The sequence below is a fragment of the Perca flavescens genome, chromosome 8 (genome assembly GCF_004354835.1).
Source record: "Perca flavescens isolate YP-PL-M2 chromosome 8, PFLA_1.0, whole genome shotgun sequence".
Taxonomy (NCBI): Eukaryota; Metazoa; Chordata; class Actinopteri; order Perciformes; family Percidae; genus Perca; species Perca flavescens.
Window position 1 is genome coordinate 31,624,551 of NC_041338.1, and position 72,089 is coordinate 31,696,639.

Here is a 72,089-nt window from a genome sequence, read left to right on the forward strand (position 1 = left end):
CTCATTTATCCAGACAGCTAGCTAGACTACCTGCCCAATCTGAGTTTTCTGTTGCACGACTAAAACAACTTTTGAACGTACAAATGTTCCACCAAAACAAGTTCTTTCCCGAGGCTATTTTGCAGAGGGGCCGGTGCTCCGTACGGTGCTTAGCACCGCCCAACGCGATTGTGGTTGGTTTATAGAAATGCCAATAACACAGAGCACCTTTTTCTCCCATCCCGGAATGCTGTGTGGACTTGCCAGACCCTCCTCCGCAGCGCTTTGGAGGAAGGTCTGGCAATGTAAGACTATTCTTGAACACAACAAACTAGCTGTGCAAATGGCTCACTTGCCAAAGTAATAAAGCTAACCCCATGGATGTGATAACTTGTAAATTCAAACAGTTATTTGCTACTTTATGTAACATTGGAAGACCAACAATTTCCAGGTTGTGGGCCAATGTCACCGGTACCCCAACTGTCTCACTGTGAGCCTGTTTGCCTCACCAGATATCCCATCATACCATATAGTTACTCGTTTATCATTACCAATGAAGGGAGGCCAACTGTTCTGTGCCTCATGAAATCACATCTGTCTTGCTACTTGCCTCCAGTGAAGAGAGTCAAGGTATTAACACACAGAGCCGGTCCGGGCTTCTGTCCTTTTCATTATCTTCTGATTTACACACGTCTCTCTGCATTAGCAGTGCATAACAAGCATAGTATACATAGCATAGTTACTGACTACCAAACAGCATAAGGATGAGAGCAGTGTGTGTGTGTATGTGTGTCTGCGCACGCACATTTGTTATTAAAGAGCAATGTCACAGCCCCTGGCTATTGTGGATAGCATGACTGTAAAGGTAGATGTTGCAGAAGGCGATTTGAGGTGCTTAATGACCCAGGAGTTGCATGATTAATGGAAGGGTTTACACGTGGGCATGTCATCTTTTAAGAGCCCCCCGCTCAAGGTCGGCCGAGCCTCGAAGAGAGCCCACAGAGACGACAGGGCTATTAGTGAAGTTTCTTTTCCATTCTGGACCACTCACACACACACACACAAACACACACACACACACACATATACGCAGTGAGGTGTGTGCACATACTGTACATAAACACACACACACACACACACACACACACATGTGCGCATGCACAGTTTAATACTCACATCCCTGCACGCACACATTTACACCAGGGACCACCCCAGCATTGCAGGGACCTCTGGGATTCCTGTAACCTGCTTTGTGGAAGCAGAACTCATATCCCTCGTTAGGCGCCACAGCCATAGGATGATCGAGTGCAGGCACGATCAGATTGAGCAGTATCCAAGCCTTCCTGCTCATTTACCTTCAAACTATGAAACGCCCCATATAGCGTGAACACAACCACACAGGCACACACTTGCACCCCCAGACTTTTTTTCCGTTCCTTCAGTCCTTACAACAGCAATCAAAGCTGGTGCTTTTAAGGGATGTTTCAAATGCTGCATTTTACAAAGTTAGACAACGGCTTTGTAAAAGCCCATTAAATGACATTGATCAGTGACTTTTTGTGAAGCATTAGGCAAGGAAAATGAAATAATCAGAGCGATTTGTATTGCTCCTCCCCCGAGCAAACTGTTGTATATATTTTGTCAGTTTCTTTCTCTTTCAGGTCTCTCTGTGACTGACTTAGTTTCACACCTTTTCTGGAACTACTGGAGCAGTGACTACGATGGTGCAAGAATGGTGATTATGAATTCAAATTCCCAATAAATGTCTGGTAGGTTTGTTGAAAGGTTCTTCACGGGAATAATAAAGAAAAATAAAGCCTAGTGTACCATGATTTAATTTTAAAGCAGTCAGGAATGAAAAATTAAAAAAGTATTCAAGCAAACAAAAATAACCTCAGAATGTGAGCCCACAGGGTTTTGGTCTGTGAAGAAATTTGCAGAAATTAATCGTAGGCAATTTCAAGTCTAGTCTTATTGCATTGTTCTGGCACCATTATTCTGGTTTGCTCTATGTAGGTTAATATGTATAGACATTTATAAATAAGTGACTCATACTAAGTGAGTTTACATTTAAAAAAAGTGTGGTTTCATGTGTCCTTTCTTCATGAGTTTGGGTTTAAAGGTCTAGTGTGTAGGATTTAGGGCGATCTATTGGCAGAAATGGAATACAATCTTAATGATTATGCTTTCATCAATGTACAATCTCCTGAAACTAACAATTGTGATTTTTGTGAGCTTAGAATGGGCCCGTCATATCTATGCATACATTTACAGAGCAGGTTCTCTTCCACAAAGTCGCCCTTGTTGCACTTCCATGTTTCTACAGTAGCCCAGAGCAGACAAACCAAACACTGATACTAGATAGAGCCAGTTGCGAGGTGTTTTGCATCGGCCGTTGTAGTTCTCCTACTCCAGAGATCTTCAATAGGGTGTCCAGGACCCCTAGGGGTTCCTTTAGAGTTACTGCAGGGGGGCCACCAAATTAACTATTTGATATTTTATATGATACATTTTTTTGAAAGTATTTAAAAATTTAAATGTCTTAATATGAGTCCAACATATTATTAGCAAATATAAATCAGCCTATTTTTGAAAAAACAAAAAAACACTGGTGATAGGCTTACTGGCCTATAGGTAAGGTAGTCACTACGGTAGCCATCCACACATGCCACATGTTTAATATTATACCATGATTTATACAGTCATGCCAACAATTATTATTTCATTAGCGTAGAATTGTATGCACTAAAAAGACATGCATAAAGGCTTTAGGCCGCCCACATGGTATTGTAGGCCCAGTTTAATATGCAACTTAATTTTATACAATATATGTAGTAGCGGGGATCTGCTCCGTCTCTTTTTCAGTTTTTGGCTGTGAAGACCCTGTTCTACACTATTGGCACACGGGAGAAATTTGAGTTGGTTGCAATCTTTACTTCACTGCTAGATGCCACTAAATCCTTCACGCTGAACCTTTGAGTTAAGAATATTCAATAGGTGATATCTGCATAACGTATAATGCGTCTGTTAATGTATTTCCAAAATGAAATGCTGTGACGAGTGAGATTTTTTTTGTAATAGGTCTGTCCAGAAGACTTATGCAAACAGAACTTTTCAGAAGAGGATGTTCAAAGTGAGATGAAAAAATGGATCTGACTTGGTAAGCCATTTGGTAAACAGCGTGTGTTTGTGTGTGTGTGTGTGTGTGTGTGTGTGTGTGTGTGTGTGTGTGTGTGTGTGTGTGTGTGTGTGTGTGTGTGTGTGTGTGTGTGTGTGTGTGTGTGTGTGTGTACACAAAAAAGTTTGACCTTTGGGATTATGGTAGGAATGAAGATAATGATCCTCAGCAGGGAGCCCCGGGTGTTTATCAAGACTTCCTCTCACTTTGCTACGGAGGGTAATCACACCGCCGCTCACATGGAAATGAGCTGGAATGAGGCAGTGAACTGTGACAAGCCGATATAATTGACAAGCTGAATTCTGGAGTGAGCAAAAGTGAAGTAAACTAAGTGTCACTAACAACATGAACTGCTGTCAAAAAACAGGGCATCTCCCCCTGCCCACTGAGAAGAGGTCCTGCCGGGCAGAGCCCCCACAGAGGGGGAGCTCGTCACGGCTCCTGCTATGCAACTATTGAAGGCCTTCCTGATGTGCAAACTTGCTGAAATGTTAAGATGTTTCAACATGTTGAACACGCTGTCAACACAACTTGTTTTTGCTCTTACTCCGAAAAAGACAATATTCCAACTTAGCTGTTTACATGGCTAATGAAATATTCTACTAATATTCTAAAGTTTAGATCTGGGCGTGCAAAATATGATTTTTTTCAAAGTTTACAAGCAGTGGTGGACTTGTTGGACCTTGCGAACATGGTGTCCCTCTTTCATTCCTTCAACTAGCTTCTTGAAGGTTGGCTGGTAGGCTTGTGTATAGCAACCATAGCAACGCTGAAGCTGACAATAAGCCTTAAACGGGCAAGAGGCCATAAACTGGGCGTAAACTGCGGTAAAAACCCAGATTGTGACACATTTTCCGAATGCGCTGCATACATGTCCAAAGAATGCGTCTTAAACACGAATAATACCAGAATATCCCACATGTCTTAATCAGAAAATGCTATATTCGAAAAAGGGCCTAATTTGGAATGTCCAACCGGAAAATGCCTGTTTACATGACCTGTTTCAAATTCAGAATATTGTCATATTCGGAATAATAGTGGAATATTAGTGTGCATGTAAAGTAGCCACTGAGGTAAACGAAGGCTGCAGTAAATCAAAGACAAGCATCAGTCAGGCAGGAAGAGCTACATTTTGTTTATGTATGTAACTGGATGATGTGGCTCCCAAACTACTCTTCAAACTACTTTTCTCTCTGAAGAGAACTGGATGTCAGAGGTCTGTTGGTTAGCACTCCACCTCCTCGCAGTCTGAATGGACAAGTCTGCACGAAGAGAGAAGAAGGAGGGCGATCGCTCGGAGGAACAGATCTCTTTTGTCTTCTGTATATCTCTTTAAATTATGTGTGTGTGTGTGTGTGTGTGTGTGTGTGTGTGTGTGAGTGTGCGCTAAAATAGAGCTGCCTTGTCTTGCCTTACCACCTCTACTACAGTACTCCTTCTAATGATCACCTATCCTGAATGTTTTTGGACTGTGGGAGGAAACAGGCATCCGGAGAAAACCCACATAGATATACAGGGAAAACATACAAACTCCAAGCAGAAAGGCTCCAGGCAGCTGGCAGGTTTGAACAGTGCTGACCAATAACACTAAACCAGAGTGCCACTTTTTTCTAAATTAGAAGCATGCAAGCTATATATATATTTTATTTTATTTTTAATTTTTTTCACAGCACCATATTAACATAACTTTAAACGTCCCCTTTGGCATCAATAACATTTCATTTTACACCTTAAATCCAAGTGCAGAGCTTAGCGCATTACCAGGTGCCAGGTATATTTTTAGAATTTACCTTGTACCAAAAAAATCAGTCTTCAGTTTCTCTGCCAGGAAAAAGACCTCTCCTGTGGCAATCTTTCTTGTAGACGGCTGTGAGAATCATGCATGGCTGTCTACACTGTGGCAGTAGTCAGCCATGCTGGAGGCATATCCTGTTCATTTTAATGCACGCCAGCCCGCAAACCAGCGGCTCAATCTACTCAGGAGAAAATTACAAAGCCCAATCAATACAAATGTGTCCTACAAAGTTAAATACCAGCTTGTCTGATAAACAGCCACTTCTCCCTGTCATACTGCACAGAGGCAATCTGGCACTACAAATTGCTTTAGAGGGACAGCAGACGGAAGGATGGCTTTATGGGAGGAAAATTAATATTTGTCCCCTTTTTTGAGAATGTCGCACTTCATTCATCCCATGTTGTAGCAGTGGGTCATTTAGTCTTTTTGGTGACTGGTGACATACAAATCTTTCACATTACATTGTAAAAAAAAAAAAAAAACTGCAGAGCCGAGGATGTCTGTTATTTTCTGACAGTGTGCCAGTTTAAGAAGGTGTGATGATGCTACTTTTGTCACCTCATGTGCCACAGAAGGAACCTGATTGGTGGGCTTGATGTTTGTTAATAGTGATAATCCCTTTTTGACATTAAAGCAGAGAAGCTGCTGTTTAAGTGCCATGACAGTCTACTCAAAGTCACAAGTGACACACATTGTAATTTGGTTGAACCTACCCTTTAACCTTAAAGGGGATATATGCTCATGTTCAGGATCATACTTGCATTTGGGGTTTCTACTAGAACATTATTTACATGCTTTAATGTTAAAAAAACACATAATTTTTCTGAATATACCTGTATTCACCCTCACCTAATAATAGTATAGTTGTGACATTACAACCTTACCAAAGTCCTAACGGCTCTTTTAAAGGCACAGTTTCTGAATATGAGCTGTGTGTATTTCTTTGTGGATTGAGCATTTTAAAACATTCACAGTATTTATATAGCACCTCAAATTTCTTTATAATAAATAAATAAAAAGACAGAAATCTCACTTTTTACAATACGGAACCTTTAATTTCATTTAGCTCATTGTTTTAGTCCTCCAGTTAAGTCTTAAGGCTCTCATCAGCCACACATATTTAATCATGGAAAGCTGTTCCTAGCAAACAAGTACAGACAAGCTGACTGCACGCTGTCTTGTTCGCAGCTCCAAACAGCAGAGCTGAAGTTACAAATGGCTGCTAGGGAAAGTGGAGCATCTGGCAGCTAAAGCTCCAAACTTTTTTTGTTTTTAATTTTTCAATCATTTAGGAGTCGGTGTAGAACAAAACAAAGCTAAAAGAAAAGTAAAATTGGAATACATTCATCAGATGAATGGAAACACAACTCAAATTCGATGTTCATGTTGCTCTTTGTTTACTGACAGGCAACTGATTGCTAACGCCAGAAGAAACAAAGTATGGCCATTGAAAGAACATTAGGTTCCCCACAGGAAGTAACCTAATGGTTTATTTCCAATGTGACCTCCATCGACTCTCAATTCTGCCTCTGAAAGATGCTTAACGGAAGGCATTTAGCTCAGTTACTCTTAATCCTGATCGGAGGGACCCAGGATTCTGCTAGGGCTGTCTCCTAACAGGAAGTTAATTGCATCTTTGTAGGGCATTAACACAGCAAGCCGTTAAGTGCCCCTGGAATCTCAGGTGTAAATCAAACCCTTATTCAAATATAAAATATAAAAAACAGCAGGGATCTGAGTCCTCAGGACCAGGAATGATAGCTAGATTGTAACAAAATAGCCAAAGCAAAATGCTCAATATTGAGGAGTTGTGGGTTAAAAGGAAGGTCCTCACAAAAGAACATGACAGAAGTCTTGCAAACTAGTGTCAGTCATGTTTGAGAACTGCTCCTTTATTGTTTTAGCAATTAATTTTTTCTGCCTGTGGTGCTAGTTAAAACCCAATCCACAGCTATACAACCGTCACCAGCTATTCTACTCGCCTAATTAAAACAACTTTTGAGCGTACATTTTCCACCAAAGCAAGTTCCTTCCCGAGGCTATTTTGCAGCGGCTCTGTGCGGAGCTTAGTTCCGCCCATGACGATTGTGATTGGTTTAAAGAAATGCCAAGAAACCACAGCATATTTTTCTCCCATCGTCCCAAGGTCTGGCAAAGCAAGACTAGGTTTGTCAGACCTATGTCCACAGCACTGTGGAGTAAGATCTGGCTACACCACACATTCTAGGATAGGAGGAAAAAAACACTCTGGGTTGTTTACATTTCTTTAAACCAATCCCAATCCGCTATGCTCTTGAAGCAGCGACGGTGGCTCTGCAAAATTGTCTCGGAAAGGAATTTGTTTTGGTGGAACATTTGCACCCCTGCAAAAGAAAATGCCACGTACAATATTAAATGAAGTTAACTGTTCACACAATACAGTAACATAAGCTATTTAAATTAGCTGGATACAAGGTTAAAGGTAATTTGCTCTTACCAGTGTATCGTCATCTGTACTTTGTCCATAGCAAATCCCAACCAATTGATCCCAAAATGTCCCAGTTAGATAGTAAATGCCATAAACATATTATTTTTAAATCTTTACAATCATACACCGAAAGAACAAAGCCGGAGTGCCTTATTGCATCTAAATTATTAATTAAATTATCTAAATTTTCTTCAAAACTTGCCATTTTCAGGGTGTAGCTTGCTAGCTCAAAGTTTGTTGTTTCTCGTAGCGAAGGGATTTTGAGAACGGCAACACACAGAGAGATGAAACGGAGGGTCAGGCAATTTTCCTGGAAATGTACTTCCGTTGATCCAGACTATGTCCAGGTTGGCCCAATCTAGTTCACCATGAGTAGGGGCAGCAATAAGAGAGTATCGACAATGGATTGATGGCTCTATACAGTATTTCCAACATTTGTCCAGCTAAAAGCAGAGAGCAGTGTGGATAGTTGAAAGGTATGTGTGTTGGCATCCGCTCAGCTGCACTAATGTATCACCAGTGCTTTATGAATCCACACATTAACCTTAATCCCAATAGTCTGAATTAGCTTTTTTTGCTTTTGAGAAAATCAGTCACCAGTGGAACAGAAGACAAGGTACACTGTATGGCCAAAAGTATGTGAACAGACATCACACCAAAATGTGATTGTTCACATTGTTATGGGAGAGCCTAGTACCATGAAAAGCAGCCTCAATATTACACAAAATAATGTGGACAGGCTTGTTCAGATGCTTTTGGTCAAATACTGTACCTATTTTGTGGGCGTAGATGGGCTGAACAGCAGTGCTTTTTTATGTAACACTGAGATGTGTTTGTTTCTGCTGTACTGTTTCTCTGTAGATGTGTGTGGGATCGTGGTTGTGCGAGGATGTGTGACAGGATATGATTTTATTGAAGGTGCATTGATTCCACCCCCCAACACACACACACACACACACACACACACACACACACACACACACACACACTCTTGGGTTTTTTATTGATGTTGAAATATATCATTAAAGAACATCAAAAGATGAAGAATAAAAACGTATCTATTCAGTGCTTTCTTATGTGAGTGCATATCTTGTCATTCCTCGCTGCACCCACACCCGCCCCCTCACAAATAGCCCTTAAACTTCTCTCTCGATAAATGTAGACTCTTTGCTCAGATAAAGGCAGAAGATAAATGAAGAGGCCTCACTTTGTGAGCAGAACTAAAATTTGTTCTGGTGTTTGTGTATTGCTAAACTTGTCAGTATTGAGTCAAAGATTGTTTAAAAGTGAAGTAATTTCCAAGAGAATCATAAGCCTTCAGCTGAAAAATAAATGGTATCTCCACAGTGTTTGGGACTTTTTAGTGTTGATTCCTGAGGGGCAGAAGGAGGCGCTGAGGGGTTTAATGTGCACCGGGCCCCAACTGTGGAAGCATCAATAAGTGCCAGTGCAGTAAAGCCCTCCTGGGTGTGAGATTGGCTCTATTGATTAGTTTCTCTGAAGATAACATCCTCACTTGTGGACCTGTCTCTTTAAAAAAAAAATCTTAAATTTAGATAGTCAAACCTCTCGTTTTGTTCTGTAATCTTTCCTGCGGGAAAGATGCATGCAGAGAAACATTGACATCCTGGACACGACACCAAAAAGCACCTCTCTGCATGTCAGTGAAGTTAAATGTTTAATTTGCAAAGGAGGTAAAAGCGCTCCATAAATCTCATTGAAACAGCTTTTAGGGCAGATGTGTGTGTGTGTGTGTGAGTGTGTGTGTTCCAGACCATGGTGGGCAAGTGTCTTAACGGAGGTGAAATACACTGCTGAGTATTGATCGGAGACCATGTGATTCAACTTCTCTCTGCTCCCTCGTCGTCTGCATCGATTGGCTGGTGCAGGCAGGCTGGACCTACAAAACAACGTGGTCAACCAGTCTGCAGCAGAGAAGCCTTTCCACTTAGCTTTTAACCCTAATTGATATGCCTTTGAGTTTTTCCTTGTCAGGCCTCAGTGTTTTGATTGGATATCCCTGAGTGCAGACATGCAATTTATCAAATGCGGTTTTGCAAGTGTTGCTGATATGAGTACAATGAATGTGAAACTATAATTTTGCTCTGAAAAAAACTAAGAAAATAATACTCTAAGAGCTATGAATATGATCTAATAACTTGTTTTCTTTCAGGGACAAGTGGTTTGGGGTGGCAGTAGCTCAGTCAGTAGGGAGTTGGGTTGGGAACTGGTTACTGAGGGTTACTGGTTCAAGTCCCCATACAGACCAAAGTATGGTGGTGGACTGGTAGCTGGAGAGGTGCCAGTTCACCTGCCAGTTGAGCAAGGCACCGAACCCCCAACTGCTCGGGGTGCCTTTCCATGGGCAGCGCTCCATTAGTGCATGTATAGGTACTGAGCATGTGTGTGTAATTCAGGCCTATATGTAATGTGGGTAATAACAAAAGAGTGAAAACATTGTTATTTCTCCTTGCAGGATTAATAAAGTATATATTATTATTATTATTATTATTATTATTATTTACAGTATGAAAATTACAAGAGTTCTACATTTGTCTACAAATGCCTGTGACAATCTACAGTTTGTAGCTGTGTAATCATCAGTGGCCATTAGCATTTCATCTGATGGCCATCCAAGTGCTGATCCTCGTTTAATTTGCTTCCCAGCTTTATCTACATCAGCAGAGATAATGCAAACATTTTCGCTTTGTTAATTGAAATCCTGATTAATTAACAGACTGCCTTACGCAGTGTGATCTAAATGTATTCCTAAAGTTCATTTCAGGCAATTCAAATCATGCATTTAGCAGCATAAAGCAAATTCTGAAACCATCTTGTGTTGCCTTTTCATCTTTCAGAACCCGACAGGCTTCACTGAAATGCGGATTGTCTCGCTTTTTAAAACATTTCATGTGTTCTATGTTGAACTTGTAAAAGGAAAAGTAAAAAAAAAAAGAAACAACAGATCTGTTGTATTCACATACCCGGAGGGAAAGGTAAAGCTTGTCTGACTAATATTGCGTCTAAAGGGTATCAGGCTCTCTGAGTCGGACTACCAACAAAGTTAGTTGCTGCAGGATACTTTTTCATGTGTCATTATTTCCTTGGACCAGTGAAACTAAATGTGAACCTATTTTCTCCAAGATTGTAGAACCTCCTGGATGTTCCAGTTGGGAGGAACTGTCCACTTCATTTACTCCTTCCATTTGTTAAAGGTTCTTATGGAAGTCCCGCACCATCTGCATGGTGAAAACACTGGAAACTTCTCTTAGGAGTGTGTTTGCTCGCTGTGTGACCTCTGTTGGGTTTTTTCCATGGTGCAGGAAGTTAAGTTGTGTTCTCGGTCAAATTAAAATGCATGAAGTATGTACGTAGGTTGGCACAACCTGCAGTTTCTTTCCTGTGTAAGAGTACAGTCAAAATCTATGGTCCAACTCTCAGTAAGGCATCAGCTGTCAGCACTAGAGGCCTTCATCCGCTCCCTCTGGACTCAATTTGTGCATTGTTTTGTTTTTACACACAGAGAAACAAACACACACACACATACACCTCTAAAAATATGAGCAACCTCAGAAGACAGATGTACCTAGTTATTCAAATATTGTCATCTCTTCAGCATATGCCCTGAGGTCACTGTCAAAGACTGAGAGTAATGAAAGAAATTAAGGGACAGACTCATGAATCAATTACCTGTGGTATTGGTGTTTGAGAGCAGTGTAAAGAAATAACAATTAAAAGGTGAGATAACTTGTGTTGGAAATTATATATCAGCAAATTGGTGCAAATGTATGTTTTGTTACTTCAATATCTCGTTTGGCTTTCTCTTTAAGAAAACAAGTGATCATATTATATTGACTTTAAGGTGTTACTCACCAAAACAAATTGAGTGTATCCTTGACATCTAACAGATGTGCTTAATGCAATTCCTGAATGGGGAGGGGTATTAAATACATTTTATAAACATGAAATATAATGCTGTAAAAATATACTTTCACAGAATAAGGAACTCAGCTTGAGTGTCAGTTGTATGTTAAAGGCAAATGCATGACTTTTTTACTGACTGACGAAGAGTCTCGGGCATTTAAAGCCCGGGACACACGGGGCCGATTATCGGCCGTTGGACAGTCTGGCGAGCGCAATGAGGTGACTAGAGTCTCTCAAAATCTGACGAAAATCTTTTAAACTGACCTTTGTTGAGCTGAAATGAAGACCGATTCAGCAACTGCACGGCCTATTTCTTGCTTAAAATGTTTTCAGAAACACGTTTCAGTGAACTATTTTAGAGATCGTATTCTGAACGGCCGCCTTGACAGTCTGGCTTTGAATTTCCGGAGAAAACAAACCCATGTGACGCGTTCGACCAATCAGCTGCCGGTTTTCATTTCTTGGGCAACAATACAGAGTAGCGCCGCCTGCTGCAATGAAGACGTGTTACGTTTCTCAAGTCGGTGTCGCCTCAGTGTGTCCCGAGGCAGTTTTTTTGGACCTCGGGGAGAACGACTGATCATTTCCACTAGCTTTTCTGCCCGAGGGTTGGCCGTCTGGTTGGTGTGTAACCACTTTTAGTCTCTGTCGACCCATCTGTGATGTCTCGTATGTGAAGAGTCAGAGTCACATGAAGGTGTGAATTGTTGTGAAGCAGCCAGGGTCCTGACATCCCTCCCTCGGCAGTTTCTGAGCAATTCACACTCTAATTCGTATGACTCTGGCAATTCTAATATATCACACAATGTCCTGCAACCTCACAGGTGACATTAAGGTGTGAAGGAAAGGTACTCCTATATCCTGTGACTGCAAAGACTGGAAAAAGTGCAGTACCTCAAAACTCAGTGACTAAACATATTGTGTTTTGTTTATGCCAAAGAGGTTGTGACTTAGTAGCCACCCTTTGCTTTTTTATTAACAAGAGAACAAATTCCACTAATTAACCCTGACAAGGCACACCTGTGAAGTGAAAACCATTTCAGGTGACTACCTCATGAAGCTCATTGAGAGAACACCAAGGGTTTAAAGAGTTAACCAAAAAAGCAAGGGTGGCTACTTTGAGGAATCTGTTTTCAGTTATTTCACACTTTTTTGTTAAGTACATAATTCCACATGTGTTCAGTGAGAATATACAATGTAAATAGTCATGAAAATAAAGAAACACATTGAATGAGAAGGTGTGTCCAAACTTTTGGCCTGTACTGTATATGCCAACAAGAAAATAAAGTGGACATGTAAAATCGAATTTCCACACCAGGGTTATTATAGTGCTACAAAACAGATTAATTAATGAATTAATTAATTAATTGTTATTAATGTGTTTGCTTTTCTGTCATTAATAAATATTTCATTTTCTTTTTTGTAATGGTAAAAAGAGCAGGAGAGACAGAGAAATCCCCACAGACTCCCTGCAATGATGCTAACAGGCATGTCATTGAACACAATGTTGCTCACCTTCTTCACTGGGACAGGGAGGGGCACAGTTAGGGGGAGACTGGGCTGCTGCTGACTCATCTGTTGTTAAGTCTGCTAAAGGGGCAGGGACAATGATTTAATATGAATATCTTGCTAAACGTTTCCCTGCACTGATTAAATTTGGTGATTAAATGTAGGCTAACACTAGTCTGTAGCTAGCTAGCTTATTTCATTATGGACATTAAGCCAACAGGTTAATACCACTCACAGACTAGAGGCTACCCACCTTTCTTGGTGAAAAACTGGGTTACAGTTTGACACCCTTTTCTTTGTCTTTCCTCTCTCTTTTCTGTCTTTCCTTTTCTGAAAACCAGATTTTAATTTAAGGTTACTTGGCAACATTGTGGTCACTGTAGTTCTGGCGCATCTACTGACTGCAGTAGACTGAGTGCGCTAAGGCAGGACCAAACCATTTCATGCAGATACAGGGGGGTGGTCGGTCAATATGGATTTTTACTTTTTGGTCAATGGGGATATTTAACTTTTACTGCCAAAAACAAGTAAAAACAAAGAGATCAATAATTATATTATTATATTGGAAATATATATACTGAATGATGATGGTTTAATAATTGTATATTAGTTTTTTGCCCGACTCTCTGTACTTCAGAGACGGCTATTTTTTTGTAGCTGGATATATATCATTTGTTGCGTCTAAATATCAATGAGGATAAATTGAATTGTTATTGATGTTCTTATTATTATTTAAGGGGGCTTAGGGACATTTTGGGGTAGCTTCAGCCCCCTTAAAATAGGCCTAACAACGTCCATGGTTCTGAGTTTGAAGTCAGAACTCTGAGGAAAAAAAGTCAGAAGTCTGACTTTACATTTTTTGTAAGTCAAAAAAGTCCCAATTTTTATTTATTTTTCAAACATAGTTTTTTACTTTATTCTCAGAATTCAGATTTGTTTTCTTACAATTCTGTCTTTATTTTCATAATTCTGACTTTAAACTCAGAACTCAATAGATTTTTTTTTCACATTTGGCCCTAATCCTCTTCCGTACATTCTCCTGTAATCTTATGCCAAATTCTTCTAGGTGTAGACCATTTGGGCGTGACTTCATTGAGCAGTTACAACCTAGATGACAGCTGTAGATTTTTACTCTGAAAGTGATCCTGCAAAATTGGATGGTATTTTGCCTACAGATGTCGCTACAGCAATGCAATGAATATAAAGGGCCACACCTCGGTGGTCCCAGTCAGGACTTTCAGGTATTCTCTAAAAACAAAAACATGGTTATCTACCAACATCGGGAATCTTAATGCAGATCCAGACTAAAAACATGTTTCTTATTCTCAAGTTGTTTCTGCATTATGGTCTTCATGTGATTCATCTTTTTGTCTTTTTTTCTGTGCACACGGGGACCTCTTGACCTTTCCTTAAAGGAGACATCAGGAAGTCCTTGACATTATTCTTAAAGCCATCGCTAATACCTACAAAGGTAATAATATATTGTGGCATGCCTGTGCCTTGACTTAACAGCAGGGCTCAGCGTTGAAACTAACAAAGCCTTAGTCTTAGTCAGAGTTGTCAACCTTTGTCATGTCTCCTCCTACCATACCATTTCTCACGACATACTCCTTATATGTTATGCTTGGGCTTAGCAGAAACTCAGGTTTGTGATCTATCATTTGAGGCTGGAGGTCTCTCTGCAACATTGCTGCAGAGCTGCCACGTTGCGTTGACGACACAGCGTGATGCAAGAGGGCCTGAGAGGCACTACTACTGAGTAGAGAAAGGTGAAATGAAAATCAGGTGTTAACGAAAGAAGTCAGGGGTAATCACTCTTGTTTGGGAGCAAACAACCTGATCCCCATGCTGAGATATGGAGGCTAAAATGTCACAAGTCATAAGTTGCAGCCCACTGTTATATATAGTTGGTCTATATTCCTGTGGCAAGTGGGATACAGTGAGTCAAGTAAGTGGTTTGACAGGGCTTTTGATTCGGACAGGCATGCTGTGCTTTGCAGTATGAGAAGGGCACGGGCCTGGTGTTCTAACAAGAGAGCAACAGATAGCACCCCCTTCCCCACTAACTAACTATCAAATGATTAATTGCAACAGCAAAAGAAAATACAATGGTGCATCGCGTTTCATTAACCGAGGAGTGCCCCATCATAACGAGTAATTAATGCAAACAGCAGCCAGCACTGATTGGCTGCCCACTAAGCCTCCATGCATCACAGCGCATGGCAGCAGACATTTAGATGTAATGAGTCAAACTCACCCGTCATAATGTATTTTTTGACAGCAGCGGCAGATTTTATTTACGTATTCCCCGCGTGCAATTTGCTATGTGTCTGTGTACTGCGTGACACCACAGTCTTTCACCCGTGCTGTTCCCAGTTGGGTTGATGGTATGGAAACACGCAATATTTCAACGACGAAGGATGATAACGCTGGCAGGGCAAAAAAAGCATACAAGCTGAATTGCTGATGTTGTGGAAAACAGTAAAGCTGCATTTTTTGTGTGTTTCTTTTATCATGAGTCACATTAATGTGTGCAGTAGGTTTCTTGGCTGTTTGTCTTTGGCCACACCATTAGACAGAATATATTGTTTTAATAATAATATTTTATTGCAGTTTTAAACACATCGTTTAATGTTGACAAATGGTCGCAGTTTGGTTATGTTTAGGCACCAAAACTACTTAGTTAAGTTTAGAAAAACACTGTGGTTTGGGTTCAGACTTTACTTCCAGTTACGCACGTGACTCTGTCTGTTCTGTAAAGGGAACGGGACACCAACCCCGGTCTCCTGGGTGAAGTCCTGTGTTTGTTTGACCCATCCCCAAACTACCCCCATATTGGCACGGAGCACAGTGGACCCAAAAGCACGACTCAGAGGGTAAAAAGGTAATGGAGCTTTATTTTACAACACAATCAGGGCTTAATTTGAACATGTTCCGGCACCTCCAACGTTGGATCCGGAACCTTTTTTATTGGATCCGGCACCTCCTGTCTCACCAGGAAAAATGAATCGCCTAAATGAAAAAATAAACTACTGTTTGTGTAGTGTTCTATGTTGTTATCTGTCTTGTTAGTCTTTATTCCCCTTTGAAGTTCCACAAAAATCTTGTGTTTGCATTTTCGATGCGTTTAGAGGTGAATTTTCAGGGTAAGAAGGAGGGGGGAGAGGGACAGAGGGAGGGGAGGCACTTCAACAGCGCGGCGCTGCACTTCTAGTGACGCAAGTGCTTATGCTGCTTGAGATTGCTGTTATAGCCTCGTTTCAGTCAAAGGAAAAATGTCAAAAAGACAACAAAGTTTGCTTAACTTTTTGAAATACGCTGGCCAGTCGGATTCCAAACAAGCAAAAACCGTTTCTGCCGATCAAGAATGTGGAGACCACGGTGGGTTTTTTGGTTAATTTAATAGTCCGATGGATAATTGCTGCTTGTGAAAACGATTGTTGCAGTGTATGTTTTTTTTTTTTTTACATTTCGCACCGATGCAGTGCACGTTCTGAAATAAAAATAAACTGCCCTAAATTGCCCTGATGTACACACAGCGTTGTTTAGGTTTTTTTAGTCAGAGAAGCTAGGCAGTGTGATTCATTTTTTTTTGTTCCGTTACCTCCAACACCCGTTTTGAGTGGCTGGATCCACCCCCCCTCTGCGCTCCGGGACCTCCCACTTTATAAATGAACCACTGAGTACAATCACAGGCGAAGGTAACAAAATCGGCAGGCAAAAGACGTGGTCAAAATACGGGCTAGAGATCAACGAAAACACTGGGAAGGTAAAACGAGGGATGATGCTGGAAAGTGAGACACACAAGGTACTACAACAATCTGGCAAATGACAAAGGACACACAGTGAGTATATATGCACTGGTACAGGGGAAGACGATTACACACAGGTGACACACATTAGGGAAGGGAGGTTAATGACACAGGTGGGAAGGCAGACAAAGACGGAAGACAAGTGACCTGAAACAGAGACGAAGAGCGAGTTAACAAAATAAAACAGGAAGTCAGGGAAACAAACAAAACATGAACTAAGAGCGGGAAGTGGATGTGACACATACAGGATGAGGAAGTTGGCGCTCTTATACTTTGTCAAATTACTTCCTGCTTTGTTCACATAATAATTGCACTCGGCCACTAGAGGGCGATGCCACTATAAACGTACAGATAAGTAGACAAACAATACGGGGACCCACACATAAAAAAAACTGCTCTATGGTGCTACTTGAGGACAAAAATCCCACAGGGATACAAAATATTGATTAGTGCAGCTTTAAGGTCTTCAATTTGAAGACCGCTGGGCCTCTCTACAAGACAGGGTCACAAGATTATTTAGCAATGTGTGACCCACCTTACTTAGTATTGTACTTGAGTGGAGCAAATTCCCTTACAAATTATCAAAACCAAGTGACATGCAATACGATTTTAAGGGGCACTTAGTTATACTTTAAAGGTCAAATGTTACGTCAATTGATTGCAAAAAAAAAGGAAAGAAAAGAGTTTTTTAGGAACTGCATATTTTTTTGTGATGCAATAAGATAGACCTGAGTATCCTGTATTTGTTTTTGAGTGACAGAACATAATGACTGAACTATAACAACTCAAACTTTATTCATACAGCACAAACAAAAACAAGCCCTTAGTGGCCTCACCAGTGATGATCTGCTACATTCAACATTTCATTCCTCACAATCCCTCTGGACTCTATTATGTTGGCTTCTATTCTGTCAAGTTTGTGGGTACAGAATTGAAAGGCTTCTTGCCCAGGCTAACAATAGAAAACACAGAAAAAGTCATTAATTTGCTGTTCTGTATGCAGGTGAAAAACTCTGACAGCTGAAAAATATTGATTTGTTGTTGACAGTGTGTATTAATCGGGAGATGTTTACCAATGACCACCAAGATATAAACTAGACCCAGAAATACACAGATGCACACTTATTAGAATTGCTCAGATAAAATACACTGTACATGTCCTAGATTGTTTGAATAATAACACAGCCTAAAGTTCTGCAATGTTCCAATCAACAAACGCAATAACAAATCAGCACTTGCTTATCAGACATCACCTAATCATGGCTAATCGCCAACGAGATTTAACTACACCGATTCCCCCGTGGCAGACGGTGTGTCATTGTACCAGTTAAGCTAATCTTCCATCCTTATCAGAATCTTTTCATGCTGAATACAGACATTTAATTTCCCTTGTTGTTGTAAGAGATCATTCTATTTGAATTAAAACACATCTCTCTATGTTTCCACAGCAGACGGGTTCTGTTTGAGCAGTGAACTGGCCGCTGTCTGACAGTATGAGCCGGATAACTGTTGGAACAGAATAATACTCTTTGCATAGACAAACTAGGCAACAACGAAGAAGAAAGGGGCACATTTGTTCAGACGTTGGAATAATCGGAGTGTCTGGTTCTGTGTGATATGTGGTGATCCAAGAGACTAGCATATTTGTTTGTGTTTGTCTTCTCATTTGCATGGAAATATGTGTTTTTGTCTCCCTAAAGAACATCTGAGGACATCATTAAATGTTGAAAGGCAGAGGCATAAATTAAACATTACCGTTTCATGTTGCCTCAGTTTGTTAACTTTCTGAGAGATTTCTTATCATATGCGCACATCTTAATTACACCCATGTACAAGCCACTCGGGTATGTCTTTTCTCCATGAGGACTGAACACAGAGAGGATGGAAGTGAAAGTCACACAAACGTTTGCCAAAACGTCATTTGATAACATTATGTGTGCACTGATAATGCAAAATAGCACGCAACTTCAATGGAGAACATTTATCAAGCGGCCTGATAACTTATTTATTGCTGATGGTGAAAAAAAAGCATCCTTGAATGCTTCTTCACTGCAAACCATGATGCTCATTCCAGGACATATTTTGTGGGAAAGTGCTGTTTTTGTTTTTGTTTTTTTATCTTTAGTCTTCCTTTCCGCTTTCTTTGTGTTGGCATTTTAAACTCTGGTGGATTTCTGAGGACTCTGGTTAACTGCTCCTCAGATCTCTGCAGGGTAAATCCAGACAGCTAGCTAGACTATCTGTCCAATCTGAGGTTTCTGTTGCACGACTAAAACAACTTTTGAACATACACATCACCACTAAAACAAGTTCCTTCCCGAGGCTATTTTGCAGTGGCACCGTTGCTTCGTCCGAAGCTTAGCGCCACCCAAAATGATTGTGATTGGTTTAAAGAAATGCCAATAAACCAGAGCTCTTTTTTCCCCCATTTATGGCAATCCAACCTGTGAAGTTCTGGTTACAGGATAATTGTTACAAAAAATACTGTGTCCATGGGTCTCCAGGGCTAATTGAGGCTGTTCCAGGAAGTTCCAAGAATAGTTCAATTCATTAGAAGAAACCATGATGGGGAGAAAGTATAAAATGACAACACATTCACAGCTGGAGTTACTGTGGACAAACCTTATTCATATTTACAAATAAAGTTCTGCTGTTGCCATTTGAATACATGGGAACCACCGAGGTGCCCAATTAGATATCCATCAAACTCCTGGCTCTATTTATATCTCTAATTTATACACTGTTGAAGGCCATATGCATCATACAATACCATCATCATGTGTTATTTTTTTCCTTATAGTGCAATTATCGTTGATCTCATCATTAGTAGATTGAGTTCACATTGCCAGGAAATATAAAATTATATTTTGCTCAGTGGATCATTCCTCATCCACTTTTGCCCTTTACCACTTTGAAGTTCAATGCTGAAAACATCATCATCATTCATCAGAAAGAGAGAAAGAAGTTGTCTTTCAAGTGTAAATTTGAAAAGTGCCAGGTGGTAATTTGTTAGTTAAAAAAATCACAAACAAAAAGGGAAGGCGGGCTTCCACTTAGACGGTGGAGTCAATGTTAATTTCTGCTTGTGCTCTGTTGTTGACGTACCTTTGTTCAGATGGCGCTGCAAAATGAGGAATCACCTCTAATCCACTTGTTGGAATATTAACATAAAAAATCCCTTGGGAGATGACACAAAATCCAATTTCTCGTGCATGTCTCATCTGAATATAAATCAAAGCAAGGCATGTTTATGTCTCCCTTCTTACGCATCATCCATTGTGCCATGGCAGTTGTTCAACCAAAATTCAACAAATCAATTTATTTGCCTAATGAGAATAATATGTGGTCACAAATCCAACAACGCGCAACCCAGAACTGCCACAATTTGTCAATCAAAGCATTTACAGAAACCCTCGAAAATGCAAACCAGACGCACCTCACACATATTAACTATAATTTCCTTCCCGAAAATGTCAGGCTGTTTCATTGTCAGTGAAGGGCCAGTTATAGGGCTGATGCGCTGACAGAGTATGACACTAACTCTGCAGCTCGCAGTGTTTTTTCCTGCCTGTTAGCCGCATGTCTGCTGGAGGCCTGACGCTGTGAGGACTTGACAGGCCCGCTGCAGAACCTCAAATTAACTTAATTTGGGCTTGGATGTCAATCCTCCACAAAGCCGCCTCGGTTGTTGTTAGTCCTAACCTCTGACTACTTCTCTTGATGCCCGCTCGGTCTAGGAACATAAAGCGTTTCTCCGAGCCTGGGAGGACTGGAGGCTTTAATGAGGGGGAGGATCGACCCAAGCAGTGGCTTTTTAATTAGCAGCAATGCCAGTTTCCTTCTCAGTGGTCTCCTCTATTTCTATAGCAAGACATTATTTACGGATGCTTTTGCTGTAATGTTAGGCTGCCCATTACTGTTTGGATGGCTCAAATGACGGGGCATGGTAATTGGCATGGTGCAATATGAGGTCTAGAGTAATGGTGTGTTTTAGTACCATTTTGTGCCGCTACGGTCCTTCCTTCACAATTTGAGAGATATTTTGCACAATGAGTGTTTTCATACTTAGGCTCCGTTTTTAATGTCAGCAGGGAGTAACCATTTTAAAGGCACAGCAAGAAAGAACACAAATCTTCATTTTGTTCATTTAAGAAAAAAAGCTTCCCATGAATATAGTGGTGCTCTGCATTCAATGGCAAAGTTTTACCTGGCTAGCTTTATCTGATGGATTCTTTGTTTCTAAAATCAGCCCCACTGTGAGCTGATGATATAAGACTTGTCTATATGTTCCACTGCCAGCATCAAGGGCCGGACCACTTCAGCCCCTTGGCATCTACTGTATAGAAAGTGACATTCCCTGTGTACAAAAACATTTTTTTGCAGGGACCAATTACACGCCGGAGCCAGGAGTCATTCTTTGACATTCACACACAGACATATGGATCATTAATACTTAATAGAAAACTATCAAAATGGATTATCCCACACTTTTTTGCACACACGGAACAATCTTGATCAACAAAAAAGGCTTTAGCTTCAAGTGAACCTCTTTAAAATGTCAATCCAAAGGCAGTCTTTTATTGTGTCAGAGGGGTATACAGTATATCCTCAAGTCTAACATACACCAGAATACTCACAGAGAGCGACCCCACCCTTGGGACTGGGTTTCTTTGAACATTTTCACATAATGGAGCTCATATTGATTTTTGTTTTGAACTAGAGGGAAGAGTTTGAATAAGAAGTGCTAATATTTTAATCCTGCATTCCCAAGACGGAAAGACACTCAGCGAAGAGAAAAACACAAACAAACAGGATTTTGTTTCTTTAATAAGAAAAAAAAAGTTGCAGAAAAGTTTTTCATACAAAACAGCAGATATATTTCCACAGAGGAAACGTGTTCATCTGCAGTGCAAGGAGTATAGTGGAGTAATTCTCTTTCACTTCATCCTGGAAATGCACTCTGAAATTTGATATGAAGTAATTTTCTTTCTGCACTCTAATTCATACAAGCAGCCAGAAACCCTTTTCTTATACAGAGAGCGATACCCTTTGCCACGGGCCACTCAAACAGTAATGCATTCTTTTAGATTAGCCTGTCAGGTACAATGTAATTGACTGGGGAGATTAAAAAGAAGATATCACAGTGCATTATTGATTCGCATGTGAAGAGGGTCACATGTACCACAGTTTATCAGCGACTCGGCAGACAGCCTGGGAATGGGAGACTTTATAAAACCCTCTGGGGACAAGGGGGATGGATTAAAGGGTTGCACGCAGTCAATTGTTTTCAAGTTTGCAACTTTGGCCTATTCCCATTCTCATACCTGATCCTGTTTTGAAAAAAGGATGTCTAACATAATACATCAGGCACTTCTCGACATCAATTACAGCAGAGAGAAGATGCGCGTGGCAGTGGCCTCAAATTTACATAAGAGGGTTTGTGGGTGAAAGGTAGCCAGCTCGAATGCCGAAACTATCTGTTATGATATTATTCAGCAAGGCACTCAGATACAAACTCTACTACAGCCATGCTAGCAGCTCTGATGGACTACTTAGGCACAGAAGTGCTTTGAGCTGGATGACGGAACAGAAGAACCGGCAGCGTCAGATGGCCACCAAGAGTCGGGGTCAGTCCAAGTTTCTTGCCTGTTAAAAGGAAGTTTATCTTTGCCTCTGTGGCACCAAATGCTTGCTCTTGGGGGAATTGTTGGGTCTTTGTCAATCATAGATTGTGGTCTAGACCTACTCCACCTGTAAAGTGTCCCAATATAAATTAAGCTTAGCGTTAGTTCATGCAGGACAAGGAAGTCATACGCCCGCAGATTGAATTATCATTCCTATCAGATACACACCAATCACAGCCATTCTCACATCAAGGCGGTCCTTTTAAATGTGACTCCCTCCTCACTGATCCCTGCTACACTGATACTGCTTAACTCACTGCTGCTGCAGCTGGCAACGCTTTGCCTCCACCACCCCAGCCTCCACCTTCCTTGTTCAGAGTCCTAACATGACTCAAAGTTTAAAGCTATAGTGCGTAGTTCCTGTCTCCCCCATGAGGAATTCTAAGTAATGACGTAATGCATTCTCATGAACGGGCCCGTATGATATTGTACAAACATGTATGCACACAAAATAAGGAGACCGCCGGCTGGTCACCTGATGCTGGGTGGTCATGTGACTCCGGGTGGTCACGTGACGCTGGCTGGCTACGAGCTCCATGACGCCGAGCGGTAGTTGCTAGTTGTTTAAGCCGCTACGGACCTCCCTCACAGCTCGGCCGTATCAGCGGTAGTTAGTAGATGTCTTTAGCCGAAAATTGGTAACTTTGAGCTGGGAACAGAGCACTGTGAGCTGCCGCTTTTTTTGGCGGAGATTACAGTTAAATTAAGTCCACAAAATATGATAATTTTGCCGCGACGAAAGTTAAGATTATGAACCAAAATGACTAGCTAAGATTAGGAAAAAGATTCTGGTTTGGATTAAAACACTCCCAAGGAACACACATTTCCTGGGTGAAACTCTTTCATTGGAAGCGAACTCTGCTCCCTGGCTTGAAAGTCCTGTAGTAGTACAACTAGCAGGAGAAAAGTTATAATTGAGGTAAGTTTGGAGACATTACCTTAATTAATAAATATTTTTGTATCTCTTTTCGGTGTTGTACTTTGTAGATGGTCCCGAAGCACTCGTCTTGCCTCTCAACACCGGAACTAAACAGAGCTGAATTAGCACACATTTTATGCATTTCTTTCACATCTACTGCAGTCACATTCACTGTGTTCACTCAGAAGGAATCACTTCACATGGGTAGGCACTTGTAATGACATTTTGAACACGTTAAGAGGCACATTTAAAACTTGCTCGGTTTCAGCCTCCTGGGTGCTAATGCTAGTAGGAGGATAACACGATTGTTTTCGTTTTTCTCTCTACTGACAGCACTCCAAATTAACAAACAACAGAGCTACATGTTGAAATCGACCGGAATTCTCCTTTAATACCCAGGGGGTTTCCGCATGGTGCTCCCTGTTTCAGCTTAGCATGCTGCTTGGCTGGTCCAGGGAGCATTATCAAGAGCAGAGCCATCAGTGCCAAGCATAACTGTATTTCCATTTGTTGCAATAAATGGTTAAATGTGGAGAGTGTTCCTGACTGAACTTCTTTTATGATTTGACACTATAAATAAAATTGAATTGGAAATTGTATTACAGGTAGAAAGACTTAACATGCCAACATTTCCTAATTAGTACTAAACACAAAGTGCAGCTGGGGCTGATGGGAACATCACTAGTTTTGCAGGTATTAGTATTGGACAAATATGTATTTGACCTGATGATGATACTAGGTGTTGAGATTAACTGTATGTACACACCGCCGCCGACTTCAGCTTCTAAAGTTACCGGAAGTCATTCATTTTCAATGGAAGCTGGCTTCTTTCAGCTGCAAGGAGTCACGTTTTGGGCGACCGGAGCGTCAATCAGAAAGTTGAAAATATGTCAACTTTATGGTAATGATGACGCGGTTCAGTGGCAAGCAGCGGCAAACGCCAGCAACCAATCGGAATATAGACGTCCTTCGCACTGGCTGATTCCGAAGAAACATACGATGTAAACTTTCATTCCTACCAAAACATTAGTTCCGAGAAAATGGAGGAAAAGCTCATAATCGCCGTTGCTGGGTTTTGTATCATTTATGATATGACGTTGTTTGCGTATAGGGACCATTTAACGTTACCTGCCAGTCACATGGTCTCTAAACAGTCCACTCACAGTGAAGTCCGGCACGGATCAACAGCTGGTGGCTGCTCATTCTGCCTGCATTCTGCTACGGTTCAGCGGCTAACGAGCAAGTTAACTGCTAACAGACACCGCTGCGGCCAACAAACAATACAAATTATGTCATTATATATGTAATTTATAAAAGGTTTCTAGTGTCAATGTATTGGCCATGCAGTGGCTGCTTGTGCTTTTTCTTCAATCATGTGTTGAACGGGTTCCGCCATCCATTCCGACTTACCCCCACTCCGACATTGACGTCTAAATTGTCGGAGTGGTGGCACTCCCATTGTTTTCAAACGTCCCACCACTCCGACAATTTTTGTTTCCGTTAGGGTTAGGGAATAGCGGCATGTCGGAATAGCGGCATGTCTGAATAGAAGCATGTCGGAGTGGCAGCATGTCGGACTGGCACCATGTTGAACATGATCGAACATATAATGCTGCCACGTCAGAGCGGCCAAAGCGCCAAAAAGCTTCCCCGTACTTTTTGAAAAGCGTCCTTGACAGGGCAGCCAGAGCTTCTTTGCAGCTCAAGTCGGCGGCGGTGTGTACGTACAGTTAGGGATCAACAAGGTTAGTACAATTCATCCTCAGGGGGACATCAAATTTCATGGCCATCTATCTAATAGTTGCCGAGACGGTGGCGCTATCGCTGAAGTCACAGGATCACCAAAATCATTAGGCTTCATGAATGTCTTTACAAAATTCCATAGCAATCTGTATTGAGGTATTTTTGGATGAGCTGCTTTAGTGTTACGTCTGTTCCAGTTAGCCATCTCCTAGACTACCTTTCAACAAATCTTAGGTATGTGGTGTGAAGTTGTGAAGGCAGTTGGAGATACCAGACCCAGAATATGATCCCAGTAAACACACAAGAGTCACTCAAAATAAATGTTAAATGCTTTACTCCTGCGACCTCCTTCAATATGATGAGTTTCTTCTTGTATAATGATTGAATGTCATTCAGAAAGGTGGATTCTTAGAAACCTGATGATTACCTTACCATTTTCTGCAATTACCCTACATTTACCGGCTGCAAATATCTTATATCTTTGTTGTATGTGATTGGTCAGAGATCAGAATTATACACCACAAAACAACTAAATGAAATGTACATTACCAGTATCTGTCTTGGTATGTTGAAATGCTTTGGTGTGGATTTTTTTCCCTGCTGATCCTGGTGCCCATCGGCAGACAGTAGAAGACTGTGGCTACGCCAGTCATCTCTCAGGTGTCAATTTTGTATAAACGCAGAGCTTGTGGAGCTGAAAATAACAGTGGGCAGCATGCTGAGAGAAGCCTTCCATGGATAAATAGAGGCTCTGAAATGTGTGAGAAAGGTCACATGTTTCATTCATATTTTCTATGTTCTCTGAAGGTTATGGATGAATGGACATAGGAGCAGGTTAAAGGTGAACTTGGTATAAATAGCCGGTGTGGGAAGGTACGAAGCATAACCTTGTCAAGATTTGTATGCTACTAAAATTAATTAAACTGCTCTGACCCAGGTTCACATATTGGCAGCATTGCTAATATTTTATAATAACCATTGCTAACAAATGGTAAATTGATAGTTAATTAAACTTAAGTTATAGTTAAATAGTTATTTTACTGTTAACTAACAAATTAGAATTAATAATGTTTACTAATTATTAGTTATGCTATAATTTATGTTTTATTGTGGCTCACATCATAACATTTTATATATTTTATAAGGATGTGTTAATGATTAAGAAATTGTTAATTTCTTAATCATTAATACTCTACATCCACAACGTTCCACTTCCAGGATTGCTCTGTCAGAAATTCTTTCATTTCTTTCACTCATTTAGGCTGGATATCTTTTACCTTGGACTTTCTATGTGTTGACATTTTAAAATCCGGTGGATTTCTGAGGACTATGGTTAACTGCTCCTCAGATCTCTGCAGGGTAAATCCAGACAGCTAGCTAGACTATCTGTCCAATCTGAGATTTCTGTTGCACGACTAAAACAACTTTTGAACGTACAAATGTTCCACCAAAACAAGTTCCTTCCGAGCCTATTTTGTAGCGTCACCGCAGCTTGTCTCCGATACTTAGCACCGCCCAAGACGATTGTGATTGGTTTAAAGAAATGACAATAAACCAGAGCGCATTTTTCTCCCATCCCGGAATGCTGTGTGGACTAGCCAGACCCTCCTTTGCAGCGCTGTGGAGGAAGGTCTGGCAATGTGAGACTAATAAGCCGTTAATAAACATTATTTGGATGGCTATTATAAAGTTGCATCTGATGAATACAATACCTTGTTAATAGTTATTTTAGACTTTGTAAAGCATCTATAAACAGTTTACAAATAATCAAATGATCATCTCTTTTATAGATGGCCAAAAAAAGATTTAATGGGGCCAAATGAATGTTACTTGATGCTTTATAAACCTTCTTAATATTACATTAAACTAATGATAAAATAACATACATTACAATATTACTAATAATTATTAACCATTACAAAGCATTTAATTGTTAGGTCCCATGGCATGAAAATTTCACTTTATGAGGTTTTTTTTAACATTAATATACGTTCCCCCAGCCTGCCTATGGTCCCCCAGTGGCTAGAAATGGTGATAGGTGTAAACTGAGCCCTGGGTATCCTGCTCTGCCTTTGAGAAAATGAAAGCTCAGATGGACCAATCAGGAATCTTCTCCTTATGAGGTCATAAGGAGCAAGGTTACCTCCCCTTTCTCTGCTTTGCCCGCCCAGAGAATTTGGCCCACCCATGAGAGAGAGAGACATCATGGCTTTCAAACGAGCAAAGTGGCAGTTGGTCAAGTCCAAACCCCCACCCTCCACCTTGCCCCCTCCCCCTCCCTCCCCCTCTCTCCTCCTCAATAGCTACAGACACAGAAATGGCACACCCTAAGGAAAGCTCATTGTGGGACTGGCTCTGGGCTGTAATTCTGCACCAAGGCTGAATTTCGGGAAAGAGACTTCAGATACAGTATTAGGGGACCACTAAGGCTTATATAAAAGCATCCAAAGAGCACCATGTCATGGGACCTTTAACAATAAAATAACTATTAACTAAAGTTGAATGAACTATCTATTATAAAGTGTTACCGCAGTAGTTTATCAGATGATTCCCACTGTTCAGTGGCTTTCAGTAAACATATCAGAAGATCTTTTGGTATACAGCTACAAGAAATGATGAAGGAATTACAACAAAATAACTTCCTTTTCCGTGCAAAGAAAAAACTACAATGAGAGTTTGTATTTCACTCTTCTCTCTTTAAAACTGTCAGATATTTCTCATCCCTCATTCACCTTTGCAGCGCAGACAGACCTGTTCACTCAACAAAAAAACGGCAGCAAAAAAAACTCATGTGGCTGTCACCGAGCGATAAATGTGTCTTTGGAAAAGGTCACGCTGGTTGTTTTTTTAAGCATCAGCCCCCCTCGCAGGTCTTTGACTGTACCTGGTCCTTTCAAAGGCTCCTTTTAGAATGCAAGTAAAAGCTGAGTTTGACGCTTAAGGTATGTGACAGCTTTACTCAGCGTTTAGACTGAAGACATAACCCCATTTGTCTGCTTTGTCTTCTTAATCATTCACCTTTATTTATGGCAGCAGAAACCTTTCTATAATGGCAGCAAATGTTTTCTTAAGTAGAAAGTATAAAAGAATGATTGCTGCCATGCCTGTGCATAATGCCTATGCATACAGTGGAAAGATTACCACCTGGGTGGAAAGTCAAACAGTGTGTATTTATCTATGAGGTCAGTATCCCCGTACAGTATAGAGCTGTGGTTCCGAATCTAATTTCTGGGGGTCGACAGATGGTTGGGGAGAGAAAAATGAAATAACATATTTTAGATTGGGGAATGGTTTTTACATTACTGTGTGAGTTTGGTACATTTGCACATCAGGAGGTCCTGGAACACAGAAAGGGGTCTGAAGGCAGGTCGGGGTGAGAGAAAAAGTCACAAATGCAGCAGAAATCCACAGAGCCTGGAGCACATTCGACAATGCTAGGGACTAGCTGCTAAAACTAAACTAAACTGAACTAAACTGTTTACATGTATTAATCAGAGAATTCAGAATCATCACTCAATATCAGCAGGCAAGAGGCGTGTAGAAACAACACACCGGTTTGCAGCTCTTTCTCTCATCATCTAACCCTAACCCGGACATTAAACAGACTTTACCCTTCCAGCTCCCTAGTACAATGTTTGTGTAATGTCCAATTGAGCCCATGTGCGACTAGAGCCGCTCATTGTGCCGAGAATTCACAGCGAGTGAGTGGGCATATTAATGATGTTTTATCATGTGGCTGGCTTAAAACAGAAAGGAAACAAACAAATATCAGTGTGAAGAAGAAGGGCCATTTAAACGAAGACGGCAACAGAAATGTCTAACTGGCGAAGCAACGAGATTCGGGAACTTCTGTAGGGAAGGGCTGACGGCTGTATCGCCAGACAAATTCAAGGAACTGCAAGAGACTCGTTTATGACCAAATTACGAAACGGCTACATGACCGCGATGTAATCCCCGCCATGCCCTGCCTCATGCATACTCTACCCAGGCTAAACCCTTCACCTAAACCAAACAGAGTATATCCAGTAGGTGAGAATGTGTCTGACAACTGAAAGAGAAAACTATATAAAAGAAAAGAGCTAAATCAATAAGTTTAGCTATATTAAAATGCTGCATAGGTGGTGATGGGGGGAGGGGACAAAGAGGATAAAGAGCAGTGTTGTAGTACTCAAGATCGGTCTTGAGGTTACTTTTTGAAGGTCTCGGTCTTGTCTCGAAATTGACCGCGTTTTTGTCTTGTCTCGGTCTCAGATAAAGAGGACTCGCAGGGATACAGTGATTCACAAGATTACAGTGACATCATTACTGCGATTGGATGTCGGCCAAATCGTCTACCGGCTACCTAAGGAACTGTTGGTTTTTTATTTAAGGGGCTACCGGTGGAGTTTGGGGATCTTTAGTCAAAATAGACTTGACCCTCCCTTCGCCAGCAATAAATTTTTCTATGACCCTCCAAAATGATTGGGAAAAGAGGCGTGACCCTCCCCAACAATTTATTGATGCCTTCTGTACTGGTTTGCGCTTGGCAAAGTTTGGTAAAGTTTTTTTTTACAATCATGACATACATGACTTAAACTCTACTTTATCATCTTACACATCACACTCTACCAAGATGGTGGCCATTTCAGTAGATTTACTCACTATAAGTCAAAAATGAACTGCTGTTTTATTTGACAGTCAGTGTGTTCAATGAGTTTACAACGCCTCAGCGGTTCTTCAGAGCTCATTAAAAACTGTAAAAACTGATAACGGAAAACGGTTCTTGAGTGACAGATGTATGCCTGTGTTTGGAAAATTAAATCTCGTCAGGATAAACAATGTGTATGTATACTAATTCTAATTCTCTTGTGTTTTAAATATTTTCGGCCTATGAAATCATTTTATTTCATCATATACTTACTGCTGTAATGTGGTAGTCGTGGCATCATGATACCGGCGCGGTTCCAGTGCTCCAGTGGCAGAGATCCCACCATGGCAGCTGTCTTTAGGTGCTCTGGGTAGGTCTGTGTTAGATGTGTGAAACGGGTGTATACAAACGCAGGGTGCTGTCCACCAAACGCAGATAATGGGTACATAGCGGCATGATTCATGCCGGGAATTGAAGCGAGACCTGGATGCGGGAGATTTAGGACATCCGGTTTGTGGATTACTCCTTGAAGTTGTGCGGCCCGCGGCAGGATAACAGGCTGCCTGCTGGGCTGTCGTTGCTCAGAACAAGGGAGAGGTCTTGGCTCACACGGTTGGTCTCATCAGCAAGCAGGGCGTCAATTCGGAAGTTTTTTGATTTCTCCATGACGGCTTCACTCAGGAGGACTGCAGAGTCTCAAAAAGACAAACGTGTTTTGCTTGGCGGACCTGCGCCATGCGTCACTGCGCAGACAGCAGAGCCTCCTTCAGTCACAAACTCATATGTTCTCCTTATCTTTTCATAAAAGGCTCATTCTAGAAAGATCAGCACAAATTATATGTTTATATTTCCTCACCCGACAGGGTCTGGAGTGAAACAGAGGTTTTTGTGCTTCCAGCTAGCAGTCCGTGGTGCGATTTTTGTTGGGTCAGACCCATCTGCTAGCGATGGGGGGCTGAGACTGCGAGCTACATGGAAAAATATGCACCAAACAAGCCACTTTGAAATTTTGCTGTTTTCATGAATACAAAAGTATTACACTAGACTAAAAAACGTTTGGTGACCCTCCCCTCAACAAAGAATCAAAAAGACATGACCCTCCCCTATTTTCCTCCGGTGGTCCATTCCATAAATACCGAATGGTCCTTAAACCATAAGTTTTTGTTTTCTGTGGGAATGTGTCTCTTTCAGATCCATTTGAGGAGTGCCTATCATCGTGTCACACGTGCAGGACTCACACTGGTCTGGTTTTGGTTTTGTCTCGGCCTCGATACACTCTAGCCTCTGTGATGACTTGGTCTGGGTTTAGGTTGTCTCGACTTCAAACCTGATTAAGAGATCTAGCAGTTTTTCTATTGATGGTCAGTGTGGACAGTGATTTTTATAACCTGAAAGTATGGATGAAGTCTCAGATAACTTGAGACCCACCATTGTCCCCTGCAAGTTATCATCACAAAGCCGAGGCTTCTATCTCCAAACGCTGCACACATATCAGTATAGATGTAAAGGCAAGGTCCTCAGCTAATTAAATCTGTAATCAATTTGTACTATGAAAACATAAAAGGAAGGGGGGTGGCGGCTGGTGCGAGGGGTTGGCTGGTGGTTTTATGAGAGCCAGTGGACTGTTATTTAATAAACACAGCTAATTGGGTCAGAGATCTTTATCTTCATAAGGCAATAAGAAGGGTTACTGCAGACCTGCAAGATCAAAGTTTTCCTGAAGGAAGTCTGAGGAACAACAATGAAGAGAGAGAGATAAAAAGAGGTTAGCGAGAACAACATGATACTGTTGTCAAGGGTACGGCACACACGTGTTTTATTTTGTCAGTGGGGGTTTAAAGTCAGTGGTTATGATATGTAATAGGATTCAGGAGAGATCCGGTCTGAGAGTGCATCCTAATGGAGGACGGAGCAACAGAGCAGCAGAAGTCTTCTGATGTCTTTCATCTCAACAGGAGGGATCATCCTGCCCTCTAGTGGAAAATTAAATGAACTACGTACAATTCTCATTTCGGTCTCACACAACATCCCTGTCCTGCTATTCAGTACTAGTACAGTTCTAAGCCAATTATGATCTATTTTATCCATTTATCTACATATATATGTAGAAATGAAGATTATGTATGTATATGTCTTGTGTGTGTATGTGTGTGTGTGTGTGTGTGTGTGTGTGTGTGTGTGTGTGTGTGTGTGTGTGTGTGTGTGTGTGTGTGTTTTCTTGTTTAACTATGTTCGTGGGGTCCAAAAACCAGGAGTCCAGTGTACTTGTGGGGTCCCGACAGCTTTGTGGGGCCAAAATGCTGGACCCCACAACTTTAAAGGGATGTTTGAGGGTTAAGACTTGGTTTTAGGATTAGGGATAGAATAAGGTTATGGTTAGGGTTAGGGTAAGGGTTAAGGTTAGGCATTTAGTTGTGATGGTTAAGGTTAGGGTAAGGGGCTAGGGAATGTATTATGTCAATGACGGGTCGCCACAAAGATAGTGCCATAAACCTGTCTCTGTGTGTGTGTGTGTGTGTGTGTGTGTGTGTGTGTGTGTGTGTGTGTGTGTGTGTGTGTGTGTGTTTGTGTGTGTTTGTGTGTACTGTGGGTTGTTTCCCCGCTGTCATTCTGGTTTTTCTTGTATGGTCTACCTGTTCTAAGGGAAAAGGCCTAGGCAGGTTGGGAAGCCATGTGCACACTGTACCTGCATGTATGATTTGTTGATTTTACAAACATTATGTTACAGTTGAGTGCCACTTCAGTTCTGGTATTCTATCTGCATTCTTTTAACAATTCTACAACACGCTATTGAGCCAGTTTTGTTTTATTTAACTTGGGGGTTTTTTTTCCCCCCCATCTTCATTCTTTGTATCTTGTCACTGCCTATTGTAAATATTGTTATTGCTGTGTTTGGTCGCCCCACTTGTCCACTGTCACAAGTCACCTTTCTTTCACTCATGTTTTGCCATTACCTTCATCTCAGCACATTTGTTTTAGTGTTTTTATCCCTCCACCCTTCCAGAACATAACTGCAGGGTTTCTTTCAAGCAATATGTTCCGCCACCAGCTTATTTACACCAGCTTGTTTCACCTTGAACAAGAGAGGGAGAAACTGAAATCAGTTGCTGTAGGCCTACTGTTAGTCAGAGGCGAAAACCTGCATACACTCTTACACATAGTGGGCATTAAGAGACAGCTATAGATTAGTGCTTTTCAATTAAAGTAATATTTCATTTACATGTCAGCACAACACCACCTGCTGATTCAACTGATTTGTAGTGAAAGTAGCTGATGAGCTTTTGGTACGCATATGAAATCCAGCGATTGTGTTTAATCGAATTTGCATTTAAATGGAATTTCGAAAGACCAAACTACAGTGCTACACGTGAAAAGTATCTTCAAAGATTTTACACTAAACGACAGATAATTAAATTTCCAAGGATTAAAAGTTAAGTTTTTTTTTTAATACTTTATTGCAATGTTCTTTCACCCCCTTAATTTCTTTGTACATGGACTCAGAAGTGTTAATGATTGTCTCATTGTCATGTACAAAGAAATTAATGACTAATAAATAATAACTGCAAAACACCAAAACAAAACCAGAATAAGAAAATAAACACATAAATAAATAAAAAAAGAAGAAAAAAAATAGATAAAAAGAAAAAAAAGGGGTGGGGGGGGGATACTGTAGGGTAGGGGAGTGGGTATTGGGAGGTACCTTATTACAAGTCTTATTTATTTTATTTTACAGATTTTTTCTTTTCTTTTCTTATTCCATTTATATGTGTGATCTCTGATTGTAAAGGTTAATCTTTCCATGTATAAAGTTTGCTCTATTGTTGACAGCCATGAATTTAATTTCAGTTGATTTGACTGTTTCCATGTCCTTGTCACCTGCCTCATGGCAGTCACACGTAGTATGTTAAAAAGATGCAGGTTTTCTGGAAGTATCATTTCTTGTAGGTAAATACCCAACGTATTTTCAATTTTCAGAGGTCCTTTTAAATCAAAAATATACGTTAAGGTTTTCTCGACCTCTTCCCAAAAGGGTATTAATATTGGACATGTGAAGAATGTGTGTGTATACTGTAGTTTGCTACTTGTTCCCCACATCCTCTCCAGCAACTAGACTAGTCCCATGTAAGGGCTAACATTTCCCATACTTACTGTATGTGGCGTAATGAAGTAGCTCATGCTCACTTTCCAGGCAAACTTCCTCCAGTATTTTGATTGTGATGCCTGAAAGTTTCTAGTTAGTGACTCTTTCCATTCTTCTGATATGATCATTTCCAAATCTTTTTCCCATTTTTCTTTTACATTATTTTCTACAATAAGTAAGTAAGTAAGTAAAGTTTATTTGTATAGCACCTTTCACAGATAAAAATCACAAAGTGCTTCACAACAAAATGTAATACAATACAACAAATTAAAATACAAGAACATTTAAATAGCCTCTGACCTAATGGCCTCAGACTATGGGTGGGAGTATGAAGCTATGTAGGGAGGAACTTGACAAAAGAGAGTTTTTGTAATATTTTGTAGATATTTGAAAGCTTTTCTTTCACTTTTATTTTATTTTCAATCAAGTATAGTCATTATATATAGTCATAATATAAGTCATTTTTTGATTTACACTCTTCTAGATATTTCATAAGGTAACTTCTTACCTGTAAATACTTTTTAAAAATGTGTTTGTTCTAAATGATATTGGGAGGCTATTATTTCATATGAATTTATGGAGTATTTTGTGAGTAGTTGAGAGTATGTTACTAGCCCTTTACTAGCCTGGTAATCTAAGATTTGATCAGTTGATTCAATTCTGTAGATTTGGAACACCAAACCTACCCTCTTCTTTCAGTTGTTGTAAGATTTTAAATTTGATTCTCTGTTTTCTGTTATTCCAAACAAAGTTAGAAATCATTTTATTCCATATATTAATTTGCCATCCTGGTACTATTGGTAATGCTTGGAATAGGAATAAAAATTGTGGGAGGACCATCATTTTTATTGTTTCTACCCTGCTTAATATTCCCTCTGGTATTTTTCTCCATCTGTTCAGATCCTGTCTTATTTTACTTTCCAAGACACGGTAGTTATTCTCATATAATTCATCTAGATTCTTACTAATATTGATACCCATTTATTTAATTTTATTTGTATCCCATTTAAGTTTGTAGTCGTCTTTCGATGCTTGACTAACTTGTTAAGGCTTCACATGTGTTGTTATTTAATTTGTATCCTGAGACATTTCCATATTCTTCAATTGTTTTCATCAGTTTATGCACCGATTCAAAATTTAGTATATTGTGTTCAGATGATTCCACAAAAAACATTTTATTTCTTGCTTCTTCTCCTTTTTTTGGGAGCAGATGTTTTCTTGGCAACAGTGGAGCAGAAAAGATGAGGAGTTGGAGGGTTGATTAGCTGGAAGTGCGAGGGGAAGTTTTTGGGTGCCTAGGGTGATGGAGGTCCCCAATTATTTCCCTGGCTGCATGGAGAAGAGGAGGTCATGATCCATTCCCTCCTAGGCAGAATGAGTGATGTGATGCACTTGCTCTTGGCCTAGACGGATGCAACCCCAAACCTGGCAGTTGTGGATAAAATAAAAATGAAGTTGGTTATAACTGTCCAAGACTGGAGAGATTTTTCTTCAGCAGTTACGTCGGCCCAGAGGTGGAACTAACTCCTAAACAAAAGGTCATATGTTCAAGCTGCCTGATGACTGCTGCATCCATCAGAAGTCATAAGCCCATTCATAAGGAAGTTGAATGTGTGTACTTTGATGTAAAAAAAAAGAAAGAAAAAGAAAATAACTTTTGTATGTCCACGTTTCAAGAATTTTCACTAACATTTCTGTGATGCAGTAATCTGTTGTTTTGTTTTACAGCACTGAAACTCGTTTCCTGAAGATTCCTAAAAACAAGGGGAAATTGGGCCCGGGAACAAGAACAAATTTAAATATGTCCATGACAAAAAAAAGGGATTTTGCAGCATACTCTAATCTGCTTCCCTTTAACAGATGGAAATGCATACATTGTCTTCTTGAAGCATGCAGATATGGTAGACATTATGTTACTTCTTATGGTTAACTGACAGCTTTTACCAATTAAAGACACTTCATATATTTTACTGTGAATACCAATAGTTCCTGCTCTAGACAAATAAAATATGAACTTAGCCCCAAAGTTACTATGACCAACTCCAGTTGCCTTTTCTGAACTGATCCCTGCCTGAGCATGAACCCAAAAACCAACAGTGATAAGGAATATACTGATTTTTAATGTCACTTATTAACTTTGGACTATGCAAAAAACAACATTTGACAGCTGGGTCAGAAAAGTCAGAGTGTGTTCTCCATACAGATGTGAAGCGAAATGCTTCTGTGCTATGACCAAATAAAGTATATACTGTGAACAAACAGGACTGACTGTATAACCATTATTGAAACTGTTTGTCCTCCATGGCTTAAGTCTGTTATACTGTATCCTGTACTGTACAAGTTGTTCCCCGGATGCTGTATGTATAGCTGCCCATTGCTTCTAATACTTGGATGGGTACTAGGATGGGTTAAAATGCAGTAATTGAATTTCACTACTTGTCCTGTCAATTGTATGTGACAAATAACAATAAGAAAATCATAAAATAATGAGACAATCAGAAAATAAGATGCAAAAACTGCTAAAGACAAATGTAGTTATTAAATGGTGTATAATACTTATTTTTATAGGTTTTATTTGCGAGCCTTACAATGCATTTTTCCTAAACAACTTCATCTTCTAGGAAAATATAAGCAAAGATGTTTTTCTTTACATCCTCAATTCATTTTTGTTATCCATTGTTCACACTTATTTATTTAAAATGCGTCGATTATTTTAATAATTTGAAGAAACAAAAGATATTGTACTTAGTAGTAATTGAATTGCTTTATCTTCCCTAATTTGAAGAAATACCCAATATATTTTCTCGCCCTGCAGATTTTAAATTGTATGTCAATCAAATAAAGGAGGCGGCTTCTTTTGTTTCTGAGAGAAACAAAAGAAGCCTCTCATTGGATGAAATGTGTTACTGAAAACATATCTTTCTTGTGATTGGCCAGGATTGACATGGCAACAAAATACGTGACCAATGCAAATAGGTTACTCTTCTATCCCCATAAGGCAGCAGCAAGCTCTTGTGCGCTCTACCAGCTAGCTAGTAGCGGATTGATGTGTGTGTTTGTGCGGTCATCTTTCTGCTTTTAGCTCTTCTGAAATCCGTTGCATACCCCGTTTTTCCTTAACAACTGTATTTTTTTCTTCCTCGGTAGTCCCACAACAATATAAAACTGAAGTTGCTTTAGTAAAGGTAAGGAAGATTTTTTTCCCTTGCAGAACCTCAAAGCTCATCCAAAATGGCTTCTGCTAGCTAGAAGGCTAAGATACTAGCTAATGTCTAACCAGCGTCTTGTTCAAGCTAACCATAGAATATTAACGTTAGCTTACAAACCGGCAGATAGCCTAGTTTACCGACGGCTCAGCTGATTCAAGTAGAAAATGGCGTCGTCGCCTAGCTACTCGAACTAGCTAGTATTTACAGGAAAATAAACGTAGTGATGCAGATTTTATATGTCATGTAATATGACGAGTGTCCCATTAACTCACACGGGATTCGGACCAGGATCATTTCAAAACTGGCCTTAAATCCCTATGTTAAGTCTCAGCCATGATGGAATGATGCAGTCGACTGGAAACATTAGCGGCTAACCACGCTGCCCTGCCCCAATTCACTGCAAAATGGTGTAACGTTAGGTTTGCAGTCTATTCCTGTTTTCGATCTAAATAGCAAAACAACATGGGGCATCTCGGATTAGATCGTAACAACACGGGGCATCTCGGATTAGACAGTAACACTATTCCAATGTAACTGCAAACTATTCTCTTCACTTAAGGTTACACACCCGACGAAACCATTTGCAAATTGCTTAAAAACAATTGTAAACATCTGACCAATGTCGTAACGTAGGTTTTTACCAAACCTAGCTAGCTAATTAGTTGTTAGCCAGTTAGCTGACGCACCTTTTGATTTGTTGCAGCACAGCAAAGAGGAGCACAGAATTGCAGAAAATACGTTTGGGTTTTTCTAAAACCACTTTTATAATTTAGGACAGAAAAAAGGTCTACAATAATAAAATGTGTATACATACACAAAACCGCGAAAGAGGGGAAAAACAGAGGCCTTGGAAATATACAAATCTAATATTGAACTCCCATGTAAATAAAGTGCTGTGTGATGAACGTCATTTGTTGTCATTGTGCCAAGCACGCCAATCAATGCTCAACGCTAATTTGTAGTGTGTGACGTATCTGTTTTTATAATTTACTTAAATACGTGTGTTGCTTTGATAATTTGATTTGTCATGTGAGTGGCAAGGCCTATAACAAAGATCTGGCTACTGAACTGTTTATCAAGCTAAGTTGGCTAAATGACATCATGTTGGACAACTCATCCTGCCCTATTTAATAATGTAGCATTTGCGTGGTTTTCCCCAAGCAGTTACTAATTGCACTCTCTTTTTCTCTTCCTCAGCACCGTTTTCCCCCATCCCCTCCTATTATTATTATTCTTTTGAGTATTCTTCATTGTCAAGCCGCCAAAGTGGAGAGTGCGATTGCAGAAGGGGGTGCTTCTCGTTTCAGGTAACAAACCAAAGCTTGGAACAGAAAATAACAACAAGGACATCTTTTTTTTTTATTTATTTTTTTTCCATGGTTAGCCCTTTGCTAGCTCTGCCTGTTGGGCAGGAATGTCTGGCCTTTAGAACAAAAAAGGATGTTGGAAAGCTAAAAATGGCTGTCGGATACTTCTCTTTGTGAGACCTTCTGAAAAGAGGGGCTGGGTAGACCTACTGTACGTGAGAGAATTTCTGTCCTGTTGGTTAAATATTGGTGGTGGCAGCACTGTCAACAGGATGTCTCGCACCCTGGATTACATTTTGAAATGTCCAGATTGCGGCTTCAAATGATTTGGGGTACTGGGTGTTAAATGTATAAATCAGCTGGGGAGATTTAATCGTGCACCTTCTAGTTTCACATGTTATTTGGCAGTTGGCAAATTGGTTGATCATTCAAATGTTTTAAAAATGCCTTGAATAAAATTTCACTAGGCTTGCAGACACCCAGAATATACAAATAATCAGTCCCAGTCACCAGCCGATATGCTGCATTGACTTGCAGTTTAACACACTGTCATGGAAATTTTTAGTATTAATAGACCATGATGTCTATAATCTAACAGCAGCAGCAGAGCAGTCAGTGTAAAGAATGGCCTGTTCTGCTTTTCAACTGCACCTGAAACCATGCATGTCACCATAGCTTTTGTGCATCACAGTGTTTTGGTCATTGAAGTGATGTGTTTCATCCAATCCATTATCTAAAATCATGACAAATCTAATGATGATTTTCAATACTGATCACTATTAGTTCATCTTCTGATAATTTAGGTTTACAGTGCATGCTTTCTGCTGATTGTAATTGTCAATAGATTTGTAAGCATTAAATCAGTAACTCTTAAACTTGGGTTCATCAATAAAACATTCTCCCAAAAGAATCAAACGGAAGCCAGTTACAAAATCATACACTATTGCTCAGCTGTGACAACAATAAAAATTAATGTAGGAAGAAAGGAGATTTGCTTGAACTCAAACTTTGGAAAACTGAAAATGCTGACCAAACTGCCCCACTAAAAGGTGGAAGTGGCGTAACAGAAAACCAAATTAATGCTAATCAAATAATGGATTTATATGCAGAGCATATATGGAAATCCCAGAACTATATTGCACATTAGAATAACACAGACTGGCCTTGGTGGCTTGTGGTTCAGAGGTAGAGTGGCCCCATTACCTCATGGTTGGCAGTTCAATCCAGGCTGTCACATGTCAAAGTGTCCCTGAGCAAGATACTGAACCCCAAGTTTCTCCCCGGATGCTGTATAAATACTGTAGCTGTCCACTGCTCCTAAAACTAGCATGGGTTAAGAATGCAGAAATAACATTTTACTACAATACTTTGTGTATGTGACTATTACGAATAAAGTTAGTTGGTTTTGTTTTTTGTTTATTTGGATATGAAAGTACAACATTGGCCAAAACCAGGCTACGTGTAGACTGTACTCGGCTTTGTTCCACTCAGTTGACTGACTCGTGCATTAATGCCATCACCTTAGATGTGCTGCGTTTGGCGTTGCTCTATGACTGTGTGCATTGTATCTCTGGTTCTCCAACAGCTGATTGTGAAAGTCACTTGAAAATGCATCATTCAATGTTTATTTATGAAGCTATTAGCCAGGCCGAGCGATTATTCCTATTTTCAGTTTAAGTCAATTGTGTATTGGTTTTCTAACCTCAGTTATAAAACCTAAATTATCTTCCTCAATACAAGTGCAAGGATACACCCAGTTAATAGTTCAATCTATATATAACACATTTGACAAAAATACATTTTATATCTTTATGGCTGATTGGTATTGTATTCTTACAGATCAGTTTTCTAATTCTAATTTTCTGAAATGTGTTCATCTCATTTGTAAACAGAGGCTGTTTTTCCTTAGTTTTTTGGGTGTGACTAATGGCTAAATGAATGAATAAGCAGAACAATTCATCTTCGAGCTTGCGCAGTGTTGCATGTATCTAAAGTGTTCCCTTCCTTGTGTGCTTCTACAGTGCTTCTTCGGGGGGAGGAGGTGGTAGGGGCGCACCTCAGCACTATCCCAAGACTGTCGGCAACAGGTTTGTCATTTGGAATTTATATAGGGATTTAATTATTAGCACTATGGCAGTAGTGTCCCCCACTGCAGAAAAAGTTGACTCGACAACTTTGTTGATTTAAAGGGCTCAAATTCCAGGAAACTTTGATTTGAATACTCAGGAGTCCTGTTACATGATGTCAGTCAACTGCAGATAGCACATGCATGTTTACCAACCGGGCAGTGTGGGATTACTTTTACAACTAAAGCTGCTTACACATATAGCCGACAGCCGACCGTTGACAGAAAAGCCAGTTGAAATGATCAGTCTCCCCGTTTTGGTCCAAAAAGTGCCACAGAACACACCAAAGAGACGAGGCGTAATACATCTCTATAACAGCAGTTGCTGAATCTGTCTTCATTTCAGCTCAACAAAGGTCAGTTTAAAAGATTTTCGTCAGATTTTGAGAGACTCTAGTCACCTCATTCCGCTCCCCATTTCCGGGTGAGTCTTGACTGCCCTGCCAGCGACTGAACATGTCAGGTTGGCCTAAATGAACGCCGACAGCCCCCCAGATGGACGACGGCACGGGACACACCAAACAGATTCGCGTCACTGACCTCGCCAGACTGTCTAACGGCCGATAATCGGCTAAGTGTGTCCCGGCTATAAGGGTAAAAAAGGAGGAATGTGTTTTACAGGCCTTGCGTTGGCAACCGAGTACTCCCACTTGTGTGAAGGGACAAATATTGTTTTGACGGCGCATTATTATCTACGTTGAGCTAGGTCTGTCGGAACAAATACCGGTAGTCGAATATAATTCAAATAGTACAAAAAAAAACATTTTTTTTTTTTTTTTTTAAATGTGTTTGCTAAAGTTTCTCGCCCTGGTCGACCCGCATGTGAAAACAAAATGCTTTTCTCACGTCTGAACAATAAAGTTAGAGGGAGTGGGCAACACAAGGCATTATGACTAGGGCTGCAACTAACGATTGATTTCATTATTTTCTCTGTTTAATCAATTAGTTGTTTGGTCTATAAAGTGTCAGAAAAAAAAATGGGGGGAAATGTCAATCAGTGTTTTCCAAAGCCCAGGCTGACGTCCTCAACTGAATTGTTATCATTAATTAGCTCGTTCTTCATTCGTTCGTCATTTCATGACTGCATCGCAAATTATAGGAGCTCAGCTGAGAGCCTAATGGAGAAAGCTAATGTTAACGTTACCTAGACTTCAGCTGTCAGTCAGTTTTGACTTCATATATTAACTTCTAATAGCTGTATTCGCATTAACGTGACAATATGCAAGAAACAGTTTGCCAATTAACGGCTTAAAAAAAAATAAAGTAAAAAGTAGTCACAGAGCTGTTTGGCAAGATAGCAATGCCGTTAGCATAGTGGCTAACACTAACAGTACGTTTTATAACATTTTGGCTGTGCTTTCAAACAGTCAGTGTGCTAACCGAGCACTGTTAGCCTTTACAACCTAGACGCTTTACTACACTCATTAGATAATGTTTCATTACAGGGTTCTCTGTTGATTTAGTTTTTTTTTGCTGTGTTAAAAAACTTAAAATGAATGTAAACCGATTGTTGTGCCAGAAATGCAATGCGCCATGTCGTATGGGCCCCTTTTTGAGGCTAAAGTTGGGATGCCCTCTAGTGGACAGAACGTATAACAACAACACCCACATGCTTATTGGGGTCACTGGCCTGAGATGTGCAGTAAGATTAATAATAGCCTCAATTTTAGCAATACATATTATATTTAATGAAATTCTAATGGTAATAGCATAGAGGAAGATTGACAGCTCTACATCCAACACCTGAGTTTTATTTTAAGTATTGTGGAGATGTGGTTCTTCTCTTATTGTGGCCTTTCTGCGCAAGTTGGACACAAGTTGATAGATCTTGTAGTGCACCATTTGTAGTATGAGTGTGCACTCACTTGTAAAGTAAGTAGTCAATAGTCAATACATTGTGATGTACATTTTATATTTTTAATCTGTCATTCTTACTATGTTTCCCTCCTGCACTGACATTTACCTTTTCTGCACATGCCTATAATCAGTCACTATGATGGAACAATGTTTAGAAAACCAAACAGGGGGCTTTTGGTGGTTTTCACAAAAACACCCCCCTTTATTTGCCAGGAGCAGCAGCGATAACATTGGCTCTCTCATCCGCTGTGGAATTGATGCATTTGCATGATGTTTGTACAGCGCTTTGAGACAATGAATCGAGCATAGTAGCTCATTTGCATGCCAATACTCACTCACATGCGCTTTTAATCACCTGAAATCACATTAAGGTATGTAGGCCCACATTATTCATCCTTTCATATCTATAACCTTTCCGAAATGAAAGCGAAACCAATCACACTTTCTGTCTGACGGGTCCCGTGTTTGCACTATACGCTATAGTATCAGGAATGTCATTTCTGTGACTCATTTGACCAAAACACTAACGTTTCTAAATTGTATTATTTTTTTAGGTTGGTGTGGATGTGCACGATCAGATGGCAAGTTGTGTGTTGACTGTTGAACTAAAAGACGCACTGTCTAGGGAGAGATGGAGGGACAAATGTACTGTAAATGCTCAGGGCGACTTAGTGTCCTTTTGTTTGACAAAATGTGATAATGTAATCATTTGCACCATGATTTTTTTGTTAAACATTTAGTTTACTTGCCAAAATAAAATGCTGAAATTGATTACACAGATCAGCATTTGTTTTATGCATTTAATGTTCAACGCTGCAGTTTATATGCTGCTTACAACTCAAAACAGCTTCAGATAGAAAATAGATGTTTGGTTGTTTTTTTTTCATGAAAAATGATTTAGTTGTGGGAGTTGCTGACAGAAACCTGAAATTTTGTGTTGACTGAACAACGCACAGCACAAATGACCGTAGTATCACTGCTTACAAAACATTTTTTCTAAAATAACACACTAAGTGTACGCCGGTTTTGTGAGGGTTCAAGTTGTTAGATAAGCTATCTAGCTGTGAGTAGTGTGTGGGGGGCTGCGTGTGTGCTTGCTGCTATAGATGACCCATCAGCATTAACGAAAGGTGGACTTGGCGGTTATAGTATCCCTGAAATTCCTGGCGGTGCTAGTGTTAAAGGATTTTTGTGCTAGAACAATAACTGTATTTCAAGGGCAGTGTATTTTTTATGTACTAGCCATGATGTCACCAGATTATGTGATTCTCATTTTCTCTCTCTCTCTCTCTCTCTCTCTCTCTCTCTCTCTCTCTCTCTCTCTCTCTCTCTCTCTCTCTCTCTCTCTCTCTCTCTCTCTCTCTCTGTCTCTCTCTCTAGCGAGTTCCTGGGGAAAACCCCAGGGCAAAGCGTTCAGAGATGGGTTCCTTCACGAAGCACTAGACGAGATGTCAACTCCAGTAATGAAAAAGAGCGACACGATGCAATCTTCAGGAAAGTGAGAGGGTAAGGTCAATCAAGCCTGTATGCATATTTGAAGAGTTAATGATCCATCGCCACTGACCAAAAGCATACGTATATGTTTTTTGCAACATCCTCCATTACTTTTTTTTTTTTTTTTTTTTTTTTATCAAGACTAACCCAGAAATAGTGTGCAAGGATTGTAATCACTTGTCCAATTCTTGCTAAAATCACAAAACCCATCTGATCAACAGTTTGTGTGGTTTGGCTTGCCAAATTCAATTCAGGATGGCCAGAAGAGCTTTTCTGAAGAAAAATGCCGATAAATGTTTGAAGAATAATCTTACACTTTTGAGCAGTGTCTTGAACAAAGCTCACAGGATTAAGGTCAGGTTGACTTAAAGTAAATATGTAATTACTGTCAGAAAATCAAATTTCCGCTTCCCCTAAATGCTTTTTGTTATTCAGTCACAAAGTAAAGATCAGGAGGGGTCTCATTTATAAAACCGTGCGTAGGATCCTTACTAAAAGTGTAAGTACGCCCAAAAGCCCAAAATGGTGTACAGCAAAACAAATTCAGATTTATAAAACCGTGTGTACGCACACCTGTAAGCAATGTTCCCTTTATAAATCAGAGATTACCTACAAGTGTGCGTACGTGGATCAGCCTCTTATCCCGCCCTGTACATGCCCATTTTTAACCATAAATAGTCAATGCAAAGCACCTCATGAATGCTGATCAGCATGTTAATGGGCTTAATTAGCTTCGATATACCAGACCTATATGATATGATTCAACAGAAATATATATTATATCCAAACAAGCCTTAGCGATAAAGATTATATATAATATTTATATAAAACACTTAGCTGTCTGCCATTTCACTCTGGAAATAGCCGGTAGCCCCCAGAGTGGCGAGGACCTGTATTTGGACCGGGATGCACGGTTCCGGCACGTTGCACTCTCTACTGGACACAATTCAGTACATAGATCCAAGAGAGCAGCTTTAGGGAATTTAAATCGGCCTATTAGCCAGTCATCATCATGGTCCCTGAAGTCTCTTTTTCTCCTGATTCTTCCATTGCCGTAGTCCTCCTGCAGGGCCAGCAGTGCCATCATGCAGCATTACGCACGGGGTCACCGCAGTATTTATATGTTTACAATATATTGTGATCATTGCCAAAATCACAGCATCAACTAGTGGTATCCCCCACCCCGAGATACAATTCAAAGACAAAAGTCTTTGACATATGATTATATACGTTTTAAAGACAGATATTCAGTTATTTACACTGTGTTCTACAGTTATCTAAGGCTAGGGCATTTGATGCTATCCTGTATTCCATGCAGTCGGGCCATTTCCTCCTCCTGTGCTCCGTAGCGGACAATGTGACTGTGAGACAGCACCGATTAAATATTAAGAACACATTTTGATTTAAGATTTGAGTTGGATTTTACAAGGTGTTTATGGAACAAGTATCACTCAGTACAAGCGCAAATAACACTGCTGGATTTAATCTTCATGGTAACGTGGATGATATGGAGTGAAAAGATGTGCGTGAGGCATCAATATTTGAAAATATTACGAGTAATCGTTATTCCCATTTACTTTCTGCAGTCTGACATCAGTTCACCACCTCACCATCTGCGTCGCCAATTCCCATTGTCTCCAAAATGTGCGTACGCGTGGGTCAGAGTTTGCGTGAGGACCGCACAATCAATTTTATAAATCACAACCTTTTGCGTGGGAAGTGGCGTATGCACATTTTCAGCCCTGTTTTGTGCGTACGCCACTTTTATAAATGAGACCCCAGGAGTTTATAAAGTTAATTAATTGTGTCTTGCATGATTTTCTGCTACTCATGTGTTGTTGCTGTTGCTTCGTCACACACAGATGATTTTGTGAATCCAACAGTGACCGTGTTGAATTTCGTAGTTCTGCGGTCACTGCAATGACATGTCCTTTGCTAACGGCACTCAAGCCATGTTCCCCTCTGTGTCAGATGATGTTTACAAGTTAAAAAGATAAAGAGATGACAGAGTTTCCCCTTAGGAATTTAGACTAGCTGGTGGCCACCACAGGAGGCAGGTGTTAGACTCTGCAGCCTGAGCTCAGAGAAATTAAGTGAACTACTGTCCACTAGATTTATGTACAATCATGTAGCCACATTTAGATCAAATTGTTGTTTTTCCTGTTGTATTATATACAGAAATGAAAAAGTTAGCATGTGGTTATCCCTCCACATCTTCCTGGGCATGATTCCTCTTGTTGCAAACATGCTTTTCTAAATTCCTGATTAGGAAATCAAGGTGCCTAAAATAGGGATGCACCGATCCGACTTTTTCAGTTCCGATACAAATACCTGGGTTTTGGGTATCGGTCGATACGAGTAATGATCCGGACCAGTGTAATTAATAAGCTGTATGCCTCTATGTGTGGAAGTGACTAGAATCATTCTTTTGTGTATAAGGCAACATCAGGCTTGACTTAAACATGGCTTACCTAACTTTGTAAAACAAAATGTAACAATATTATTCACGTTCGTGAAATGAGTTGTGTTGCTACTGAGTTTTTCCTTATCAACTGGGATCATTCTTTTGTGTATAAGGCAACATCAGACTTGACCTAAACATGGCTTACTCTGTAAAACGATATGTAACAAACATGGATAGAAGTTAACTGAATTTTCTTTTTCTATTATCTATCTATCTATCTATCTATCTATCTATCTATCTATCTATCTATCTATCTATCAATAAATCATGCACCAGCACTTGGGGAAAAAATCTTCAGAATTAAAAGGATATGCAATTCAATAGTAAACTTTTTTTTTTTTAAATGCAGAAACAAATTGGTCAAAATTAAACAAGAAATTTAAATTCCATTATATAGTATATAAACATTGAATTGAATAGATGTGCCCCATTGGGACCGCTACCCTGATCCAGTTTGAGTCAGTATCTGTCCGGTATCAGTATCGGTGCATCACTAGTCTGACATTGACTGATCGCATTCTGTTTATAAAAAAAAAAAAAAAGCCAATGTGGATAATGGGATTTAGTAAATAAAACCATTATTAATTGCCGTCTGTTTCACTGTGTCACAGCAAATGAAGTGATGCTCCAGCTTTCTCCAGAAGAGTGAGTGCTTAGGCGGTGGTTATAGGATGGTTCATGTAACACGATTGAAGAAAGAGCGACTGATCAGACACCCAGTAGGGTGTCAAAACCTTGATAACGTTATGTCGTGCTGACCAAGGGGCTAGCCAGCCTCCACAAAGCATACCTCCTATGGAGCCATTTTGTTGCTAACAAGCCATCACCCGCCATTAGCATCCCATTGACTGCCATTCATTTTGGCGTCACTTTGACAGCGAATAACTTTACATCGCTTCAACTTTACATTGAAGCGTTTAAAGACTCCATTTGTCCATTGTTTGTTTTTAAAGAAACAATGTAAAAGGCTCCATTACCTTGTACCTCACGTTATGGCTCCGTAGCAGACGTTTTTATAAAAATAGGCTAACGATTGTGTGATAACCACGCATAGTAGACAATTACCGCATAGTACAGGAAAGGCTTGCAGGCAGTTTCAACTTACATTAGCTGTTAAGTTATCTCCTAACATATACCTACGCTCTCTGTCTCTGCAAGATTGGGAATGATTGAGATTTCTCTTGGCACAGCTACCAGAAGACTTCCAGCTTTGCTCACGTCACATCTACGTCTTCAAGCTCAGTTGAAGGCTGCACAGTAACGCTCAGCCCTCAACGGAAAAGTGCTTCTAATAGACTTCACTGGTCTCTGTGGAAATCTACGACGTCACATTGTCCATTTATGTTACTGTCTATTGTGCGCTAACATCTTGATCTTGCATACTCCTACTGACTTCCTTATCTTGCTGCCTCTCCCTTCCACTCTTGTTTTCTTCTTCTCTAGCATACTCAACAAACTCACGCCTGAGAAGTTTGACAAGCTATGCCTTGAGCTCCTGAACGTGGGCGTAGATTCAAAACTCGTCCTTAAAGGAATCATCTTGCTGGTAAGAGTACATTTTTATTCTTTAGTCCTTTTGCTAAATGGAAATGTATTAATCCTAACCATACACCCTTTTAATGCCCAACTGGTCCCTCTCTGGTTTTCTCCCTTCTCTCCTCCCCCCACTGTGGTTTAGATTGTAGACAAAGCCCTAGAAGAGCCCAAGTATAGCTCGCTCTATGCTCAGCTATGTCTGCGCTTGGCAGAGGACGCACCAAACTTTGATGGCCCTTCATCTGAGATCCAAACATCCCAAAAGCAGAGCACAGTAAGTGTGGCTATTAAGCCTTAAGTACATTTGTTCTCCGCCTTTTTTATATTATATCACTACTGCCACTTCTGTTCTACTGAGCAGGCCGTAATAAATACTCTTCCCCTGATAAAAGCTGATGTTTTTTTCTTAATGCTTTTGTTGTTGTTATTAATACCTCCCTGCAACTCAATTGTGAAATGAATATTTGTCATTCATATGTATACTATTTCAGTAATGAAAGCGAAACTCGTCACACGTCCTGTCGGACTATAAAAGTTGTGTCCCGACACAATATATATGCTCCAGATATGCTTCTCTTGACAAACTTTGCCTTGAGTTGTGTCTAACCTAAGGATGATGTTTTATTTTGCTATTACAGACCTTCAGAAGACTACTGATTTCCAAACTTCAAGATGAATTTGAAAACCGCACCAGAAATGTTGAAAGTAAGTTCATGTCATTATGTGTACAGTATCTTTGAGCCCATTTCATCATAGCCCGTCCACTGCTTATGTCTGTTTCTCCTCTCCCTTCAGTCTATGACAAACATGACAACCCTCTTACTTCTGAGGAAGAGGAGCAGCGTTCCATTGCCAAGAGCAAGATGCTTGGCAACATTAAATTCATCGGGGAACTTGGTAAACTCGACCTCATCCACGAATCTATCCTTCATAAGTGCATCAAAACAGTACGTGCTCTTTATAATTGTTTGTTTTGAAATTCCTTCCCTTTTTTTTAAAGACTGCTCATCAAGAGTTGGAATCAAAAGAAATACTGCATACCTTCACGAAAACCAGAGTAGAGTACCTTGTATGACCCCTCTGCCTTCCCTCTCTCCTCAATCTTTTTCTGAAGCTTCTGGAAAAGAAGAAGAGAGTCCAGCTCAAGGATATGGGGGAGGATCTGGAGTGCCTCTGTCAGATAATGAGAACCGTGGGGCCGAGACTCGACCATGAGAAAGCAAAGGTAACCGTGCAAGCCTTTCATGAAATAGAATAACGTTGGGCGTCTGGCACATGTCAAATTCAACAACACAGAGACCACAAACTTGCAAAAACTTTTTTCATAGCCTTTTTATAATTGAGCGAGTTACTTATGATTTTGCAATGCAGAAGTAAAATCTTAAAGCTTTAGTAAGGAACTTATAGTTACTATAAAAATGATCAGGGCACTAAACACAAACCAGACATTTAACGTTTTGGTTTTGGCTAGTTTTTTTTTTTTTTTTTTTTTTACTCTGCCAGCCTCTTTTCTCTGTGCCTTTTGTGGTCCTGTCTGGGTCAACTGTCATGTCGGGGCCTTGCTAAGCTCACCGTCTGGCTGCACACAGCCTCACCTAAAGCCCCACTTGGCTCACAGCCAGCACTAACCTAATAATCTGTATGTACAATGTCTGCCTGTCCTCACTCCCCCCCTTTCTCCAGTCTTTAATGGATCAGTATTTTGGCCGTATGCGATCCTTAATGAACAACAAGGAGTTGCCCGCTAGGATCCGCTTCCTGCTGCAAGACACAGTGGAACTGCGAGAAAACAACTGGGTCCCCCGCAAGGCTTTCATTGACAACGGACCAAAGACGATTCACCAGATCCGTCAGGAGGCAGTGAAAGTGAGTCCAGTGAAGTGATGGTGCTCCTCGTTCAGATTGCCCACATTTTGGGATGATTAATAGTTCATGTCCAACATCCGAAACCGAGGTTGAGGCATGCCTGTGATAACGGGCCCCATAAATAAACCTGTAACATTAAAACCCTCTCTCCCTTACAAAGAAGCAGTTTCTACACATCAGCAAGCAGCCCATTGAGAGAAATGTGAGTCAGCAGGACGTTGTCCTCACACAAAAATATGCACAGGATGTAATTTAAGTTTCCGGCTTGATAACAAACATGTCGTTTAGTGTGGAGTATGGAACCGCGTTGAGTTAATGTTGGAAAGAAAGTTCTGGGTTGGACTTGTAATCATGTTATTGGACAATGTAATGACATTAGCTCTGTTCTCTGTGTTCCTGTAGGATTTGGGTGTTTTCATCCCAGCACCCATGTCTCAGGGGATGAGGATGGACTTCTTCCTGGAAAGCCCCTTCATGCCCAACAGAATGAAACTGGACAGGGAGACTCTCGGGGGATTGGCCGATATGTTTGGGCAGATGCCAGGTATAGGCTATGTTCCTCGGTGTCTCTGCCTTTTGTAGCTACATCTCGTCATGTTCTAATTTCATTTTCATGTTGTCGATGTGACTGGACTGACTTTTTATTCTTACAAGCATTATATACAGCTGTTTACAATGTTTAAGTTGCATCAAGAATAATGCATTTTGAAGTTGTTGTGGTACACAAAATGATGAGCTAAAAGTGATACAAATTAGTTTGATCTATTGTTATGATCACCTTTGGGTGGTAATTTTTATATAATACTCCCAATGTGTCTTCTGCTTGGACCCAGTCTTCCTTGTAAAATCTCTATTGACATCATCTCTGTACTTTGTTTACTCAGGCAGTGGGATTGGAACTGGCCCGGGGGTTATTCAGGATAGGTACTCGCCCACTATGGGACGCCATCGCACCAACCCGCTCTTCAACGGCCACATCGTCCCTCAACCACAGTCACAGTTCGACGCAGGGCCAAAGTCTTTTGTTAAATCCAACCAGGTAATCCTGCTAACAGATTATTATTATTATTATTATTATTATTATTATTATTATTATTATTATTATTATTGCAAACAGTGATTGGTGTTTCTCGAAGAATTCAATGGAGTTAAATGTTTATGAAAGTTATCCACTATGCCCATGTGACCTTTGACAGGTTCAGAACCAGCATTTCCTCAACCAGAACCAGAACCACATGGCCCAGCAGCAGGTCCAGTCCAAGGACATGCCTCCACGATTCAGCAAGAAAGGACAGCTCAATGCAGATGAGGTAACTGGAACTACTTCGTAGCTGTGATGCAGGATATGGACAAAAGCATAAAAAAAATAAAAAATTTGTCCTGACAATATATTGCTTTTAATTGAATTTTAATTAAGTTGAAAGGTGCACCAAGCCAGATCCTTTGTTGTTAAAATACTGCTCAAGGTAAAACGTGTGTATCATACAGTCCTGCCTGCAGGTTATTTAAGTCTTCATGCCCAGTGATTATAAAAAGACGCGTTATTCTGAGGAACACAACCTGCTACCAGTCTTTCTTCTACCGTGTACTCTGTCTTTGATCTCCATCTTTCTTATCCTTCCTCCACTCCTTCTCCTCTTCTCTTCAAACTGGCAGCTGGTCCGCTGACTGCGATTATGAGATATGAGGGCATGGATGTAACTAATAGGCAGATTTAGATTTTTCTTTTCTTTTTTTAAAGAGCATAACCAGTACTAATTTATGTTTTGTGTTCATGTGTTTCTGGTCCCCCAGATCAGCCTGCGACCTGCTCAGTCATTCCTCCTCAACAAGAACCAGGTACCCAAACTCCAGCCCCAGATCCCCACCATGATGCCTCCCAGCGCCCAGCCCCCACGTACTCAAACCCCCCCTCTGGGACAGGTAAGAGACGGTCCCTTCTCACAGTTTGACTCTTGGGTATTTTTAAACGGTCATAAACATAGATAAGACGGTAGACACACAATGAAAGAATATAACAACAACAAAAGGTGTGAAAGAAACCGTTTTGAGAGAACACTGTTACTTGTAATAAACACAATGTTTATTTAGATCACAAACTTTTATTCGATGCACAGCTAGGACTCACGTGTCCACCATTTCCAACAGCAGAACAGATTCGCACAACCGCGCATGCGCTAACCTGCACACACTGGGAACCACCTTGTGCCGTAGTGAACAGTGTAGAGTGGAAATAATATGTTAGCAAAAACAATGAAAGGAAAAAAGAATCCTGGCCAAACCCAATCATCATCATTATCATCAAATGTTATGGTTTCTTTTGCCCCCAGCCTCCACAGCTTGGCCTGAAGACCAACCCTCCGCCCATCCAAGAGAAACCTCAGAAGATAAACAAGAAACCACCTCCTGCCAAGGAGGAACTGCTTAAAATGACGGTAGGCAAAAACATAAATTGTAAATCTTTCAAGAACTAGTGCAGTATATAAATAATGGAAAATTGTTCTACAAAAAAAGACTGCAAGGAGTGCAATAAAGGGGAGGAATCAGGAAGGCAAAACGGCCTATTGCCACAACCTACACCACTTGGTTAGACAAATGTTGAACAGACCTTCCCAAACCCATCTTGAAGAAGGTAGTATGTGCCAAAAAAGTTAAATAATATACCTAAAATAAGATTTCATTAGGAAGAAGTCTTTCCTTTTTCTCCTGTCTGTAAAGACCACAAAGTTATTCAGATCATGAGACGTATCATGAGACTTGTCGGCTGCTCGTCTTTTAGAAGTAGCACTTTTGTGTTGTCATTGGTCCGCGACCGAGCAGTTGAGTTCTCATTTTTCACGTTTGGTGATCCAACTGGCCACAGCTCATTTCTATGCGCTCTAATCTCCACTTCAGGAGGCGATGGTGACTGAGTACTTGAACAGTAAGAACCTGACCGAGGCTGTGAGCGGCGTGAGGGAGATGAAGGCTCCCAAGCACTTCCTGCCGGAGATGCTGAGTAAGATCATCGTGTGTTCCCTGGACCGTCCCGATGAGGACAAGGAGCACGCTAGCACTCTGATCCACATGCTCCGCACTGAGGGCCTCATCACTGGAGAGAACTTCATGCAGGTACAAACCTCCAGCATTCCTTTTTATATCCGACTCAAAAATAGTTTCGCATTGCCAGACCTTCCTCCACAGTGCTGCGGAGGAGGGTCTGGCTAGTCCACACAACATTCCAGGACGGGAGAAAAGCATGCTCTGGTTTATTGGCATTTCTTTAAACAGAAGAAGCAGAAAGATATGCAACAGAGTATAAAGTGAAAAAAAAACAATTAGAACAGACACAACCGTAAGCAATAAGCAATAAAAGCAGTATTAAACTAGGAGGAAACAATAAGTAAAATTCATATATGTTGACTTTACAAACTAACAGAATAATTGTATTATAAATAGTTTTAGTGCTGACATGTACCGTATATGTGTTGACCACCCAGTGTTTTAGCTGCATAGTAAAAGATGTATATGTGTTTAACTGTCTGATATGGTTTGGGATTGAATTCCACTCTCTTGACCCTCTGATGGACCAGGCTGACTGACTAAAAGAACTTTTCCGCAGCGGAATAACTCGGTCTCCTCTTGGGGCTAGGAGGCCTGAGTTTGTAGTTACTTCGAGTGGAATGATTATGAAGTTGGTAACATCACGATTAATTCTGTGGCATTTCCTCTCCTGCAGGCTTTCCTCAACGTCCTGGACCAGTGTCCCAAGATCGAGCTGGATGTGCCCCTGGTGAAGTCCTACCTGGCCCAGTTTGCGGCTCGGGCCATCATCGCAGAGCTGGTGAGCGTGGCGGAGCTGGCTCACCCCCTGGAGAACGGCACACACTTCCCCCTCTTCCTGCTTTGCCTGCAACAGACGGCCAAGCTGAAGGACCGCGAGTGGCTCACCGATCTCTTCCAGCAGAGCAAGGTCAACATGCAGAAGATGCTCCCAGGTACTTGATGCTCCTGCTACAGAGAGAAACGTACCAACACAGCATCCAACCCATTTAAATCTTTACAGATATTTTATCATTATTATTATTGGGGTATTGGGTGTTTAGGGTTGTCCCAAACGATTATTTTTTAAACAATTAGTCTAGTGCTTATTTTTTTCCGATAAGTCAACTAATCTAACGATACATTTTTCAATTAGGGATTATTTTCCCATTGCTCAATTATTAACAATTTACACAAAACAAATTTCAACAAGGTTCAAATCTCTATTTATTCAAATTGTTTAACACTGCACTGTTCAAGTAAAAATTGATTTTTAGTGCAACGTGAAGCCAGATGTAGGCTATCAGTCCAACCACAAAAATAAAGTCACTTTCAGGAGGAATACAGAAATAAAAACTCAAAAGTAAACAGAGCAAGTGCAAAAAGAGTAGCCCATTTTTAACACTAGGTAAAATAATGAATAAGCTCTAGTTTAACAGAGACGGAGCAGAGCAGGGAAAGGAAATGCAGAAGAACGTGTTTTAAATAGCATTTGAAAAAATTATAAACGCAATGTGGCCGGTGTTGATAGTGTGGCACACCACCACACATTAGTCTATATGTGGGAAACGCTGATCTCCTACTACCTGAGCCCCGTCTGTGTGTAACGTAGAGCTTTTCCCGCGTGTCTCTACGATGTTTAACGTTAGACAGCCAATCACAAGCATTGTTAGATCTTGGTAGAAGCATGCTAATTGGCTCACTGACGCTACTCCTTAAGTATTTGGTATTGAATGACAAGACATTTTTCAATACTCGATACTATGGAGGCAATTCGGTCGGTGCCTAAAAACAGGGTTTCTGCAGGTTTCACCAAGTCAAATGTAAGGCTTTTTAACACCATTATCAATGACATTTAAGACCTTCATCACAACATCAAAACCAAAGTCAGATGTCAGTCGGGAAACATCGTCTGAAACAATTCCCCTATTTCCTCATCGGCATTATAGGACTGGGGCCTAGATTGGCTGCCATAAAGTTGCATGTTGGTTTCCTTTGTGGTCCTAACGCAGCAAATTAGATTTGGACTAGCGACAGAACAGCAACACCACAGAATAAAATCAAAAAAATCATTCTAAAGCGATACGGGAGCATTTCAATGAGCATTATTGTAGAGGGAGCATTACATTGACATTGGAAAATTATGACCTGTTTGAAATTATTTGAGACACAATACTTCAGTAAATTTAAGACTTTTTAAGGCCTACAATTTTGATGTTGAAATTCTAGACTTTTGTAGACTTTTTAAGACCCCGCGGAAACCCTGAAAAAGTGTTGAATTCAGTACCCAGCCCTGCTTCTGAATTACTGACTTGTTCTTCCTGGCAGAAATCGATCAGAACAAGGACCGCATGCTGGAGATCCTGGAGGGGAAGGGCCTGAGCTTCCTCTTCCCGCTGCTGAAGCTGGAGAAGGAGCTGCTGAAACAGATAACGGCAGACCCCTCTCCACAGTCCATCTACAAGTGGATTAAAGACAACATCTCGCCCAAGCTTCACACCGACAAAGGCTTTGTCAACATCCTTATGACCAGGTAAATGTACAGCCGATGCGTTTCAAGTTCATTTAGATGAACACGGAGTCTAAGTTGATCAATTAATGAATTTAACATTTAAGTGCAAGGACAGCGAAAGGGGTCTATGTTTCAGGCTTTTTTTGACCAGTACATAATTTTGCATTCCCACTACCTAGGGCTGCAACTACTAATGATTGTTTCTATTATCGATTCATCCACCCATTATATTCTCCATTTATTGTTTGGTCTATAGCCTTGTTTCATTTGCGGGATTGTTCAGGTGCCGCTGGATGTCCCTCGTTTCGGCCTGATGTCCGTTACCTTCCGCTTTCTTTGTGTTCGCATTTTAAACTCTGGTGGATTTCTGAGGACTCTGGTTAACTGTTCCTCAGATCTCTGCAGGGTAAATCCAGACAGCTAGCTAGACCATCTGTCCAATCTGAGTTTTCTGTTGCACGACTAAAACAACTTTTGAACCTTCACACGTTCCACCAAAACAAGTTCCTTCCCGAGGCTATTTTGCAGCGCCACCGTTGGTCTGTGCAGCCCTTAGCGCCGCCCATGACCATTGTGATTGGTTTAACGAATTGTCAATAAATTGTTTGAAAAAATGTTTTTATTTCCCGGAATGCTGTGTGAACTAGCCAGACCCTCCTTCGCAGCGCTGTGTAAGAAGGTTCTGGCAATGCGAGACCAGCTTTAAAGTGATTGACCGTTGTCTTCTGCTCTTGTCCCAGTTTCCTCCAGTACATCTCCCAGGAGCTGTGCATGGGCGAGGCCGACGAGCAGCTGGCCGCCCCTTCCAAAGAGCAGCTGGAGCAGGAGAAACAGCTGCTGCTGGCCTTCAAGCCCGTCATGCAGAAGTTCCTGCACGACCACACCGAGCTGCAGGTCAGCGCTCTCTACGCCTTGCAGGTGCACTGCAACAGCAGCGCCTTCCCTAAAGGTACAGTACTCCCAAGTCTTGGGCAGTCCACTAGAGCTAGACCCATATAGCCGCTGTTAACTTGTTGCAAATATTTCGATGTACATGTGAGACAATAGTAATTGCAGTACATAAATGCCAATATAAGTTTGAGGAAGTTTAAAAAAAACAAAGAAAGGGCCTCCGTTACGTAGTTTGTCCACCAGAGAGCGCTGACAACAGTGAATTGTCACGCTCCGTAATTAATTTGGTCATAATTCTTGGTCAAATATTTATTCGTGGGGGCACCTTGATAGCTCACCTGGTAGAGCATGCACCCCATGTACGAAGGTTCAGTCTTAACCGCAGCGGCCCTTTGCTGCTGATGTCATTTCCCCCCTCTCTTCCATTTCACATCTCAAGCGGTCTTGTCTAATAAAGGCCTAAAATTGCCACAAAAAAAATGTATTCATTAGGGCTGTCAATCGATAAAATTATTTAATCACACAATTATCCTAGTTAACTCGCGATTAATCACACATTAATTTAATTGCACATTTTTTTGAATCTTTTCTAAATGTACTTTAAGAGAGATTTTTCAAGTTTTGACAAGGGCTTTGACACTGAACTTGCCATTCAATAGACCCTTTTCTTCATCCATTTTTGTTCCGCTCTAGGACCTTTGTTTCTGCTAGACATCCCGTCCTGTTCATGGATGTATTGTAAGATCCGACCCGCTCTCGTCCCTGCCGGTCTTATGACAGCACTAGTATTCATGTAGAAGAATGGATATTGGAGCGATCTCTAGCTCACCCAGTAAGATCGTGCGCCCCATGTAGGCTGAGTCCTTTGCAGCGGCACGGGTTCAAGTCCGACCTGCGGCCCTTTTCTTGCGTGTCATCCCCCCATCTCTCTCTCCCAACTTTCCTGTCTGTTACACTCTGTCCACGATCACTGTCTAATAAAAAAAAAAGAATGGATATTAACAGTTTTTTATTTTTTAAACGTAGGTATTGCGTCGATCTGTTGATATGCTGTCTACAGTTACAAGTAGGGTTGGGCGGTATCCAAATTTTGATACCGTCAAACCTCCTCCCTGTTTTACCGCGGTATATGGTATTACCGTGACTAATTAAAAAATGATGACGTAAGGCTCAGACGGCGTCACCAAACTGTTGGCTTGTGCACCGTTCAGAAACTGAATACTAATACTGAAACAATAATAACATAACCACTTACAAAAAAACCTACTTTCTCCTACACACTGACACGTGATGACAACCACACATAATTACATAAATTATATTTTTTTTTAATGATGGTATTGAAACTGATACCGTTGTTATTTTTAAGACCCCATGGTATACCGTATTACCGGCTAACCCTAGTTACAAGTACAGCAGTACTGGTTAAAACAATGATTTAAAATGTTTGTCATTAAAGCACCATATCCTACTTTATTTTGCTAGTAGAAACAAAATAATTTTTAGTGAAGACATTCAGTAATGGCCTTTCTTTTTTTTATTCTTTCCACTAAGGCATGCTGCTGCGCTACTTTGTCAACTTCTACGACATGGAGATCATTGAAGAAGAAGCCTTCCTTGCATGGAAAGAAGACATTAGCCAGGAATTCCCTGGAAAAGGAAAATCTTTATTCCAGGTACAGTAATGCCATCACAGTGGGATTTTTATTGTTTCTCTCAAACATTTGCGGTAACGGGGTTGCGCTCATGAAAATAAATTGCCACTTGATTTGTGTGACTGAATATCTTCCGTTATGTATGCACCGAATCCAGATTTTTGGGGTTCGGCCAAATACCGAATCCACTGGTTAAGATTCTGCCGAATACCGAATCCTACTCCCATCCTCAGTCCATCAACACAGTAAAGACATTAATGAAGTAAACAAATGGTTAACACCAGTTTTTAGCTGTGACTGTCCTTCCTTTGCCGTACCTGAAGTTGATGCGTTTTGGCTGTTGTCTGGAGATTCCTTCATGCACAACTCGTATTCTTTCGGATGTTTCATACGCAAATGTTCTAACAGCGGCCATGTTGCGTATTGTTTAGGGTCCTCGCCACCACGAAAGAAATCGGCATTGCAAATTGAACACGGAGCTGGACTTGAATCGCCTTCTTTTGACTGAAAACCACTGCCAAACAACACTTTTTCTGCTCACGAGTTCCATTTTCACTTTCTCACAGCCTACTGCAATGAACAGGCCACCTACATAAACACCTTCCTGTAATCAACGGCGGCGTCATTACGTCGACCAGCGTAGCGCAAGAGTAGGGTTCGGTTCGGTGGAAAACAATTCTAAGGTTCGGCAGAAACTGAACCCCGTCAAAAAGCCCAATATTCGGCCGAAGCCGAATCCTGGATTCAGTGCATCCCTAGTATACACATCATGTACAAACCTTTTTTGTACGAGACTGACAGATGTACTGTATATGTGATTTTCTTTTTTTTTCACTTTGTTTGACCTCCATCAGGTCAACCAGTGGCTGACCTGGCTAGAGACAGCGGAGGAGGAGGAGTCAGAGGAGGAAGCAGATTGAGAAACCACGAAGAAGCATCATGGTGTAGAAGATCGACCTATTCTTATTAGTACACTCGCCTTTTTCATTTTATTTAACTCTATTCTTAATTTAACCACTACCACGTGGCACTTAGCTGCTTCTGTTATGCAAAATATAAACAGAAAGCTTGTACCTGTAGGGCCTCATGTGTTACCACCCGTTACCGTGACGATGGGCTGAGAAGCATCATTTGATCTGTTGCCTAATGGAGGTTTGATTTTGGATCTTATGTCCTGATCAGCTGCATGAATTCTAAAGTCTGGAGTGGCTCAACCATCTGGTTTTTTGTCTTCTTTTTGAAGTGTGTAACTTTTTTCTTTTTTTTCTTTTTAACTGTATTGTTTGTTTTTTTTCTCTCCATTTCCACTTAATTTTTACTGATTGGAACTTCCCCATTAGGAAACTGCTTTATTTAAGAACGCGTAGGATTTCCCCCTAAATAAATCAAATGAGTCGTCTTCGCTAATGTTACATAAACGCATTAAGACTGTTCCCAAAAGGTCTCGTCAGTGACGGGCTTAGTGATCCCATGTAAGGGCCAACGCTGGATTCCCTTCCATCACACTCATGTGATCCTTCAAAACGGCAAAGGAGATTATATAGTGTAAAAAAACAAAGACAATATGTGACATTCAGCATTTTGTTTCAGAAAGCATGATGGATGAAAAGGGGGGGCCCACTAAAGTGAGAGTGAAGCATAAGCTGGCAAAGCATTTCAAAATGAATTAATGTGCTTGTTTAGTCAACTTATGCTTACAAAAAAAAAATGTAATTAAATAAAAGTGCTTTTGTAGTCGCTGATAATGAGCATCTTGCTTTCTTTGTGATTTCCCCCTTTCGTCATCGGTCCCTTTCTCGGATGAGTGGTTGCAATACTCACTCAACGATCCTCCTCATGTTACAATACTTCAAGAAGTTGTAATCATTGGTGTACCGCAGTAACGTTTCAAAGTTGCCTGTATTTCTACCTCTTAGTAAGATGGGCTTATTTTTGTTTATTGTGCTTGGATAATGACATCTACTAAGAAGAACCTATTATTATAGCCCAAGCAGATGCTGAAGTTTTTGATTTAGTCCTGGCCTAATTGCACAATAAAAGTATGGAAGCAGACTTTTCCTATGAATCTTCACGTGGTTTACAAGTATTAACTATTTGAGATCTAAAGAAAAGCTTGTTTTTTTTTGTTTTTTTTTTATTAATAGGACAGCTTGGCATCCTCTTTGAGAAACGATAAAAGGTGGGCTTTCAGAGTTCCGTCTCACCCAGAATTTGGAGTAACCGTGTGAAAGTGGCCTGTTTATTTCGAATGCTCCAATGTGGAAAGTGGAACAAGTGCATTTTTTATGTTTTTCTTAAATTGGCAAAGTGATAGCGAACCGTTAACATAGGTTGTAATTGACCCCGCCCCCCCACTAAACTAAAATGTGTCTAACTGCTAAATAAGTTTGACTTTTTGCCCAACAACTGTGCAGACAAGCCATGCTTATGTATAAGACAATGGATTCGGATCATATTGTACGGTATTCGAAATTATTGTGAACCTCTACTGCTTTAATGTCAATAAAGTCCAGTACATGAGCACCAAAACTAGTCTTCACTTTCTTCACATTTTCAAACTCTGCATCTAAATCCTTCACACTGTAACACTTTCACGTCTGAGATGACCACAACCCTCTGCTCGTCCGTCAACTATACCGTAACATTACAGTGTCTGATATCTATCGAAGATCTCAAGACATTTCTCATTGCGTTTTTATACTTTTTTATTGAATTTACCTTCTCTTCTTGACCACACACCCTGGTAAGTGAAAAACCAAGGCATGATTGCACTATGCATTTTATAAGTGATATACAAAATGTTCAAAAAGGTACAAAAACATGCCTTTGGCATTATGTACGAGTTATGAACCAAACGCTGACCGGTATTTAAAGTGCTCATAATATGCTTTTTGGCTTTTCCCCTTTCCTTGTGTTATATATATATATTTTTTTGTGCATGTTATAGGTTTACAAAGTGAAAAAGCCCAAAGTCCACCCCAAAGGGACTTCCCATCTCCAACAGAAAACACTGTTCACAAACTGCTCCAAACAGCTCTACTGTAGTCCAGCCTTTACTTCTGTGACATCACTTTGTAACGCACGTTCTAATGCTCGCCTAGCTGCTAGCATGGCACGCCCTCATACTCTGCTTCAGACTAGCTAGCAGTGCTTAGCTAGCTACTGCGCATGTGCGACTCCCAACAAAGATGGAATAGAAGTGAGATGCCTCACTCTGTAGCTGCAGCAATGTGCAGTACAACAAAAATATGTTTATTGAAAATTAAACCATGTAAACCTATTCTGGTACAACCTCTAAATACAATTATGAATCTGAAAATGAGCATAATATGAGCACTTTAAAGTACTTAAATTTGACATTAAAGTTATACAAATCTAGTTACAGTTGACCGTTTGAGTTAGCCACAGATACAAATATATACTGTACCTGTTCATTTTAAGCTTTTAGTTAACACTTTTACAGATGAGAGGACTAGTAACATTTGTTTTGGGATCAAAATAGGAATTATTGAGGCTGGTAAAAAATGAATTTAAAAAAGGAAAGAGCAAGTAGAAGAAGTTGCCTTTTAATATGGGTTCCAGTTCAGTATAATAACTGAGAAATATGTCTGACTGTGGAGGCAGAGGGAGATTTTTCAGGCTGTATGGTGCCAGAGTGGACGAGGACCTAGAGGTTCATGTCGTCTCAGCATTTTCTCCAACCACAATCATTTTGCTTCTCTGTAACTCATAAAAACTGAGTGAAAAATCTCCTCTGATTGCAGTAATGACCAAACAAAGCAGCTTTTCTATATATGACAAAACGTTAATTTGTGACTATTCTTGGTCTGTAGGGATCCAGAAGTATTCCACCACCTTCCTGCTTCTGCGTGGAGGGGCAGAGTCAGGCCGCTCTCCTCCAAAGGGGGGCAGCTCATCGAAGTGACTCGGGCCCAGATCCCTCCCCGTGTGTGGCGCAGAGACCCTGAACATGGTCCTTTGAAAAAAAAAAATTATATAAAAGGTTATAAAAGGAGTGAGTTCTTGTATATATAAAATGCAACCGATCCCTTCTGGGGAGAAATCCTTACAATTGACCTTTCACAGTTTGGTTTGTTTGTCCACCAGTATTACTCCTACTTTTCAGTATTAGTATTTAGTATCAAAAAAGGCAATGTCACATCTTAGAGGACCTCACATTTTGTCGTATGAAAACCTTGTATTTCCAATTCTGGTGGGTTTCGTGCTCTTAAATAGTTTGAAGGCTGATATTGCCTCATGAGTTGAGACCATTATGTACATATTGTATGCATTAAAAACAGTTTGGATAATAATGGCCAAAGTGTTCTGTCATCCAAATAAAACAAGATTTTTCTGAAAAGTTTACATTTTGGAGATAGGTTTCCACCGGAGACCATGTTTAGTGAAAGTTGCTGTTTTTATGGCCCCCTTGTGGCCACAGTGTTACCTGGATGAAATCCTTTCAGGCTCTTCAGGACTGGACTCAGGGGTGGAGATGTACACAGGGTCTCCCTCCTGAACAAAATCATATGACATGACATAAGAACTGGTCGCTTTGACTTTTTTTCTTCTTGTTTTACATTATTAGATAACGTCATGAAACACAGCTGTAGAGTCATCTCACCGTAAAATTTCTTGGCATGCCGTCTTGATTTTTGAGAATTTTCACCCTCTGATCGCTTTCTGTCATGCAGAGGAAATAACTCTTGATGTTGGCTTGACACTGTTCCAAAACAAACATAAAATGTATCTTGAATTTGTATTAACCACACAGGCAAAAAAAAAAAAAAAAAAAAAAAAAATTTATTTTTTTTTAAATGTCAATTTAACTTATGCTATGTGCTGACATGAAATGTATGGAAGCCAATTTCTGCCAATGTGATGAAAAAAAGATCCTGTAAGTTATTATAATTAGAAATTCCAAAAAGAAATACTTATATATACTTATAGTATCTCACATAATGACTTAGTATCCCAAACGTATGAGAAACCTTCTCAAAATAATGACTGCGTATCTCAAAATAATGATTTAGTTTCCAAAATTAATGAGAAACCTTTTGGAATAATGACATGGTATCTCAAAATAATGAATTAGTATCTTCAAATGAGTGACTTTTTTTGAGTTACCAAGTCATTATTTTGAGAAAGTTTCTCATTGTGATGACTTACAGAATCAGTTTTTTAATCATATGGTAGAAATGGGCTTCCACATATACTGTATGTATATACTGTATATATATATCACCATGCAACAATGTCATTGTGTAATGACAGACTTTAGTATGAATGAGACTACAATTTAAAAACAACAGAGATAACCACTTGGATGCCGCCTATCTTGTCTCCTTCAGAAAACATGATCAGTGCTGAGGTGTGATGAACAAGAATGGCTGCCACGGATGCTTTCTTACTGCTTTGGTCTGCCTCAGAGCCTTCAGGTCCTCCTGAGCTCTGAACCTGTCGGCTAACTCCTGGTGCTTCTCCCTCCAGCTGAGACACTCGGCCGTTCTCTCCTGCCTCTCCTTGTCAGCCAGACGCCTTTCGGCCTCGGCCTCCTGCTGAGCCTGGTTGGCCTTTTTGCCCTCCTCCTCCGACGCCATCGCTCTGCGCCTCAAATTCATCTCACTGTGAAAACAAGACTAAAATGACATCCCAAAATACCTAAATTTAACCACCGGACTGCAAAGAAATTGATTTCCATTCCATTTTTCTACATTGTTTTGCAAACTCGCTCTTATTTTTTGCTGTTTGGGCCTTATTATACAAATTTTCCCATTTTAGTTCTCCTTTCTTCCAATGTTGTGATTTCTACTTTGTTAAGAACCATAGTGCAAACTTCTCTTGTGTTTTTAAAGTACTGTTTGCATCATGACTGCATTTGTTTGTCTGAAATCAGTCATTTAACTTTGTACGCAGAAACAAAAACATAAAAAAATATTAGCCAGTAAATCAAAGCAACAAGCTATTTTAGATGACAATGTTAACCTCTTTACCAGTAACGTAGCATGTGTGGATTAATCTATAGTAGCTAAGCACATCTGGATTAAGGAATTCTCCCCCATTTTTCTGTTCACTGATACTGCACAGAGACCACCTGTACGTATGTCCAAATGAAGGTGAATAAATGCGTGATGTAGTGGGTTTCTACTTTTAAGGGAGTATTTGAAATCCTGCGTTTATCTTGGGAAACTTGTCTTAGAATCAAACAGCCCTTCTTTTCTCTGACATTCATCTTTCTTAAAGATGATTAAAAAGAATAGTTTCTACTGTTTTCTCCTCCTCTGCTGCCCCCTTTAAATCCTCCTATTTTCTTCTTCACTTCCAGCTTACCTTATCTCCTCTCAGCTTATCCATCCTCCAGTCATGCTCTTATTGTTCTTCTGCATTCCCATATAAAATATAGTGTATGTGACACTGAAAATGTTTTGCAAGCACTCTTAGACTGACTGATCTCAAACACCTTCATCGCCTTCATCAGTCAAGCAGAAACGTTTTTTTTTTTTATATCTAATTTTCACTTATGTTTACAGTGTGTCTACAAACTAAGATTTATTCTGGACATTGTCTTGGGCACTGAGAGGTCAAACATATTCACCTAGAACATACACAAAAATGTTGAAAAAACATGACAGGAAATCGCCAACAAACCAAGGCCAAGATCATAACTCTTTTAGCAGCGTCATCTGCTTTGATGCTTCAGGTTTGGTAGTGAATACTGTTCAGATTTAATGTGCAGCATTTCATCTGATCTGATGTTCTTCCATTGATCTTACAATTTATGCTCCCAGTATTACACTCAGCAGGAGAAATGATGTCCTTTCTGGTTTTTGAAAATGTAGCGCTTTAATGGAGTTAAGTACTTATCCAGTTAATGTATGATGCAGCTCTGGGTGGTCCCAAAATTGTAGCATAAGATGTATTTTAACCAAATTGTCTGAATGACTTCAAAACATCCCTTTGAGTAACATGATGCTGGACACTCCTCTGACTAAAATCTCATCTTGTAAATGCGATTTCTTTTTATGGTGATATGGTTACATAGTTTGCTTTTATGTGTGGATGTATGGCTCCCTACAGGTGCAGTACGTTCCCACTCTATTCTTTGTTAATAAGGGGTTACAATAGGGTTTGACATTCAACCTTGCTGTTTAGCATTTTTTTACGAGTAGTTTACTGTTGGTTCTCAACAGTCAACATTGTTGTGACTGTGTGTCTGCTTAGTTTCGAAAAGCAATTATTTACTCACTTTAAGACTTTTTTTTTTTTTTCACCTATCACCTCCTCATTTTTATAGTAGTTACACACTGAAACAGCATCTTATTTTTAGACTTTTTGTATTTGTAGACACTCTAAGTTGCTCTTGACTCTTCTCCCTTTGTGTTTTCTTTTAGGTGGATACATTGCTGTAACTAGGAGTTTGGACACATCTTATTAATGAAACAGCTGCGTAGAAGAGGAACAAGTAGGTTAAAAGTTGCAAACAAACCAAGGTCTAGCACTAAAACGTTGCAAATAAATGTACAGTGTGCGGGAGTTTATTTGCAACTTTTGTAGCAACGAGTATGAAATCCTACATGTTCAGCTAAAATATGGTGTACACCAGGGCTCTATACTTGGTCCTATTTAGTTTTCCTTATACAGTACATACTGACCTTTCTGAAGTGTAGTCACTTATCATTGTTATGCAGATAGCACACAGTTGTATCTCTCTTTTGAACCTCAGCTACTAATATTGGTGTGCCCCCTCTTGATCATAGTTATAATTGCAGCTTTAACATAAGCAAAGCCTAGACAATTAAAGACTTCAACAGTTGACAGTTGATTTAGAACAACGTATCAAGAAAACAAAATATCTACTAAAATCTGTTTTGTTCTTTTTTACTCTGCAAACAATACATTTATGTTTCACTTTCTGTATGTACTTTGGGTACACAGACAAGGTGCCCATGAAATATACCCACCTCTGTTTAATTTGGACATTTTCCTCTGTAATCTGTCTCAGCTTGTGTTGGAGGTCATCTCTATCTCCCTCCAGGCTCCTGTTCTCCTGCAGCAGTGCCTGTTTGTCCCCAGACACCCGGTCCAGCTTCAGCTTGTTTTCAAAGTAATTCTTCTCTGCTTTTGCTAGTAAAAGCTGCAGATCAGTGTACTGCAGAAAAGAAAAGGCAGATGCCAAATGAATGTCATTGGTCATAATTGAGTCGATTCAAGCCCCTGATAATGTTATATCCTGTTTATGCCCTGGCTGATTGAGGGATGTTGATGCTGGTAACAGAGAGAGAGGCCTTTATCAGAAAACTGCGCTAAAAATATTCCACATGCAATCTGGTTTGGGACATGTCATCTGAAGTTCATTGCTCTGCTTATCAATACAACATTATGGACATGATCATGACCATAATTTGTTAAATGTTTCCTCTCACCCCACGATCTGGAGAAAGTAATGGGTTTTTCACTGGCACCAAAAAAACGTGACCACAACACCCGTGTCCTGTCCCCTAACTGGCTTCAAGTGTGGAGTACGATCGATTTTAAAATCGTACTAGTTGTATTAAAGTTATTCACTGGGATGGCCATGTGTTACCTTTCAGACTTTCTAAACCCTCAGGTCTCATTGAGGTCTTTGAGGTCCTCCGACCTAAAGCTGTTGGCTGTTACACTTCTGATATGTAAAGGGTTTCCCTCAATTATGAACACTCTCCCACGTATTATGATGAATGCACACATAATTTATTTATTTTTTAGCTTTAGGCACGTCACAATCAGTTATGTCCCTGTGTGGGTCTATATCTCTGTTGCTTGCTCTTACACATTGTAATTGCTTTGAACATTTTCGCTTTGTTGAACTTGTGTTGTTTTAAAGAATAAGGCTGGCAGTATTTTATATTTTATTCATAGTCAACAAATCCCATGAAATGTCCAAAACCAACAATGCGGTAGAGACTTTCAACAACGGAGCTGGACACAGAGCAAGGTGTATCAGGCTGTGTACTCAGACAGTAGGATACTGTACTTGTTAGTGGGATCTATTAATTGCTTTTTTGGATTTGTTGACATTAAGAAGAATATAGAATATAACCATAATCAACCTTTAAATGCGCTTACTTACAGTTGCAATACATTTTTTATTATGTAATTCAACACATAATTGATCAAAAGTTAATTACCCAGAAAGAAATCTAACATTTTATCATAAGATTCAAAAACACTTTTTTTATGAACAATAGTTATAAGTCATAGTCATAAGTGATAACTTATGACTTTAAAAGTATTACACAGACACACATGCGGTCCTTGCAGTCACTAAATTGGCATGTAACAACTACTGCATCATTTGGTTAAACGAAAATGCTACCTGCTGAAATTTGGAATGAAGTTGTAGGAGAATGACTTGTTGTTGTACATTCAGTGTAACCCAAGGAGCATTCACATTACATGTTGCACTAGAGTTACATTAGTTGCTGTCTCCAATTTTTTCTGTTCTGTTGCTAACAAGTTGTATAAAGGTGAGTGTGCAGACCACCTGACGATATCAGTGTATACCTGTGTACCTCTTTTTTAAGATGCTGCAGTTCCTCACTCATGCGGCTCCTGTCGGCCTCTGCCGCCCCCATCTCCCGCTGATACCCGAGGGCCCGAGCCTCAGCTAGGGCCCTGCACTTCTCCGCCTCCACTCTGGACTCCTCCGCCTCGTCTGCAGCTCTTGAGCACAAGGTCGCCCTCTGCTGGCTCTGATACAGCTTCTGCTTCAGCTGATGTGGGTCACAGTCAGGAAACAGTAGAGGCCTGCCTTTTGTTTCTAGATGTAATACGACTCCAAACACAGTGAGCTACGTGGCATGAATTAATATAATTTCATGGTACTACATGGAACTCCTTTACACATTTATGTAAGATCACTACCATCAGAGACTATCCAAAAAATCCAAAAATATCTTGATTTAACTCAAATGCTTCCTTCTTCTAGTATTAAAGGGTCACTCCCTCTGCTTATTGTACTAGGCATTTGCTACTCAGCCTGTGAAAGCAGTTGTTGCACGTCTTCTCTGGCTGCTGAGGAGCTTTGTCAAATCAAAGAAAGTAACTGCCCAAGTTGAGATCATCATCAGTGTTATATCAGCTTGGGCTACAACTTTGTAACAGGTTCCTGTCTTACAAACTAGGATTGTGGAGTTGGAAATACATTGCCCAGGTATTGCAAAGAGGCTAGTGGTAGTAAATGTAGGATCCAGTGTTTTTGGAGCTTAACTCATAAGGACTAAAAGTCAGGATATTTCAGCCTCTTCTGCAGCGATTTTTTCCCTGTAATTCTAAATCTAATAATTAAGTATTATTAATATTAATTTATCAATTCGTGGTGTTTTATGAAGACCTATACCTCAGGGGAGGCGGGCCTTTTTTTAATCTCTTGAGTGATGCACTGTTTAAAACTATGTCAAGTGTTTGGGTGTGTACCTCTTTGACTTGAGTCTGCAGCTCCTGGTTCAGATTCCTGAGGTTCCTCATGGTCAGCTCATTCTCTGTGCGCATCATAATCCGCTCCATGTGGATCTCATTAGACAAGTACTTGTTTTCTTTTCTCAGATCCTCACATTCCTGAGGGAAATTTACATTGACACTGACTGGCGCCTGTAAGAAATTCATCATTCGAAAAGGCCCGGAAAGACTCGGCTGAACAAACAGTATGAAGTGCCCTACGCAGCCTAAAGGATATTTACACCAGTCTGCATTACCAAATGGAGTCAGTCCAGCTGTCATGAAATTGTAGGTTAAAGTATCCATTTTTTTCTCTCCCTACTTTAAAGTACTCATATTATGCTCATTTTCAGGTTCATAATTGTATTTAGAGGTTGTACCAGAATAGGCTTACGTGGTTTAATATTAAAAAAACACCATATTTTTGTTGCACATTGCTGCAGCTCCTCTTTTCACCCTGTGTGTTGAGCTCTCTGTTTTTAGCTACAGAATGAGACGTCACACTTCTATTTTATCTTTGTTGGGAGTCGCACATGCACAGTAGCTAGGTAAGGACTACTAGCCAGTCAGAAGCAGACTATGAGGGCGTGCCATGCTAGCACCTAGGCGAGCATCATAACCCTTGGTTACAAAGTGACGCGCGGTCGTCATGGAAGTAAAGGCTGAACTACAGTAGAGCTGTTTGGAGCAGTTTGTGAACAGTGTTTTCTGTTGGAGATGGTAAGTCCCTTTGGGGTGGACTTTGAGCTTTTTCACTTTGTAAACATGCACAAAAAAGATATATAACACAATAAAGGTAAGGGAAAAGCCAAAATGCATAATATGAGCACTTAAAGGACACTAAACTACAATTCACTGAAAAGTGGGCAAACTCCACTCGGTGATATAGAGATCATGTCGTATGATTAAAAAGCCCCAGAATAAACTTTGTGGTGAGATTTGTTTTCTCAGCTACCTAAATTACTTCATTGACTTTTTAGTTGCAAATCACCATCAAGAAATGACTTGCAACTCACGCTTTCATTGCAGGTTCTCCACAAGAGGGAGCTGTTAGCTGTTAAGTAGCTTTTCCTCATATCCATCATAGCAGTGAGGACAAGGCTATGAATGAACCCCACACATTCAGGATATGTTTTGTAATCATATGTTTTTCATGAAAGGCTCTCATCTGTTATACATGCACAAAAACACAAGTTTAATCCATGAGTGGTGCTTCATGTCACTAACACTGTGGGCCAGATTTACTAGGGAGCTAATGTACAAATATGCAATGTCATGTTCATGGGAAAACAAAAAGTAGATTAAGTGATAAGACAAAACACATGGTTAATATTCTGTATACACTGCATCTGTGTGGCAGAATGTCAAATATATGCCTGTGGCAAGCTATCAGCATTGGTGCACATAAATCTTTAATCTAAAATGTACTGTTTGGATATGTTTCTGGCAACAGTGGTGGTTGAGTACTCTCCTCTCTGTTCTATGAATTCTTTAGCACTCACTCAGTCTGTTACACCTGGTTGCGGCAATGATGAGTCATGTCAGAACTGTATGTCCTTGTGTACAGAAACGACTTTTTTGAATGCATTACTTCGGAGAATAACCTTGCTATTGTGAAGGAAATAATAATAATTCTGTGATTTAAGTCAGGATTGGGAAATTGAAATCAGAGTTTTGAGGGGGGTAAAATCTCAATTATTTAATCTCAGAATCCAGAGTTTGATCCCGGGATTTCTGAGTTGTAACCCAAGCCTTTTTTCACGTGGCCCTTATCTCTTTCTGTATAATTCCTAACTTTCCTTCTCCTCTCTTCTATGGGATCATTCTGTATTAAACTTCTACTGGGTCTGTGGTGTTGAATATTCCTGCGATATCACTGTGACGTTGCTCTAACATTCCTAAAGGTAGAGTAGTTGTTATATCTGCACAGTAGCCTACTCCTTTAAAATGACTAATGACAAATACAATAATTTTCCTACAGATCATTGGTTAAACTAAAGGTATCTATAAGGCTGCTTGTACAGCCTGAGAACTAACCTCCACTCCCCCTCTATACCTCCTTACCTTCCTCTTTCTGACCAGCTCTCCTTGCAGATGGTTGATCTGAAGGAAGGAGCCATTGGTGCTGATGGCGCTGACCGGCCTGACCACCCGTACGGGCCTCCTGGACGGTCTGGCGAGACCTTTGACCTCTTCCGCTGTCCTGTTCCCAAACCGGCTACCTCTGTTAACGTTACTGCTGCTCATGGAGAAAGACTTGTACAAGCTGTCGTCTAGCGAGGAACACCCAGCCGTCTGCAGGTCGGTGTGGGATTTCGCTCTGAGTGACATTTTCAGAGCCAGATCAGCACAGCTTTGTCAAAATGTCACTTCGCCGTAATTGGGATGATGCTCTGACAGCAGACGGTGCTCCCAGTTTGTGTTGAGAATGTCATGTGTGATGTGAATGAAGTTCTCAGTTTCATGTCGAGTTCACTGGGGGGGATCCTATCGCCAGCTGAGCATCATTCATTATTCATAGGGTAACATGATAGAAGCCTGCATGGGGCAGAGGCACACAGTCTCTGTGTTTTGGTATGAGGGCACTTTTTATCTTTTAAAAAGTGAAATGCAGTTGCATTTTGACATGAAATATTCACAGTTTAGTCACACCAATCAATACCGGTGACATTTTCCGCAGCGGGGGCAAAAAAGAAAAAGAAAAAAAGGCCACATCCCTGGACTTCACAGCCGATCTTCAGGTCTACAGAGCAGTCAGGGCATAGAGGGCCGGGGCAGGGCTAGTGGTGACTGAAACTCTGGAAAATGCAGTGAAAAAAAGTCTTGTTATGTCTTTATGATAAAATTGGCATCACTTTTCAGTCAGATAATAAATTCAGGCAATATGTGAGGGACGTTTCTCTCCAATAACTGCTTTGCTTTTTGAAAAGTGCGGCAAGCAAAAGGTGTCATTATGCGGTTGTTTGCACTTTGACTGCAGTCAGATTGCTTTCTTTTAACCTTGACCACAATCTTTCCCAAAACTTAGCAAAGAAGTTTTTGTGCCTAAGCCTGAACAAATCCTAACCATAGCGGTGGCAAATCAGAGAAGGATAATATGAGTCAAATGATCTCGTCCTGTCGATACGAGCACCAGACCAGGAAAAATAAAAAAATCAGATTTTGTTAAAATAAGAGAAGTTTTCTACTGATCCCAAAAGAAAAGTCCCAAATGATGCTATTATACTTATTGCATAATCATTGGAAATGACACACTGCTAAAAGAAAATCATTAAGTTAATTTTATCAGGATCGCAAGGAAACAAAATATTAAAATATTTAGATTTAGGCCTCCTCTTAATACAAAACTACCGCCTCCCCCGTCTTGTCTCTGATCTTCTCAGACTTGCTCAGCCCTCATGCCACTGTTTAGGTGCCCAAGAGCAAGGCACTGCAGCCCAAACTGCTGCAGCTGAGCTGCTCAGAGACCAACAGAGAAGACTGGTGTAGGCTACTTAGGAGCTTTTAGGCACGAATGTAAGTATGGATTAGTAGAGGCATTCCTAAAGAGCATTCCTCATTGGGTATATTACAGTTAATGAAACAATTAAACTAACAGTAACAATAATAAACTTCTTTAACTGAATATATATGTATATTTTTATAACGTGTTAACACTAAGAGAAAGAGTAAAAACAGACATTTAGCAAAAGTATATTATCTGACAGTTTTGTCTGAGGGAAGAATGCCTGTAATCGGCTTTGGATCAGTGACCTCGGAGAAACAGTTTCATTTACAGCCTCCTCTTGTCCTCGAGGACGACTTTCTGTAATGATGCTGCACGAAGGAAACTGTCACGCTTTTATCACTGGATTATGCTTTTCTCCCCCCGGGGATTGAATTGAGACTTACACTCTTC

General features: G+C 40.3%; 1 protein-coding gene and 1 non-coding gene across 2 annotated transcripts; both read left to right on the forward strand.

The window, feature by feature from the left end:
• Positions 1-36,838: 36,838 nt before the first annotated feature.
• Positions 36,839-60,244, forward strand: eif4g2b (eukaryotic translation initiation factor 4, gamma 2b). The gene is made up of 22 exons (XM_028585298.1): positions 36,839-36,963; positions 38,185-38,294; positions 40,316-40,381; positions 43,657-43,782; positions 47,678-47,780; positions 47,913-48,044; positions 48,409-48,475; positions 48,566-48,717; positions 48,885-48,995; positions 49,454-49,636; positions 49,797-49,838; positions 50,039-50,180; positions 50,521-50,675; positions 50,833-50,946; positions 51,431-51,559; positions 51,967-52,071; positions 52,532-52,747; positions 53,355-53,613; positions 54,986-55,190; positions 55,910-56,118; positions 57,615-57,736; positions 58,570-60,244. The coding sequence occupies exons 8-22, from the start codon at positions 48,634-48,636 to the stop codon at positions 58,633-58,635; spliced, it is 2,142 nt and encodes a 713-aa protein (XP_028441099.1). The 5' UTR covers positions 36,839-36,963; positions 38,185-38,294; positions 40,316-40,381; positions 43,657-43,782; positions 47,678-47,780; positions 47,913-48,044; positions 48,409-48,475; positions 48,566-48,633; the 3' UTR covers positions 58,636-60,244.
• LOC114560893 (small nucleolar RNA SNORD97) lies at positions 51,152-51,329 on the forward strand. The gene has a single exon (XR_003693273.1). It is a non-coding gene; the product is annotated as a small nucleolar RNA SNORD97 (small nucleolar RNA).
• Positions 60,245-72,089: the final 11,845 nt, after the last annotated feature.

What these genes read in the sequence shown, in the direction of transcription:
- eif4g2b (XM_028585298.1), top strand. Translation starts at nt 48,634, where the DNA reads ATGCTTGGCAACATTAAATTCATCGGGGAACTTGGTAAACTCGACCTC. An exon ending in TCCGTCAGGAGGCAGTGAAA is followed by an intron (nt 49,637 to 49,796) that starts GTGAGTCCAGTG and finishes TCCCTTACAAAG; the next exon opens with AAGCAGTTTCTACACATCAG. An exon ending in CAGCAGCGCCTTCCCTAAAG is followed by an intron (nt 56,119 to 57,614) that starts GTACAGTACTCC and finishes CTTTCCACTAAG; the next exon opens with GCATGCTGCTGCGCTACTTT.